Source organism: Delphinapterus leucas, chromosome X (genome assembly GCF_059928025.1).
Source record: "Delphinapterus leucas isolate spDelLeu-1000000601 "Yukka" chromosome X, BTC_Dleu_Yukka2, whole genome shotgun sequence".
Taxonomy (NCBI): Eukaryota; Metazoa; Chordata; class Mammalia; order Artiodactyla; family Monodontidae; genus Delphinapterus; species Delphinapterus leucas.
The window spans coordinates 22,237,950-22,310,038 of NC_143150.1; positions in this window are offsets into that span (position 1 = coordinate 22,237,950).

Sequence of the window (72,089 nt, forward strand, 5' to 3'; positions counted from 1 at the left end):
TATCCCTGTGCTGGTGTTTCTATAAACACTTGGTATGTAAGGTTTACCCTTTATAACAGGAATGCAAAACTAGGAACACTTCAGAAACACCAGCCTCTGCAAATTACTGCATGGTCATTAAAAATCATTGTTATCTGGGGACTTACCTGGTGGTGCAGTGGTTAAGAATCTGCCTGCCAAGGCAGGGGGCACGGGTTTGAGCCCCGGTCCGGGAAGATCCCACATGCCGTGGAGCAACTAAGCCCTTGCACCACAACTACTGAGCCTGCACTCTAGAGCCCGCGAGCCACAACTACTGAGCCTGCGTGCCACAACTACTGAAGCCCGGGTGCTAGAGCCTGTGCTCCGCAACAAGAGAAGCCACCGCAATGAGAAGCCCGCACACTGCCACACAACGAAGAGTAGCCCCTGCTCACCACAACTAGAGACAGCTCATGCGCAGCAATGAAGCCCCAACGTAGCCAAAAAATTAATTAACTAATTAAAAAAAATCATTGTTATCTGTGCCTTAAAGCAGAATTCCTAATAGGTGGCTGTGCCTGCCTCATGGGTGCTTTCATATGTGTTGGGCTATAGCCACTCTCTGTAGGACTGGCCAAGTCAGCTTTTTGCTAGGGGGTAGGCAGAAGATGAAAAGGCTAGGGAAATAAGTTGAAGAATAGCTGAAGGAAGAAAGGATAGGATAGGACAGGCTGGCCCAGAAGGAATAAGAAAAAGAAAAGATATCCAAAAAAGGAGTGAGTGGCAAGGGAGAAGGGATAGTAGGGTGGCAGAGGTGGCAGAGTGGATGGAAAAGTAATCATTTTAAGTAGATAGCAGAGTCTTGGGTCGAGAAAATAGAGGGAGGAGAGAGGGGAAAAAGCAGGAGTTACTATGGGAATCGAGAAGATAGAGGATGCTTGATTACCTTGGAGTCCACAGGCTGAGGCCCTGAGGCTGATGTGAAATTGCTAGGTTTCCTTTGGGACCAAGGACAGGATTGGAGGGCTCACACACACAAACCCTTGAACAGCTCCAGTGACATTCTGATTCAGCTTACCCATAATATGATTCTTGGATAACAGCTTTTATTCATTCGGGACATCAGGCAAGTCCTCAAAAACCCTAATATAATGGACAGTGTTCCTTGATTGCAGCCAGAAATATGTGTCTGGTCTCCCAGGCAGAAGTCGCCCCGTACCACGCGGCAGTTCACAGGAGTTGAGAGAGAAGATTGTAAATTGCACTTTTGAACCTGGCCTCGCAGTGCCCATCCAGGCAGCTGGGCCTGGCTAAAGCGAACACGAGTTCTGCGCAGGCAAATAATGATAAAAAATGTCATGTGCAAGTCTCTCTGTCAATAACAAAGCTCATCTTTTTGTGCCAGCAAGACACTGCAGGCAGCCCACATTTCAAATTCAGTTAATCTCAAAATAATTCAAAAATCAAAGAGCTTATTCAACCATCAAGATATACCAGATTGACTCACTGTGTATTCATAGAAGAGATTCTGTTTGGGGTGGGGGGAGGGAAAGGGAAGAATCCAATATCAAGATCAGTCAAAGCAGCAGTAGTTTTTGTTCAGTTTAAATTGTTTTCATACCACACAACTGCGCTCTGAATACTAAGAAATACTGCCAAAGAATAGTTGACGATGGCATCATTTGCGTTCTCAACTAGGAGTAAAATATAGCATTGATCTCTGCAATTAAGTGGCCCTTGCTTCTGTCTCCCACGGGGTTGTTTCCATCTCACTGATTTCTCCTTTTCGTTTCTTTTGAATTTATTTTTATTCTTATTTTATTTATTTTTGGCTGTGTTGGGTCTTTGTTGCTGCACACGCGCTTTCTCCAGTTGCGGCGAGCGGGGGCTACTCTTTGTTGCGGTGCGTGGGCTTCTCATTGCGGTGGCTTCTCTTGTTGCAGAGCACGGGCTCTAGGCACGTGGGCTTCAGTAGTTGTGGCACACGGGCTCAGTAGTTGTGGCTCGCGGGCTCTAGAGCGCAGGCTCAGTAGTTGTGGTGCAAGGGCTTAGTTGCTCCACGGCACGTGGGATCTTCCCGGACCGGGGATTGAACCTGTGTCCCCTGCATTGGCAGGCGGATTCTTAACCACTGTGCCACCAGGAAAGCCCCTCCTTTTGGTTTTTAATTTCACACTCTGTCCTTGCTGCAGTTGTTGTGGCACAAAAAGCTGGCAGGGAGGTGGGCAGAGGCATCAGGTTAGCATTGGTTACAATAGTATCATCTTTAGAGGATTTTACATGTGTATATAAGCACGTTGGTTTGTTCCTGTATTTTTCCCCTCCATTCTCTCAACTGTCTCCCTCCCAACCAAAGAGCAAGGGGCCGCGGTTACCGAACTCTTTGATCCTCATTTACCTCATCTGTAAAATATGGGTAATAATCACACCCTGGAAGGTTCTCTGTAATATTAGCATTTACCTCCTCAATTTACCCTTTCCCAGTTTTACAGGAGAGGAGATTGTAACTAAGAGAGATAAAGGCTTTGCTTAAGGCCACAGCCCTGTGAATGACAGAATTACTAGCTCTAAAAATGCACTGTTGTCCTTTGCCTGTGTACTGTTGGAAGCTAAGTGAATGGGGTGAGGGAGGAGAACTGGCTTCCTTAGAAGTTCTGTTGTACAGGATCTGCCCTGTGTCATAAGACACGGAAGGCAAAGTTGCCCCAGGAGTTAGAGGTCGATAGTAACGTCTCCCTACCCTGAAAGGGGTGCTGAGGCTAAAGACTCTCGTCTTCCACCCATTTCTTTATTTCATACGGATCCATAAACTCCTATCCGTAATTCCCAAAATGGAGGTCTGAAAATTGAGTTGTGCTTTTGTTTGTTTTTGTAAATTTGGCATGCAAACTCATTTGACGACAGAATTTTTTCTGATCTGATACATGAGGGTTTTTATCTTCTTTATTAATGCAACTTAGGGTGACTACTTCTTTGTTTTACTATGGATCGATTCATCTTGCTGGGGTGCAATGTACCGCACGTTCCCCCTATTATCTTTCTCAAATCTGAAAAGCATTTCAAATTCGGACGTACTTATGGACCCAAAGGTTTTAGATAAGTGACTCTGGACCTGTAAATACGTAATTTCGTGCCTTCAAAATGCCAGGCACCATGCTAGGAGCTGGGAATGTGACGAGGGATTTGGAGGAGGACGCAGCGGCTAATGACCTCAGTACTTGCCCCACGCCGGACACTACGAAGCGCTTAGGTGAAACATGTATTGACTGGTAATGCTTACAGCAACCTTCTGTAGTGGATGCTATTTTCAGTCATGTTTCCTACCCTCAAGTAGCTCATAGCCCAGGAGGGAAAACATCCATTCTCTGTGACAGATGCTAGAACTCGACAAGGAAAATGTGTACACTTTAGCTGCTACTGCTGCCTGGGCCCAGACCTTGTTCTGTCTCTTGCCACAAACGGGTGTATAACTGAGCGGCAAAAGACCCGGGACCAAGGGGGGAGAAGAGGTGGCAGCGATGGAAAAGACAAAGATAAGGAAGGGGTGGCATGTTGGTCCAGTGGACCGAGAGCTATTGAGGGATAACATTTTATGGGACATAATATTAGCCAGTTCGGGGATTGGAATGTAAGAGGATGTTGCTTGCTCTGGGGTTCTGGTTCTGAGCCTTTGATGCCCTAATACAATATCAGGACAGATAAGGGCTATTGGGCAGCCTGACATGTGACAGGCTGTGACAGGTAAGGGCCTACTGGGCAGATAAGCATCTATTGGGCAGTCTGACATGTTAGCTTTGTGAGGGGTCATTTAAGACGTAGCATCTCCTGTTTCTCAGCAGCTTCTTCCAGAGGCATGCTTTGAGATGAAACCTCAGGGCTTAAGATCTTCTAAGGGGCAGGAGCCTTTAAACTTGAGGCCTAAGCATGGCTGCTCAACCGCTCCTAAGCGAGTATGGCTTTGCCCATGAGTATATCAAATAATACCTTGCCAGGTTGCAGGGCTAGGATCAAGTTCTGAAATGTGAGAGAGAGCCCAACCCGATGTAGTACCTGCCCGTTTCCAGTGTAACTTTCATTTTAATTGCTCATACTGAATGCAAGACCTGATCCCTGCTGTTCAGGTGACCATCAGTTACAGGTCCCCCCTGGCAGCAGGCCATGCTCCCGCCCCTCCCTTGCAGGTAATTGATGGGCTGAAGCGATTAAGGGTGATATGCTACATCACAACCGTCATTCCCATAACCGAGAAGACATGAGCACACAAAGTGTCCTCGGTGCTTAATTGATCATTCTCATGAGCTGTTCAGACAGGGGCCATTTATATATTTGGCGCCCTCATTTTTCTTTCCTCCCTGGGGTTAGGTGCTGCAGCTGGTAGGGCCATTAGCCCCTTGTCCCCGCTGGTGAGTTCTGGCTTGCGGCCCGCTTGCTTGTCAGAACAGAAGCCTCGAGCACATCGTGGGTAGTAGGACAGGACAAGCAGGAGGGGTGGGGAACTAAGATCCTGCAAGCCACACGGCGGGAACTAGCAGTACCCACTTGGTGAGGCAGAGGCTTTGGGGCTGACCTAAGTGTAGGCTATAGGAACACGCTGAACCAGGCTGGTGGGAGATAGCCGTAACAAGTAGAGTAACAGTGTAGCAGTTATCATTATTGTTAGTGTTAGAATGATTATCATGACAACTAGCATTGCCTGAACACCTACCCTGTGCTAGGGGCTGTACACTCATCCTTTCATTTAATGGTTGCAAGATATGAATGAATGGTATACCCGGTATGAATCATCAGCCCTCATTTGTCCAGTGCTACACAGCTGAATTGTTGTAGAGCCCAGATTCAACCTCAAGTCTATTACTGTCCAAAGCTATTGCTCTTTTACTTTTAGCACTTTTTTTTTTTTTGGCTGCGCCGTGTGGCTTTGCAGGATCTTAGTTCCCAGACCAGGGATCAAACCCGGGCCACGGCAGTGAAAGTGCGGCGTCCTAACCACTGGGACTGCCAGGGAATTCCCTACTTTTAACTAGACTGTACTGCCCACTTGGAAAAGGGTCATGCCGTGGAGGTAATGTGCTTGGAATTCACTGGAAGCAGAATTGGTTTGAGGGGCAGGCCAGGCAGGTGGCTGCCCAAGGCATCAGGCTTTATGGGGTATTCCTATAGCCCTGAAAACTATTTTTTCTTAATTTATTTTATTCAAGTCTAGTTTATGTACAGTGTTGGGTCAGTTTCTGCTGTACAGCAAAGTGATTCAGTTACACACATATAGAACGGAGTTGTTTGTTTTCTTATTGTTGAACTTTAAGAGATCTTTGTAGATTTTGGATAACACACCTTTATCAGATGTGTCTTTTGCAAATATTTTCTGCCGGTCTGTGGCTTATCCTCTTATTCTCTTTATATTGTCTTTCACAGAGCAGACATTTTTAATTTTAGTGGAGCACTGAAAAATTTGGAAGCGTGGAGCCATTTAACTCAGGTTTCCAGATGTGAACCCATCTATCATTGCTCCACCCTGCCCAGAGCAGACAGAGGCTTTGCCAAAAAACCAAACCACCCCTTGCCAGATTGAACATATATCCATTGAATAATTTTGCGATATACCTACAAGTTGCATGAAGCACTTTGCCTTTGCCGCCAATCCTCAGAACAGGCAGTTGCCCAAAGTGACAAAGCAGTCAGTTGAAAATCCCAAAGCGAATAAGCAGTGGTCTACTGCTGTGTGCCAGGAACGAGCAAGTTATTTTCCTGTCTAAATTTTAAACACTTTTCACAGGCCTCACAATAAATGTTCTAGTTCCCCAAATTGCATTTAATAACTCCCTTAATGTGAACAGAAAGAGGTATTACTTTTACTAATAGAGAATCAGTTAAGTTGGTTTTCATGTTTCAGGATACTATTTTCCTCTTCCCTTCTGCTGTCTGTCTTCCTCCTTCTCTCCCAGCCCCTTCCAACCTTTCCTCCCCCGTCCCCCGCCCCTTCCATTGTATCTGCACTGCAGCGTGCCTCAGCACTGCAGCCCCATGAGTAGTTGTGGACCCTACTTAATTCTTTATGTATATTACCCTGGGCGTCTACATTCCGGGAACTGGCGCAGTTCCCTGCCGTGGCAGTGGACAGCCCATGCTGTCTGAGTCTTACAGATGAGAAAGGGCCGTCAGCGTGCAAAGAAAACATATTCTCAGCAAAGGGGCCACCAGGTGCCCCAGCAGCGTTCTGTTCCTCACAAAGCAAGGCTTTGATGGTGTGAAAGGAAAATGTGTGGCTTATATGTTGCTAGAAATGAAGCCCTGCGTCTTGAGGTTTTTCTTTCCTTCCTCCACTCTCACTGCCATCCCCCCAGAGATCTGGACTTGTCAGTAGATGATGCTCTTAAAATCCTTTTAGCCACCCACGTGGGCAGCACAGCTGGCAAAATGTCAGGCAGTCTGTGTTAGCCCTGGTAGCATCCTGGTGTCACACAGCCGCACTGAATAAAGCCGGGGGACAGGGAGACCGAGTGGTTCTGGTGGCACGGAAGTGGGAAAGATTGTAGCGAGCCCTGCATACGTTGCAACACTTACAGAGAACAGACTCATAAACATTTAGAACTAAAAGGACTCTTAGACATCATTAATCTAATCCCCTCTCTGTAACAAACAGAAGACAGAGGTGCAGGAAGGGAAGAGGTTTACTAAACTTACACAACCGATGTCTGTGTCAGAGTAGGCCCTAAGCCCTGGTGTCCTAACTCCTGGAGGGGTGTTATTTCCTTACCTCCAAAACATAGGCTGTATGCAGTTCTGAAAGGAATTGAATGTAACTGTCACCGTAGGCAGCAGCCGTTAAAGCACATTCCCCTGATTTTTCTTTCTACTTGTATACTCTCTGTTCTCCTTAGGTCAAAATGTGATCTAAGTAATCCAGTGAGATGTAGCTAGAAAATGACTTTGCTGTTGAGGATTGTTCTAGGATCTAAGCATACAGGATTCAAACATAACTCTCTGCTTTTAAACTGTCATCTCTTAGTAAAAGGGAGGGGGGAAGGTTTAAGCACAAATTTTTTGCTGGTATTTGCAATATTAATGGAATCGAATAAAGCAATATTAATAAAGGCAGTGGCAATGTGGACACTTATTGATTTGTCTCTGAGATCCTGCAGATAATAGGGGAAATGGTATTTATTTGACATGGTCTTTTTCATTGTTGGGGCTCTTTTTTTCCCCCTGTATGCTTTAATTTATTAAATCAAAGAAGACTGGATACTTTTAGCTATTATATAGTAAGTTATTTACATTGACTTGAAGAATCACAGTTGGTCTTTTTATTCCCAGCATCCTTTAAAACATTTCCAGGATGAGTGTTTTGGCTTGTTAGGCTCATTGAATCAAAAAAAAAAAAAAAAAAAAAAAAAGGAATAGAGCTGGCTGGTAGAGATAGAGAATTTCAGATTGAGCCCTCCAAGTGCTTCATTTTAGAGAAGAGGTCCAGGACCAAGACATGACTTGTTCAAGGTCACACAATATGTTAGTGCTGAGCCAGCATTAGAACTCAGATCTTTTGACTTTTAGAACAGTATACTTATTGAAGTAAGAAAGTATTTTCATAACTTTTTTGATAACAGGTTATCATGACATATTATTCTCAAAATAGTCAAGGGTTCTTGTGGTTATATTGCACAGTGCATTTCTGGAACATTCTTCAGTTCCAGATGTGAGCTCTAATCCTGAGTCCATTACTGACTTATTGTGTGACCTTGGGCAATTCACTCAAACTCTTTGTATTCCATTTCCCTCAACAGAAGAACCAACACCTACCTCACCTAGCTTACCAGATTCTTGGGAGTTACAAACAAGATGGTGGGTAAGAAAGTCCTTAGTAAAATAATCTCATCTGCATGACATTTTATACAGTAGTATTAGTGCCTTTGAAATACTTCTAGAGAAGTTTTGCTTTTAACAATGGCAGGCTACTAGTTTTTAGGGCCACATTATGACTTTTGTGGGCTGTAGGCACTTTTGCCTTCATGAACTCTTTCCTCCAAAGAGGTGAATCCAACATTTGGTGCTACATTTCTCCTCAACGTATTTCTTGATTCCCAAAGTGTGACTGAGAGGCTGAGAAACTGAGCGGAGCTTACAACTCCAGGGGCTGGGAGACACAATTGAATGTCAGGGCCCATCAAAGAGGAGGGTTTCTGGTAAGGCCTCCAGTTTGGGGTTGGTACCCTGAAGAACAATGTCCTAGGTGTAAGGTCAAACCCTTATAGCCCTTCTAGGGACTCAAGCCTAGCATCTAGTCATTCCAACATCTGAGTGGATTAAAAGTGATCTGGGGTAGTTGGTGCCCTTAGACTGTCAGTGCCTGCCAAAAAACAAATGTAAGTTGTCTCTGGAGGAAGATAATATTATCTAAAGTCTCATATTAGTTTTACAGTTTTTCGCCCATGATGTCTTGGGCATTCAGTCAAAAATAATCAGGCATAGAATAAGACCACATGACCAAAAACTAAGGTAAAGCAATAGATAATAGAAAAAGACCTACAAGGGCCCCTGATGGATTTATAAGATACAGACTTTAACTATGATTCATATGTTTAAAGAATTGTTCTAGGTTGGAGATTAATTACAGAAATCTATCTGGATATGTAGTGACACATTCGTCAGTTTGAAACATTTGCCATACCCATCCCCTCTATATGGATCTTAAACTTGGACAGCTACCTGTAGGAGCTGGTGTGGAATGTTGCCGTCCATGTGAAGGTCGGTTTTCCACAGATGCTTATAACTTTCTTGAACATTTAGGGTTCCATGTTCCCTTTCAGATATATACCGTAGCACTCACTTTTATAAGCCCTCCCCTCTAAAGTTTAGAGTTTATGATCATTTGGCAAACACTGGGCTTTGATTATTTTTGCATGCACAAATAAACAGTAAAGCAAGATCGTAGGAGGTATGCCAAGCGTACTTAAGCAATTAAATTTTTTAAAAACCAGTTCTCAAATTGCCTTTTTTACACTTGCCTTCCTACAAATAATATTCTAATGACGAATGAGTCATATCTCTTAATTAAAGCTTGCAAAAGGGAGTCTTACTCAAGCAGTTAGCTTACATTTGTGCATAATACTTGATAGTATTCTTTTTCTTTAATGTTTTTCGCAGAAGGTAGACTTTACACAGATTCATATTAACCCTCTTCCTAAATAACCTAATTTGGCGAAGCTTTATCCTTGTAAAAGGCATCTCTGAATATCCCTTTTCTTGGATTCTCCCAGTTGACCTTTTGACAGAATGGAGAGGACAAAAATGGTGTTTTAGTGGGGTCTAAGAAATAGAGGTAAATATTTTGAGACATGGTCTTAATTATTCTTCTAAGGAAGGCTACTTGTGGCTGAAGGAATGCAATCTGTTTTTTCAGCCAGGCATGAGCCAGAGTGTTAGAAAGGAATTAGGCAGAGAGAGAAGAATTTAGAATTATCACTCCAGAGGCAGTTTCAACTGACTGTAATGAAACTATTTCACATTTGACAAAGGACCAAAATGATATTGGATGGTCACCAGCAGCACACGTTTAACTTTTCCCTCCCCTTCCTTCCCCTTCCTTCCTCCCTTCCTCACATCCTTCCTTTTTCTGGAGGTTGAGCTCTCCCCCAGCAAGCTGTGCTTGGTTTGACTAATCCTGCTGCTTTCTGAATTATGCCCTTATGCTGTGTTGCGCCTCTGATGGCAACAAATTTAGCCCGAAGACATATTTTTATGGCTATTTTAGTTCCCTCCCAGTAGCCTCACACATTTCCCATAGAACCTAACATGGGTCCCACCATTCCAGTTCAGGAGCGGGTCACGCCGTTAATTCAGAAGGATTTGCATTTTCTGAGCTGTTATCTTTTATAAATCGTATATAATCATATTACTGAAAGCACGCTCAGACCCACTGTTAACTGGATACGATAGAATTCAGCTCACTGCCCTGTCTTCTGACAAAAATGACCAAGACATGAACAGCCTTTTACTGGGTACCATCTACATGAGGAGTTCACATTAAGAGCTAAAGGGAGAGATAGAAGAAAGCACAGTGAGGGGTTCTGTCTTTACAGGAGTTTATGACCAAATAGGAGAGAATGGATCTATGTGAGGGAGTGGTGTGAGGCCTCTGCTTTCTACTGGGATCTCGTGTCTTCAGCCCCCGCCGTGCTTAACATAGTGCCTGGTGTATTTTCGCCCCTCAATAAAGGGATGTTAAATACACTAAAGAAATGAATTAGTATGGATACTAATTTGGCATTAAGCCACACATCCCACTGGACAGAGCTCATCCAAGGACAGCTAATGCAGTGATCACAAAGAGAGAGTGAAATTTGATGGTTCGCTGACCATCAACACAGCAGCAGGTCTTACCCTTTGATGAGGTCGCCTACTCTTCGAGAATGTGGTAAAGCCTATGAACACTCAGGCCAGAAAACTACATGAATGCACATGTATGCTAACTTTGTAGTGCAATTTACTCTTCCTGTGGATTCTCTAAATGTCCAGAGTCCTCTGGTTAGGAACCCCTCCTCTACCAGGTGCTTGTTATGAGTCAGCCACTGTGTGCAGCATACCCTGGGTGCTGTAAGAGGCCAGAAAAAAAAGTATCCCGACTTGGCGATTGGGGCAGGCTTCCTGGAGAGGTGAAGACTGAGGCGGAAACCTAAGGGACGAGAGGGATAATCATACTGCTACTAAGTCCATGGCACCTTCCAGAGAGCCGTTCCTGTACTGTCCCCGCCCCACCCCCCATTGAAAGTAACATCCTAGTTTCTATATGACCCTTTCTCCGTTTTCCATAGCACTGGTCGCAATCTGTAATTGTGTTATTTGTTTTATTCACGTATTTATTATCAACCCCCTCACCAGAATGTGAGTGCCATGAAGGTAAGTGAATTTTGTCTGTTGTGTCCACTGCTGTATCCCCAGTACCTGAAACAGTGCTGGCGAACACTCTCAGTTCTCAGTTATTTGCTGAATGAATGAGGGCTTCCTAAGCAGATGGAATAGCTTGAACTCAAGCACAGAGGCATGAGCGTATGGGCACACTATGAGCAACTCAGTGCCGAGAGGATAACATGTTAAGAATGAAAGTGATGGCATGGGACTTCCCGGGTGGTCCAGTGGTAAAGAATCTGCCTTCCAGTGCAGGGGACGCAGGTTTGATCCCTGGTCGGGGAACTAAGATCCCACGTGCCGTGGGGCAACTAAGCCCACACGCCGCAACTACTGAGCACACACGCCCTGGAGCCGGCACACCACGAGAGAGAAGCCGGCGCACCTTAACGAAAGATCCTGTGTGCTGCAACTAAGACCTGACACAGCCGAAAAAATAAGAAAAGTAAATAAAGTATAAATAAATAAATATTTAAAAAAAGAATGGAAGTGACGGCAGGTGGGGCTGAAGAGGAAGGGAGTGGACAGGTCGTGGAGGCCCTTGTTAATTAAGGCAGTTGAACTCTCTGAAGTTCCACTGGGGAGGGCAAATCCATATAGTCATTCATGGGGACAAGAGCCTAACTTCCAAAAGAAAGAACTGGGAGTGTGAACATAGCAGGATAAAGGAAGTACCATACAGTCTTACGTAGGATGTTCTGTCGTAAGAACCCTACAGCTGCTTTTTGCCCTTGACTGTGGTTTGGGTCTCTAACTGTGAGCTGGCATTTCGGACTTAACGCTCTGTTAATAAAATGATGCTGCTGCTGCTAAAAGTAATCATCGAGCCAGGCGCTGTGCCAAGCTGTGTACCTAGGTTTTGTCATTTCATCCTCACAGCTACCTTATGAAGGAGGTGCCGTTATATTGTAATCCCGTGACGTAGACAAGGCCACTGACACTCAGGTGAAGCCATGTCTTCAGTGTCACACTTCATCAAGTCAAAGAGTAAGAATTTGAAACTAGGCAGTCTGAGTCCAGAGTCCAATTCTGACTAGTAACCTCTACTTCTTCCCTGCTACTAGGCTTCTGAGCCCGCCCTCAGGCTCTGCCTCTGGTCTTGGACAGACTCCGAGCCACACCACTGGGCTTCTTGTCCTTAATTTCCATCCTCAGTGCCTTTAACACTCACACAGAGGGCTTTCTGGGCAACTCCTACTCTTTTCTGTGATCAAGCAACATCACACAAAGAATAATCCAATCCTTAATGGCATTCAACACTGGATCCTCTAGAGGTAGTTTGAGTGGATTAGAAATTATCTGGGCCAAATCTTGCTTTCAAGTCTGTATTGATGTTGTCACTTGAAGTGATTTGTTGACAGAAACAGTATCTTTGATTAGCTTGGTCTAGGGGACTTTTCTGTTAAAGCAGATACCAGCCTGTGGCAGGGAAAGTAGGAAATGGCAACTCTCTGGGAATGTTTTATGAATCAGCTTGTATTGGCCATGAATGTGTAAGGAGGTAATTATGATAACAACCGTGAACACTTCTGGGTTGCTTACTATTTGTTTGCCATGCAGTTTTTATAGTATGTTTTCCGTGTTAACTTATTTAATCCATATAACTTTATGAGGTAGACCCCATTATCTTCATTTTACAGATGAGGAAACGGAAGTACAAAGAAATAGTTATTTAAATTGCTCGAATTGAAAAGCTAATAAATTACCCCTTTGTATTTAGCCAGAATATGAATCCAAGCAAGTCTGGCTCCAAAGCCTTTTCTCTTAACTAGACAGGCTTTCTTTGCAGGGTGGCTTCATCACATTGTGCAGTGCATTTAAATTAAGAGACATGTACTTAGTGTCTGTAATGTGCGTAGCACACTGCTCATACCTGAATTAGGATGCCTTCACGTAACGCAAGAGATGGTGGAGGCTTAACCTAGGGTCCTGGAAATCGGTTTGGAATTGAGGGCCAGATACAAATGACATTTTGGAGCTAGAACTGGAACTCAGTGGCTCTTTGGATTGCATGTGGGTGGGAACGTGTCTGGAGGGTGGCCGAGGGAGGGAGGAATCAAAAATGACGTGGAAGTTGTTAGCACCTGTGACCAGGAAAATGACGTCTAAATTAACTGAGGTGACTAGTGGCTATTTGGAAGTCATGTCTGAAGCTCAGAAGAAGGGTCAAAACTAGAAGCATGAGAGGGAATGAGCTCACTTGGAGGGGGGGTAGAGTGAGAAGATAGAAGAGTAACAGAGAGAACTCTGGGAAAGCACTACACTGAGGCAGTGAGCACAGTAAGAGAAGGCAGGGAAGGAGATTGAAACGGAGCAGACAAGTATTTAAGGGGAGATCTGAGAGAAGGCAGGATTGTCTAAGCCTTGGTGGAGTAAATGATGAACGCTGTTAGATGCTCTACAGTGCCCACTGGGATGAGTATTTTTTTTTTCCTTCTTGATTCAACCTCATTTTTTTTTTTAACTTTTTATACTGGAGCAGAGTTGATTAACAATGTTGTGATGGTTTCAGGTGTACAGCAAAGTGATTCAGTTATACATGTATCTGTTCTTTTTCAAATTCTTTTCCCATTTAGGTTGTTACATAAGAGCTCCCTGTGCTACAAAGTAGGTCCTTGTTGGTTATCCATTTTAAATATAGCAGTGTATGGGATGAGTATTGAGAGGAGGCCTTGGGATCCACAATTATGAAGACGCTGTTGACCTTTATGAGCACAGTGGTCATGGTGAGGGCAGAAGGCAGACTGCAGGGGTAAAGCAGAGAGCAGGTAATGAAAAGAAGGCAGCTCCCTGAGACTACTGTTTCAGGGAGTTGGCAGGAAGGGACTGAAAGAAAATGCTAGCTTGAAGGGCGTGTAGGCTTGTTTATTTTTGGGGTAGGCGAACTTGGTGAGCCCATGTCTGGGTCACAGGGTGTAAATTCTGGGAGGATGAAGAAGAAAAGTGATAGTGGTGGGGACGGCAAGTTGTATGGAGATGATGAGAGATCAGAAGCACAAAGTGAGATTTAGCTTTATAGCTGAGGAGAGCCACGTTAATCTTGGAGAGAAAAGAATTGTAAATTAAAAAGTTGGGGATTTCACGTACATTGGATATATTTTTCTTAGTGACTCAGGATGCAAAAATCATTAGCTAAGAGCAAAGAAACTCAGAATGCCTCTGGTAATTTGAGAATGGGTTGAGGGAGGAAATTTGAGAAGAGAAAATGGAAATGGGTGAATTGGTGAAATTGCAGTATTTTAGTAAATGATATCCCTTAGAATATTATTCCAGGAGACAATGAGAAAAATGTTTCTAAGGCACACACATTGGGAAATTAATCACACTAGACCTTTTGACATTATATATGAGAATATTGAAGACTTTGGATTTCTGGAACAGAGAAATTACCTACTTTTATTTATCCTGCATCTTGCAACCTTTTAATCCATAGTCAGTTCTTCACATATCGACTATTAATATTCCACATCACATGGACATATATACTCTACCAAATGTAAAATAGATAGCTAGTGGGAAGCAGCCGCATAGCACAGGGAGATCAGCTCGGTGCTTTGTGACCACCTAGAGGGGTGGGATAGGGACGGTGGGAGGGAGGGAGACACAAGAGGGAGGAGATATGGGGATATATGTATACATACAGCTGATTCACTTTGTTATACAGCAGAAACTAACACACCATTGTAAAGCAATTATACTCCAATAAAGATGTTAAAAAATTAAAAATATATATTCCACGTCATTAGGGTTCCAAGGAACATACTTCAGGGAATGCTGATAGAGGAGGTTGGCTCGAGAGAAATCAAAGAATTGGGGAAGTACATTGAGAACCCAAGTGCCGTTTCATAAAACACACGTGTAGTGGAGGTACTTAGTGCTGGGGCTTGACTTGTGGCCTGGAAGCCGGCACGGAGAAAATGGAGAGTTGTGTCTGTCCCAGCTTGGGTTTTGGCAAGGCAAACACAGCAGAAGGCAAAGCGAGTAAAATCGTTGAAGATCTGGTGGGAGTGCTGTATTGATGTGCTTGGCGAGGGGGTGGGGGCAGGCTGGGGAAGGAGAAGGGCAAAATAACTGGGCGAGGTTGGAGAAGTTGAGGGCCTCGTCTTAATGCCGTCAAAGCCTATTTCTAGTGGGGAAGAGGGAAGGGGAGAGGGGAAGAATAGGAGGTGATGGGGAGAAGGGGTTTGTTTTCTTTTTGCTTTTCTTAACAAAGAGGGTTGATAAACTGTCAGGTGCTGCTGAGGAACTGAGTGGGATGACGCTAGGGAAGAGGCTGATGCATTCGGCAATTAGCACATCATTAGTTACTTATGAGTGAACAGTTTAAGTATAGTGGCTAGAGGTAATAAGGGAGTGTGTGGCCGAAGAGGTGAACAAAACGAAATGTACGCATTGATTTTTGTTAGTAAAAGGAATGAGAAATGGGGACTTACTTGACGAATGCAGTGTCCAGACAAGGTCTTTTCAAAACAGTCACTGTTTTGTTTATAAGTGTGAAGACCCGGTGAGCCTGGGGGCTTGAGGAGGGTGGGATATAAGTTGGGAGGGTCGGGAGAGCCCAGTTGAGGAAAGGTAGGATGGATGTGTCTTACGGTGTTTTTTTGAGTTGTGGTCCCTGGGAGCTGGAGGGTTAGGGCCCTCACAGGCTGGGAAGATGAAGAGCAGCTGAGAGCGGGGGTCATGATGAGCTTAAAGACTGACTCAGCGGGAGTGAGGGGGCAAAGTAGGTTGTGCCTAGAAGGGGGAGGGGCGGGGTCTTAGAGTTCCAGGTGTGGCTAAGTTACAAATTTTGGTCAAAAGAGAATGAGGTTCAAAAAGAGTGGAAGTGAACGTCTTCGGAGTGGAACGAATTAAGGACTCGCTAGGCCAGGGCGTGATATAGATTATGCATCTACAAACTGATGCCGCCCTGGACAGGAGTCGGCGTGACAGAAAATACCATTAGAAAACAGCGTAGAGGAGGGGCCTGGGTTGGGCGATGCTACTGTGAAGGATGAGAACACAAAAGGGTACTTGGATTACAGTGTGAGCTTCAAAGGGGTGGTAGCTGAAGGAAGGTGATGGAACAGTGGAAGGCAAACAGCTGAGATGAGCGAGGAGTTGGTAGAGCTACTCTCTTGGCCCCGAGAGGGAGACGAACATCCTCCTGAACTGGTCATGAGGGGAGGCAGTAGGCAAATCACGGGGCAGAGGGAACAGTCTGGGGGGAAGGTAGGAAACAATACCCGCTGTTGACAGTAGGACAAGGAGAGAGAACAGTGCAAGGGACCAGAGGGAGCACAGAAAGCAGAGGACTGTGGCACAAGAGGGGACAGACCAATTCTGTGAGCAAGAGTGATGGTGAGTAATGGGGATGAAGGACACAAGGTCCTAAGGCTTCAAACTGGGATCCAGGAACGGCCCCAGGAGGACTGAAAGTGGCGTCATTGACTAGAGCTCGCTAGACTTGCCATGAGACCTTGGCAAGACGGAGGGCTGTGCCGGAGTTCAGAGCTGCACCAGCGTGGCCGTGTGGGCTCCTGATGACAGCACAGCTTTTTCAAACGGTTGTTTTTTAAACCCCACACTTGTTTATTTATTTTATTTTTGGCTGTGTTGGGTCTTCGTTTCTGTGCGAGGGCTTTCTCTAGTTGCGGCGAGCGGGGGCCACTCTTCATCCCGGTGCGCGGGCCTCTCACCGTCGCGGCCTCTCTTGTTGCGGAGCGCAGGCTCCGGACGTGTAGGCTCAGTAGTTGTGGCTCACGGGCCCGGTTGCTCCGCGGCATGTGGGATCCTCCCAGACCAGGGCTCGAACCCGCGTCCCCTGCATTGGCAGGCAGACTCTCAACCACTGCGCCACCAAGGAAACCCCCAGCACGGCTTTTGTGAGTTGCGACATCCCACATCAAAGACCTTCATTCAAGGGGAAGCACAAAGTGTCCTCCCAAGCCTATTTCTGGTGATGCGTGGATTTCCTATTCCTGTGGATTGGCAGTGCCTTTGTATAAACATAAATCAAGGGGCATTTTGAAAGACGTATTGGGGAGTTACAGGAGTGAGGAAAAGGACCCAGTCTCATTTTGTAAGGTTTCCTTTTGAGCTAGATTTGAAAAACTGGGACACTGGGGAATCGTTTCATGGTACTTGGTATTTCCTGGCCTTTTCTCTAGGTGGCCCTAGCACGGGGCTGCCTGCCCACAAGGTGCTTAGGGCCCTGGAACCATTTCCTTTTTCACCAGGGCTGCTCCAAATCCTGGCCAGGCTCTGCTCTAAACTTTTCCCTTTATTCCAACACCTGATTCTGTGCCATCAAGGCCCTGCTCTCTTCCCAGGCTGTTCCCGTGGTAGCTATTAAGTGAATCAGTGCTAAGGTAGTTAAATCTAATCAAAAGTTAATGTCTTCAGGCTTCCAGGAGTTTTTCCATTTCACTTGAGTGCCTTCCCCCAAAGAAAAATACCAAACTGTAATGATGGGAATTGAAAGCTCTAGAGTAGGGGAAGGAAAGTAAGGAAGGGCTTCCTGGACTTCAAACTAAACCAGCAAGGCATTCAATTGCCGCTGGTTTCACTGAGCTGCGAGACTGATTCTGTTTTTCCAGAGCACTTGGGGTTAGACCTGGTTCCCTGTAGCCTAGAAGTAACGACACCCCAAGTTCTTTGGTACAACAACTTGCAACCCTTGAATTTTCACTCTCTGGCCCATCTATTTAGGCCTCTGTGAATTGTGTGGTTATTTTCTTTTTCTTCTCTTCAGAAACTTTATCCTCTAGCCTGCTTGAGGCATAAATAAGTTAAATCTTGCAAAGAGACTTAGAAAGGTACTTCTTCAAATCAGTGAAAAGAAGCTTTGAAAATAGACCCATTAAGTGGTTTTTAACTCTGATTGAAAAACTGTATAATCAGACAAATCTAATTCTTGAATAGGCTGAAACCTGAGTTTTTTCCATGCATTTTCCTTCTTCCAGCCGAAGAACCCCAGGTGCTCACTAAGGAATGTAAATGTCAAGGGGGACTTTTTCGATATACACCTTCGAGGAGGTAGCGGCTCTGTCAGTGGTCCTGTTGGTTTCAGGCAGTGTCTGGGGCCCTTGCCAGCAATCACAGGCCTGCGTGCTCACCATATGCGGAGCCTAAAGTGGCACAAAGTCCGATCCAGAGCCAGCACTAAGCAAGATGGAGACACTTTACTCTCTCTTCAGAATACCCACTTAGTATCTATTCTGAAGTGTGTGCGGCCTGTGTTTCCATGTAAGAATTATCTGTTCAGAACGGTAAACCCTTAGGAGAATATTTATCCATCTGTGAATTTTCCAGACTAATATCTTCCTCATCCAGCTAGCAACCAATTTATTTGACCATCTGCTTCACTCTCCACTTTCAGACACCTTATACATCGAGACATTTACAAGTACACTGGCCTTTCTTCTTCCTCAAGACATCGAGTGCTTTTAGGCAAACCTCAGACAGCTCAGGGACCTCTAACTGTGTCCCTTGTTGTAGACCTGTTGTACTGCACGATGTTCCGTCCTATCCAAGTCCCCACCTGCTGGCCGTTGTCACGTTGGAAATCAATCTGGCAAATCAATCTCTGCTACAGTCCTAAGACCCGATAATTGCCTGCCAAAGCGTGGCTTCTGTCCTTCCCCTCAGGCATATTTGCATTTCAAAAGGAAATTTTTAGCAGCACCAAACCTTATTCCAAGGGGTGGCTCTCTATGGTGTGAATATCAGGCATTTATTCTTTTAATACATTTTTAATACATGCCTACTATGAGTCAGACATTGCATTAGGAACAATGGATATGACAATAAAATGTGGTTCCACCCTAGGAGCTTACAGTATAGTATGGGAGATGGCCGTGTGAAAAAATTTCAGTGCAGTATTATAAGTGCTATGAAAAATGTATTTTTAATTAATTCGACCCATACATATTTATTGACTGCCTACTATGTGTCAAGCCCTGTGACTAGATACGAGAGAAATAGCGATGAGTAAAGAAGACAGTCTCTGCGCTCATTGACCTTCCATTCTCCTGTGTGTACAGGAAGTGTTGTCCGACCCAAGAAGGAATGAGTTAGCTGGGAGGGTTAGGCAGGGCTACATGGTGGTCATGGCTTTTGAGCTAGATCTGGGAGGAAGAGTAGAAATTCATAAAGTCCAGGAGATGAAAGAACACATTCCAGGCAGAAAGGATATTATGTATAAAGACAGAGAAACATGAAAGATGGACTTACGATGTCCTTGAGAAATGGTGAATAGTTTGGGGTGTCTGGAGTGCTGATGGTACGTCGGGAAGCATTCTAGCGGTGAGGCTGGAAAGAAGGATTAGGCCAGATGGTGAAGGAGAGCAGGTATATAACCATATGGTACTGGATCAGATGGAGCAGGGTCAAATTTGGGCACTGCCACTTACTGCTATGTGACTGCTGTGTGACTTTGGGTAAGTTACTTAATCTCTCTGTGTCTTGGGTTCCTCACCTATAGGATGGGAATAATTATTGTAACAACTTCATGGGATTCTAGTGAGGATTAATTTATGTGAAGTATGATGTTTGCCAAGTGCTTAGTGTAAGGCCCGTGACATACTAAGTGTTCAGTAAGTTGAGACTGTTGTTTTTAAGGTAAAGGAGATGGAATTACATATGTAGCCAGTGGGGATCTGTTGAATTTGGCTTCTTGAGAAGGCGAGTGACTTGATTCGATGTGTATTTTAGAAAGACCATTCTGGCTAGAAAGAGGAGGAAAGATCTGACGGGTTGGAAACTAGAGGCAGGGTTCGTAGTTAGGAGACTAGTACCACAAATAAGGAAAGAGATAACAAGGGCCTGGACAGAATGGGAGCAGAGTGACAAAGGCTCTCTGCCCTGACCAAACTTCAGTTACGCTCTTCTGCTCTCTGTTCTCAACTGGGCTCTGATCTTGGACTTCCATGTCCATCCTTGTGAAGTCCAGTTTTAGTAAGAATCCTGTTAAGCCAGTTTACAGAGAGTCCCTCACCCTTGATATCTGGTCGCCCTGGCCTGCCTTCAGCCAGAATCCTGTCGAGTCCATTTAGCAAGGATCTCTCCACCCTTGATGTCTCCTCTTAGCTCATGAGCTAAAAATCCCCCACTGTCTTTGGTGCACTTACAGTTGAGCCTGATCTCTATCCCCTATCACAGCACCCCTTTTGCAGTAGTCTTGAATAAAGTGTTCCTTACTGTATGAACAAGTGGCAGAATCATTTTCTTTAACAAGGAGGTTATGAGGGGATGAGCTCAATGAAACTTAGAGGACTGTCCTCTTAGCTCCTGATTCATAGGGGTAAGAACAGACAACTACGGTCAAAGATGAAATCACGGATGATTCTGAGTGGCTGGAAGGAGTGGTGATTCCTTTAACTGAAATACGGATTACAAGACGTTAGGTGTGGGGTCTTTTTGAGGGGTGCTGAGTCCATTTTGGGAAGTTTTGTCCAGTTTATATGCCTGTGTGATTGTTCCCTCCCTCCCTCCCTCTCGCTCGCTCGCTCGCTCGCCCGCCCGATTTAGCAAACTAATGGAAATAAGTGGTGGTTGATGAAAATGTAGTCAAGGAGATAGTATTAGATGAGATTATCTAAAAAGAGCATGTAAAGCTATAAGAAAAGAGGACTGAGAATGGGATCCCGAGGGCACCAACATTTAAAGGGTCTGCAAAGGAGGAGGAACAAAGGAAAACAAAACTCAGAAAGAGCAGTCAAGTTATGACGGCAAAAGAATGAGTGGCGAGTGTTACCAGAGCTAAGGGGTAAGAGTTTCAAGGGTGAAGGAGTGGGAACTAACCTCAAATGCAGCTGAATTCCAGTTGGATTAGAAATTGGGAGAACACTGAGGACCTTCATCAGAGCTGCTTTGCTGGAGAGGTGAGGACAGAAGCCGCATTGCCTGGATCGAGGCGTGCTCTTGACCTCTCTACCCACCCTGTTCTAAAACTGGCCAAGGGGGATGAGGTCACCATCAGTTTGGAAGAAGGAATAAGACTTGATCTTGCATACACAGGCAGCCCGGTCCTCCACTCCTCTTGTCCCGAAGCTGTGTTACAGGCAGGAAGGTCTGTGGCTTATTTGGATGACCTTGCAAACAGTGACTCAGTACCTGTGTAGACACATTCTAAGAAAACAAAATTTTAAGGGTTTTGAGAGAAGAGAGTTGATCTTTTTAATTTATAATTCAATCAGATCACACACCCTTTGGTTATCCTTATTAAAATTTAATCATAGACTAGTGAATTGTACTTGCCTTTAATGAAATGCAGTTAGCATTTTCATCGCTGAATAGTCCTTTAAAGAAACTCGCTGCTACATTTGCCTTCCTGAGGAAAGCTAAGTTCCCTCTTATTATCTTTGACTCACATGTGAGGCATAGAAATTCATGTGGAATACAAAATTTCTTTTTTTTTTTTTTTAACCGTGTAGGATTTTCACAGCATCCAGATACTGGTAGAAGAAAGTGTAGACTCCATCCCCCTCCCCCACTACCCTGCTACACTTCCTTCATTTGCATTAAAACAAGATTTCTACTTTTCTCCTGTCCTCATGGTATATTAAAAATATATATACAGAAGAAAAAAAGCACTTTCTAAAGCCACAACTGCCTTTGCCTAAAAGAGAAACCACTTTGCAAAAGACCATGGTGTGGCAGACCTAAGGTGTTCATTATAATAGATTCCGGATATCAGCCTTCCAGTTCATTTCCGAAAGGAATAAAACCACCCAATTTTAGCACTTGTCTGGGAACCCCTAAGCGGAGAGGAAATTGGCTATTAGATATGCAGATGAGGGGGTCTGTGCTACCTAACTGCTGAGGTCCAGGATGGATCTTAATCACAGAGGAAGCTTGAAAGCAGTAGGAGAGGCCTCTGTGGAGGCTCTTCAGGTCCTGAAGCTCATTTTACCCTAAGAATATAGGGCCCCGGGGCCTGTGTGTTCACAAGCAGTAAAGCAGTCGAATTCTTCCCAAGTCGCTAAAAGAGCACACTGAAAATGATGCCTTCCCCAGCACTTCCTTTCAAACGGTTCAAGAAGAAAACCCATGGCATCTTTTCTAATACCCACATCCTATTTTCAAATCTGCCCAAAATAGTGGTTTTAATTCACAGGCTTTAGACAAAAGAGGAGAATGCAATCAAAGGGACAGCTTGATTTCCTGCTAATCTTAACATTTTATAAAAATAAGTTTACCGCGAAGGAGGTGATCTTGGAGAGAAAGCAATCTGATTGGGATGCCCAAGCTTTTCAGTTCCTTTGCTTTGCTTTTGTATTTTTTTAAAAACTGGTAGATGTCTCTCACCAAGCCATCCCCATGTCCTTGGCCCTTTGTGAACAAAGGAGCAGCTTTGCTACTCTGACTAGTGAGGGCTAAAAAGAAGGCATGGGAATTAGAAATGAAGAAGACACTGGTGATTGCCAGTCATTGCATTAGCACCTTTGGCATATTTCCTAAAAGGCAATATAAAAGAACTATAATACATGCCTACAGTTGAACCCTAACGTGTCTTGGGCAAAGTACTTAATGTATATAAAGTCAGGAAGTTGCTGTTATTTATTGATTAACTGGGACAGTGAAAGTGTTTGGGCTTCGCTTCAGGCTGCTGTAGGCAAAGGACTAGCTGAAGAAATTGACCACCCTGAAGAATACCATTGCCATTGGGAAATAAGGAGAGTCAAGGGATAGAGAAAATTAAGCTATTGTGTGTGTGTGTGTGTGTGTGTGTGTATACGTGTGTTTCATGTATGTGTGTAACACAGTCCCCCCTTAGACCTGGGAAAGTGGGTCCTTGCTACAGCCCACACCTCAGGGAGCCCTGCACTTCCTCAGACTTTTCTGAGGCACCTCTAATGCTGTCCAGGTGAGCTTCCCTCAGTGTAGGCTGGTAACTGAAATCTCAGTCCCTGTTTCTCTATGTTACGGCACTCCCCGCCCCCCTGTTCTGGGCATGGGGTCGATCAGATGCCTCCAGGAGCTCCAGGACTCATTCCTATAAATGACAGCCCTGTGAACGGTACCCTATCCTAAGAGGATGGCCTAGTAAGCCAATAGTACCCTTTGGCTGGTAAATTATTTATTTCCCAGGATTGCGCAAGATGACGCTGCCAGACTGGTACTGCGATGTTGATTTGGGATGACTCTCGGTTAGCATTTGAACACAGGATGAACTTAGGGTTCCATTGACATAAGTGCTGGCTCTTTACCAGCTACGTTCCAACCGTGAATAAGCCTTCTGCCTCTATCACCAGAGGGCAGTGAGGGTAGTAGCTTCAGGTATATTTTACCCCCCTCCATTACTGCTGGCACCTGAGACAGTCACCACCTCATCCCTTTCCACAGGCTGTGTGTCATCTGTTAACACAGTCCTCTGTGGATGGTCACGCCTATCTCTCAGGGCTTTTGAGACCGCTGCTGTGTACTGCCGACGGGTTCTTCCTGTGGATGTTCTCCCTTGGCTCTGATGGATGTGGTGATGTCACGTTCTCAGAGGCTGGCTTTAAGCTGTGCCAGATGAGGGACAGACATTCCTTGCATGAGTAGAAGGACTTTTCTCTCACTCTGTCTGTGGGCCCCTTGCCTGTCCTCCCAGCTGGTGGGGTGTGTATGAAAGTCAGGGGTTCAGTCAGCACTGACAGCAATCATAATCTAGGAATGCAGTAATTGTGGCCTAAAGCATTCAAAAGAAGACACAATTGGAGGTTATGCTGTTCTATGTTTATGCTATGAAACCCCAAATGGTAAAAATTTGACATGACCAGAGAAGAAATCATCATTCACATTTTACTGCAAACTCTTGGCAAGGTTTGCATTTGTGGTCATCATGAATGAAACACAATGACAATTTCTGAGAGAGTAATTGGAAGCTAGCATCAATGGGAGTGTGGCATGGATAGTGCAGCATCATAAGTAATGATGTAATGAACGTTAAAGGAGCTGCAGAGGCAAGAAGATCTACATCATTTCAATACAAATGGGTTTTGAAGAGCCATGGCATTATGACTGTATCACTGTGTTTTTCTCACAGTGGCCAATATGAAATTAGCCAAGAATGGCATATTTGACAATAAAGTACATGAGGAGATGGAGCCCAAACACTAAGAAGAATCTTCATGTGCATAGATTAGACAAGAAACAAATACACAAGTGCCTCTTTTCTACCCATCATTCTAAATCTTCATTGATAAGTCACTGTAGTTCACATTGGCCTATTAATTTTGTGATCCATTTTAAAAATTTTATTTTTATTTATTATTATTTATTATTATTATTTTTTTTTTGCGGTACGCGGGCCTCTCACTGTTGTGGCCTCTCCCGTTGCGGAGCACAGGCTCCGGACGCGCAGGCTCAGCGGCCATGGCTCACGGGCCCAGCTGCTCCACGGCACGTGGGATCTTCCCGGACCAGGGCACTAACCCGTGTCCCCTGCATCGGCAGGCGGACTCTCAACCACTGCGCCACCAGGGAAGCCCATGTGATCCATTTCTAAATCAAATTGTTTATATGGACAGAAGCCCCATAAAAAAAAAATTCTCAGGCTTTTTCCCACCCCAAGAATGCCCCTGACTAGAGTTAAGAGCTTGAACTGCTTGTTACCTTCAGTACTGCACTTTATTTCCCAGAAGGGTCTTTATCAGAAAAGAGTGGGGTCGAATAAGAAAGCTGTAGTTCCTTTGGATTTATGAGATGTTATCTGGAGCTCAACCTCAAAACTGGAAACTTAATGAGAAACTTAGTTATATAGGTTAACAAATAATACAGACTTAAGTTCATTGCCTCAGACAAAATCATTTCATGCTTATTCATTCAATGTGTTCCCAATACTTTGTTAAGCATTGGCTATTTCGTGGTGAACGAAACAAATAAGGTCCAAACAAGGACCTCACAGAGCTTAGAGAAGCTGGGCAGACAGGCATTAGACAAGTGAACATGCACATATAATTATTGTTATAAACTTTGATACATTCTAAGAAGAAGTAAAGGAAGGTTCTTTGTGAGACAGTGATGTAAACAGTCCTACTGGTAGAGGAAGCGAAGATATTTCTTGAGGAAGTGACAAACTGAAACATGAAAAGTCAGAAGAAAAGATATCCTGATAGAACAAGTAGCATATGCAAAGCTGTTTCCATTCGAGGAATGGAAAACTGTTAAGTGTTGACAAGGGTGATATAAAAGGAAGTTGGAAAGTTTGGCAGAAATTTGATCATGTAGGGCTTTGAAGGAGTTTGATCCTGAAAGCAGCGGGAAGCCATTGGAGAGTTTTATGTAGGAGAGAATGTGATCTCATATACATTGTTAGAAGACTGCTCCGGAAAATGTAGGGAGTGAGAGTGGAGGCAGGAAGACCGGGTGGAGGACTGCTGCATTGGTCCAGATGAGAACGATACGAGCTTAAACCTAGGTAGCAACAATGGGTTGGTGAGAAATACACCAATTTGACATCTGTTTTGGAGATAGAATTGACAGGAATTGCTGCTGAACTGGATTCGTTCACTTATTCATCCACCAAATATTTGAGTGCCTCCTCTGTGTCAAGCATTGTTGTCGGTACTGGGGGTAGAGAAACGAACAAAATATAATCCCTGCCTTCATGGAGTCTGTAGTCTAGTGGGAAGATACAGACAGTAAGCACGTAAGTAAATTACAATATGCCCAATGATGATAAGAGTGATGGTAATAAAGCAGGGCAGGACATAAAGAGAATACTAGGCTGGTTTGGGGGTTCCTGTTTTACAGAGAGTAGTTTAGAGAAAAGCTCTCTAAAGAAGTCATATTTGAGCAGATACTTGAAGAAAATAAAGCAGCAATCTGTGTGGCTATCTTGGGGAAGTATTCTAGGCAAATAAAACATCAGGAGGCAGGAAGGTACTTGGCCGTTTGAGGAACGGTGGAGAAGCCAGCGTGTCTAGGTTAGAGTGGGTGAGGGGGAGAGTGTTAAATCAATGAGATTGCAGTGTTCTGCAGTGGGGACGCTTATGCTGGGCCGTTGTAAGGACCTTGGTTTTTAAGATAATAAGATGCGAAGCCCTTGGAGTGTTTTGAGCAAAAGTGATGTAACAGTTTGCATCTCAATAGAATCATTCTGGCTGCTCTGTTGATGATAATAAGGGGGCAAGAGAGGGAGCATTGAAACCATTTAGGAGGATATTTCAGTAATTAGGCTAGAGATTATGGTGGTTTGGATTTGGGTGGCAGTAGTGAAGGTAGTGAAGGTATTGTGAAGCGGTTAGATTGTGTGTAAACTTTGAAGGTGAAGTCCACAGTTTACGGATCAATTTCATGTGGGTTATGAGAGAAGGGAAGGAGTCAAAGATGATACAGTCTGAGCAACTGGAAGGAATTAGAATTGTTACATGCTAAGATGAGGGAGAATGGGGGCAGTCGTTTTGGTGAAGAGGGTTGTTAGATTTAGAAGGTGAGAAAAGAAAGAATTCAGGGTGACCCCTAGATTTCTGGCTTGAGCCATTGGGTGGATGGTGGTGCAATATCATTAGGTAGGAAGGATGACAGACTTTAAAAATCATCTAGTCCAACCTCCTTGTTTTGGTTGATGAGAAACTGAAGCCCTGAGAAAATCGTCACCTTGCTGAATTGTGGGAGAGCCAAAACTTGATTCTCCTAATGGAAGAGTCAAGATTCTTGCCTCTTTCTACTCTGATGCTTTAATTTTAAAAAATCTCTGGAACGGGAAAATGATGTAAGTTTCTTAAAGACAAACTGTGCTATATAAGCTTTTGTACATTATGCTGCAGTGGGCAACTATTGTTTTATGCCTAAAACACCCCCTTTTATAGAATCTGTTCCTCTCCTTACCCCACCCACATCTACACGGTTTCCCCAGAAATCACCATGCTGCTACAATGTGATCCCACCTCTTGGACACAGTGGATCGTTTGAGGGATGGGCATCTGACCCAAGGGGGGAAAATTTCCTCTGCTCACTTACATGAGAAAGGGAGAAAAGATTATTCTAAACATTTAGTAAATGCCTGTTGACCTGAATTGAAGGAAGAGTGAAGCTTTCAGAAACCACAGATATAAAACTTTTTCAAAACATATGAATTAGGAGATGATTATTCCTACTTGAAGAAAAATTCTTGCTCCACCAGAAGATTGACTGTAATTTTGCTTTAAGTAGCAATCTTTTGAGTGCATTCAAGTGTTTGTTTATGATCATTAACTGCTTGACAGGCTGGGGTTGAGAGGAGAGCATTTTAAAGTTAAAGCATCAGAAAATATTTCCCATGAAATTCTCTTTCTGTGGGCCTGGAGCCTGAGCTCTATAAAGGCCTCTGTTTCCAAACAGTGAATTATAAACTAGCAAATGGGTTAGCACCCATTATCAATATTGGCTAAATGATGCTAAATAAACTAGTGGTGCTTTGAATTGTGAGTTCATCTTAGTACGTTTCATAGGTCTCTATGTAAATACTATCTAAAATATGGAGTCAATCAAAGACATTGTACATGGGATACTTAGAAGACTGTGTATGTGTACATAAGACGATATGGTTACCAAATATGTATGGATAGAATCGAGGGTTGCTGATATTAGGGAATAAAATCCAAAAAAACTATCAATATATTTGTTATTGACGAGGTCCTCAGCAGAAAGATGCACATCAGTGTGTGTGGATGAGCTTCTGCCATACTGTAGGATAAGGTGAAAATGCAGGTGGACACCAACCTACTGGGGCATAAGGCCAAAGTCAGATAACCCCTCTAGCATGTTTGATAAGCTTGCTTTTATTCTCCGAAGACAGAGTGGATAAGCGCTCATAACCAGATTAATGCTAGATAGCATTAAAAAAAAAAAAAAAGCTCAAACTGGAGCTGTCTGAAGAAGGAACAAAAATGAAGAAAGAAGAGGAGGAGAAGGATAAAAAAAGGGAAGAAGAAAGAAGAAATGATTACTTCATAAACATGTGTAGCTGCCCAGAGCTGTGGAACCTCCCTTCACTTTACCCTGCGTGGAATGGACCACCAATGCACTCAGGCACTTAGTAAGTAGCTTCTGAGTGAGTTCAAGAATAACAACTGAATGAATGTAATAATATTTCAATGAATTTACATAGCTTGTTGGAGATGATAAATATTTAAATCTTTATATTGCATCAGTCATACATATGATAAGCCTCTTTTCTTAGCCTCGCAACAATTCCCTTATGTAGCAGTTGCAATGAAACCTATCTAATTTGGGCTTTGCTGACTGACCAGATCACTTTTCCTGGTAGTTTTGGTTTCCAGTGGTTTGGTGACAATATACGAATTGAAAGTAGTGTCTCAGCTTAGTGTCACTGGTATCTTAGTAAAAAATAAAAAATAAAAATGTACACTCACTTCGTCTAAGTTTGACTGAAAGAGCTAACTGTCCATGCCAGGATGAGCAGACATCTCTTTTTGCCCAGGACAGTCCTGGCTTCCGCCTGTTTTCCTGATGGACGGATTAGTAGCATCTTCTTTCACCCCTAAAAGTGTCCTGACTGGGAAAATACATTGTGTTTGCCCTAAATATCAGTATCACAGGTAATCCTGATCCAGCCAACATAGAAAAAAATCTGTAGGAAACTCACCTAACTCTCCTGCTTCGTCATGAAGTTTTATATACCGTTCCTTTTGATCCCTGCCCACCCAGATGAGAGACCATATTATTAACTCATACTTCAGTTATAACATTTTGTCAGAAGTAAAACCGCAGCCACATTGTACTGCTTTCTGGTGATCTACATGGATGTAGGTAGTGTAGAAGACCTTGAGGAATGGATGAATAGCATGTCTTTTATTCAGTTCTTGACTATTAGTTGCTTTAGCCTGGCTTTTGGCAGGAATTAGATAGCTATTGATTTAAGCTTGAGCTATCTGGCAAGTGTTTCAAAGGCAGAGATTTTGTATTGCTGACTGAAGCAAGATGCATGAGTTTTAGTTAGTGGGAATTGTTTTATTTAGGATTAGGTCTGGCTGCCAGTAGCAGAAAATCCAAACTACAAGACAGCAACTTACAACCACAAGAAATAATGTCACTCATCTAAGACACTGGAGCTAGGTCTTACGGAGCCATTCGGGTGCTCCACAGTCTCAAGACCCAGGATCCTTCTATCTTGTTGCTCAGTTGTATGCAATATTCGTTCCCAAGGTCACTACATATTCCTGGATGGTTGCTTTAGCTCTAGACAGCGCACCCTCATTCCAGGCTGCAGGAAGGAAGAAAGGGGCAAGGAGGGGAAGGGAATGGTCCCTTCTTTTAATGGTGCGTGCACATACACATGCCATATGAGTCTGACATTGGGAGTTTTGCCAAGACCTGGCTATATACAGCCAATGAGGTATATAACGTATTTACTTTATAAAGAAGTATATAGAAAGAAGGGGGTTCTGTGGCCTGCCAAACAAAAGATCACTAGTAGTAGATGATTGTGGGTGATGTTTGGCAAGAAGGAACAATCTCAGATGAGTTAGGAAGATAGTATGGAATCAGGACATAGGCAGACACATTGACAGTGGAATAGAACCTTCGAGAAACAGATTGAATGATATGCAGTGAACTTTGACATATAACAGAGGTGATATGGCAGATCGCAGGGACAAAGAGGAACTATTCAACACATGAATCTGGGAAAACTGCACATATGGGGAAAAATGAAAATTGATGCCTACCTTATACCATATTTAAAAAAAAATCAACTTAAGAAGGATTAAGAACTTGAATGTCAAAAGCAAAATTTTAAGACTTTCAAAAGAAAGTGTGGGTGATTATTTGTCTCACTTTGGAGTGAGAAAATAGACCCTAGCCATAGTATAAAGGGTTGATAAATTAAAGATCTTTTGATTATCAGTAAACACCATAGGCAAAATTGAAAGACAGGTTACATAAGGATGGAAAAGAATTTTTTGGTGGTGAGCATGCTGAAAGGTATACAGAAGCAGAAATATAACGTTGTACACATGAAACTTATGTAATGTTATACAGCCACGTTACCTCAATAAAAAATAACTATAAAAGAAGTGAATGGAGAAGCAAACAAGCAAAAAAAGAGGACTAGAGATTTCGGAGAAAAGGAAACATGGCTAATAAACACGAAGAGATAAACAGCCCCCCTTTTACTTAGGGAAATACAGATCAGGACCACAATGAGATACCATTTTACATCTATTTGAATGATAAAATGTAGGCAGCCTGCAAATGCAAAGTGCTGGAGAGGATGCATTTGTGAGCTCTCTTTTGTACTGCTAGTGGGAATATAATTTGCTACAGCTGCTTTGGAAAACAATGTGGTATTATTCTGTAAAGTTGAGCACTTGCACATCCTACAACCTAGCCTCAATACTAGGTATATTCCAAGAGAAATTTTAACACACGTACCCAGGAGACATGTGCTAGAATGTTTGTGGTAGCATTGTTTGTAATAGCAAAATTTGGGGAATTTCCCAAATGTCCATTAACAAGAAAACGAGTAATGGATGGTCTGTGGAATGTTCACATAATGTGATATGTCAGTGAAAAGCAACAACATGAATAAACCTTAGTGATACGATACTGAGTGAAAAAAGAAAGATCCAGAAGACAGCATAGAATATGACAAAGTTTTTGTAAAATGAAAAAACAAGTGAGACAAAACATTTTAAAGGAATGCACGTATACTTGGTCAAATTAATAAAGAGGAAAAAGGATAATAAACATAAAATTCAGATTAGTGGTTACCTTCAAGGGGCTATGGGCGGGGTGGGATAGTGGAGAAATACAGGTAAGATTCCAGTTTGGGGGCTGGGCAGTTGGTTCATGGATATTTATTAAGAGACTAAAATAGATGAAAAGAATAATTCATAAAGCAATGGTAGGGTAACCTGAACCAGGAATTATGATTAATTAAATTCTGCACACCTGCAGTTCAAGAAAAATCCCAAACAATAAATACCTTGACATAGCCTATAAGGTCCTATGTGACCTGGCTTTTGGCTTGCCTTCTGATTTAATTTCTTTCCCCTCTTGCTCAGTTTCAGCTACATTGCTTTTTCTGTTGATCCTTGAAACTCTTTAAACATGCTCCTGCTTCAGGGCCCAGAATATTCCTCTCTCAGGTATGCACATGTCTTGCTCCCTCCTGTCATTCATGCCTATGCAGATACCTCAGCAAGACCTTCTCTGAACATTTTATCTGAAGTGCACCCCTGTTGCGCTACCTCTACACCTTGCTCTATTTTTCTTCATACCAGATACTAACTACATTATTTTTTTTTAATATTTATTTAGTTTCCTTATTTTTTTTTGCTGCATCGGGTCTTAATTGCGGCACACGGGATCCTTGTTGAGGTGTGCGGGATCTTTTTGTTATGGCACGCGGTCCGCTCGGGTTTCTCTCTAGTTGTGGTGTGCGGGCTCCAGAGCGTGTGGGCTCTGTAGTTTATGGCACGAGGGCTCTCTCGTTGAGGCACGTGGTCTCAGTAGTTGTGGTATGTGGGCTTAGTTGTCCCTCGGTATGTGGGATCTTAGTTCCCCGACCAGGGATCAGACCCGCATCCCCTGCATTGGAAGGTGGATTCTTTACTGAACCACCAGGGAAGTCCCTAACTGATGCGTTATTATATACATACTGTTTCTATTGTTTGTTTTTCCCTAGACTGAATATCCATGGAGGCAAGGGCTTTTTGCTTTCTCCACTGCCATACTGTTGTTTAGCTACCTCCTACTGGTCCTTTGTCTCAGGTGTTAGTTCCTCCAGAAAACCTTCTCTGACTCCCCTGGTCTAAATTGGTATTTCTCTTCTGGGCTCCTTTTTTTTGCCCTATGATGATACAAAAATGAAACTTTTCACATTCTTTTGTGATTGCCAGTTTACCTGTCTGTCTCTTGCATTAGATTTGTTGGTGCTTTGAGGACATTGACCCTGATATGTATATTTGTGTGTATGTATGTATTTAATCCCAAACATTTCAGTGTCTACCACATAGTAGATGTTCAATAATGATTATGTAATAAGCAATAAAATAGGTGGAGGAATCAGCAAGCGAGTGATCCATTCTCAGGGCTAAGGTGGCTATAGCCAGATAAGTGAAGAGGGAGATTGGCCATGTGGGAACAGTAAATTGTAGTGTAAATAGGAGAAGCTAGATGTATTTTGTGGGTGAGACATAGTTGTGTTTCTATAGGAGCCTTCTTTTTATGCAGACTTCAGTGAACTTCATCACTGTAGTGTAGTGTCTTAAGAGATGCAACAGGCTGGATATATGCATATATTTTCAGGAGAGATGGAAATCCAGGAGCTTCTTAGTCACTCAGCATGTCTGCACAGTTATAGTTCGGGGGAAACTCATAAGCATGTGGTAATGCTAAGATAGTTCAAGATGTTGAAACAAGACTGTATGATCAGAATCAGATGCTCTGCCGCATGCATTTCAACATGTTATAAATATTTGTTATTGTATAATCTGTGAGGTATAAACTTTCTATTTATTGAAATATCAAAATCACTGGGCTAGTTGAGTCCTTTCCTCTGCCTCTTGACCCCTTTCATGTGAATATCTAAGAACTGTCAGTTGCCTACTGATGCTCTCAGTGGTTTCATGTTTTCCAAATCAAATTACTTTTTTCCCTTTTCTGGCTTAGTCATTATGGGATCATCTTTCTCATCATTATCATCATTAATGCTGTGCTATAATTATATGCATAATTGGGTCACTTACTCGCTTGCACAGATAATTGCGTCAGTATGCCTTCAGCTTTGCCAGTTACCGAGTAAGATACTTGACAGCCATATGAGTTCATGGTTTGCATGTGATTATATGCTGTGAATTGTTGATTAAAGAGTTGTTGCCTCTCTTATTTATGAATGGGCTGTGTCTATAGCATCCTGAAACTCCCGGTGTGTTTATGGCAGTCTGCTCAACTACTTGTACCTAGAAGTTGTGCCTGGTACTCAGATAGTGAAAATAAAGTGCTAATTAAACCAAGGGAATAGATTTTAGTTCTACAGATGATTGAACTCATTATTCCCAGTCATGAACTGTACCCCTTTTTCAGTAGGCCCTGTCTTTGGCCCCAGAGAGAGCCCTAACCGCAGCCATAACTAGAGGATGGTGGCAGTCCACGCAGATGAATACAGACACACCCCTCAAGGACAGAGTAGCTTGACAAGCATTGTGACGTGACGACAGAAACTTTGGAAGCAGGAGGTATGCTGAGACCCAGATGAGCAGGGACACTGTGTGATCAGGGACTTCTGATAGAAAACATGTTCTGGGGTCACTTTAAGATTCAAGAAAGGGACTTTAGTTTGAGAGCAACATAGGGTCAAAGTTTTTGATCAGGATTAAGATGCAGGGGAAAATAATAGGAGCAATTACTTGAAGTGGATTACAAAGTGGAGTTGGAGTCTTGGTCACGTAATGGTGTGGTGCTGGCTTATGGTGGCTCACTAGAGCTAACTGTGTGTACTTTTCTTGATGACTCCTCATCCAGTGGCCTCATATTAGTTGTTTGACATCAGCTATGATGGGAGTATTTGCACCATGAGGATGAGCAAACAATATAAATTAAGGCTTAAAATTTTTTTTTTGTTTTTAGTGAGGCGGTTTACCACCACAACCCTAGTAACAGGAGTAAGCTAGAAGCAGGTGACTTTTACTGAATTCTTACTATGTGTCAGGCATGTGCATTATCTCATTTAAGTCTCACACCATCGCATATTTTTGGGTGAGGAAACTGAGGCACAGAGAAGTTTAGCAAGAAGTTCAGTTCCTAGACTGGGGCTGTGTGATCAGAATATGACTAGTAAAGGTGGTTTAGTGATGGGCTGCTTGAATACTAAACTAGGTTTCATAAAAGTCCTTCCTGATTAGGAAGAACTTGGGTCCCAGAACTGAGCTTGCAAGAGGAGTTAGAGTATGGCTTAGGGAACCAGGCTAGTCATACGTGGTAGAATTCTAAACAGAAATATGTCCTCATCTTGACTGTTTCCTCTTGTCTGAAGGTTGCTTTCCCAGGATTCACCATTCTCAGGTAGGAGAGCATAGAATGAGCCTAGGTATCCCCTTCCACCCTCTATGTTTTTACTCTAATGATTTTTCTACTTCTAACCCCTTCTCGACGGCCTCTCTCCACATAAAAAGTACATAAAATGTATGTACTTTTCACAAGCAGAGTTTGAGAACACATGTCCTGGTTTCTGAGAACCTTCATGATGGAGCTATTTTATTTTGTTTTCTTGTAGCATGTAGTTTTTTAAAAAGTGCATTGTTGCAGTCAGATCACTGGCAACAAGATTGAATTTAATTTGTGTTAAATTTCTTTCCCAGTGAGACAAAATAAATGACAAAAAGAAAAAAAATGTATTAAACTGTGTAAATCTCAAAACATTTAATAAGCCCTGACCAATTATTGGGAATTGTAAATGAGCTTTGTGGTGTTCAATGTCTGCAGATTAATGTAAACTTTATTTAAAACAACTTGTTTTTTTGAACCCTAATAATAATTGTCTTTTACTTTACTGTAGCAGTTCACAGCAAGTCAACTGCAGGAAGATTTAGCAGAGTGGTAATATCCTTTCTATTACCTTAGACACAATGGGAAACCCTGCTCTTCCAAGAAATCATTTTTTCTCTGCAGTTGGTCCATAATTTCATATAGATCTGAAGGAAAATAGAGAAAAAGCATATTTTTAGCAGGTGTAGGCTTAATGTATGTAATATTTGTTTTTAGTTTTGGTTGATTTAGCATTTTACATACCATACAAGGCTCTGTGCTATACAGAATGAGGATTCAGTTGAGTCCAAGAGAGGTAGTGGTATTTAGGTAGCTGAATGAATATGACCTATATTACACAGACACAAAATCCCATTTTATCTATGATGTTTTAGACCAAAAGTCTAAAGTGAATGTACCAAAGTTTGAACTCTTCTTCTGGAACATGTATGTATGTGCATACATCTGTTAGGAGAAGGGGATTTATGATTGAACACCACAGACTGAAAGGTCTTTATCAGGAAGTCACTGCTGCGTAACAAACAGCCTTTCAAATTAGTGGCTTTAAACAACCGCTGTATATTATGGCTTGTGAGTCAATGAGTTGGTGGAGCAGTTCGTCTGGTCTCACTCATGCATCTTCAATCATCTGTGAGTTGCCTGGGGGCTGGCTTGTTTAGGATGTCTTCAGTTTGGATGACTTGGCTCTTTTCCACATTCTCTTGCGTTGGTGTGTTCATAAGATGATGAGGGTCTGTTAGAGCAAATGTAAATGAGTAAAGGTTCCTCTTGTGTTTGCTAATATCCAGTTGGGAAAGGAAGTTACAGTTCCAAGCACGAAATGAAGGGATGGGGAAGAACACATCACCTAGAGTGGGCAAATACTGCAAAAAAAAAAAAGCCCCATAGCAAAGTGTATGGATCCATTGATGGGTGAAGTTTTTGAACCATTTTTTTTGCAATCCGTTTACCATGTTCTTTTAGTATAAAATGGTATCATCTTTTGAAGCAAAATTGATGAGGGTCCATGGAAGAGGCTGCTGGTTCATATATATACGAATGAAAATCAGTTTCCATGTCATCTTTGATACACATGAAACAGGTTGCTGATGCTTTGAGAAATGAAGTGTGGCACTTTCCAAATGAATACTCCTTGGGTTAAAATAATAGAACCATAATGTCTAGTACAAGGAAAGAAATTATCCTACTGTACTTTGCATTGAGCATGGTATGTTGTTTGTTTATGACTTCAGGTAGGATTTATTTCTCACCTAATATGTGTCACTATACAGTTTAGGAAGGACATGTGCAAACTGGAGCGTGACTGGAAGGGGACAAAGGGAATAGTGAGGAATCTGAAAACAGCCTAGGAGGGAATGGTTGAAGAATTTGGTGACTTTTGGCCTATAACAGAGAGGACTTAGTGGGGATATAAGCAACATATTAAGGTATTTAAATAGTTGTCACGTGGAAGAGGGATAACATTGGTGTATATTATCCTAAAAGGCAGAACAACCCATTGCCTTTAGAGTGAATACCAAGTTCTTAACTGTGACCTACAAGGCCCCGCATGATTTGCTTCTGCCTATTTCTCACCTCATGGCCTACAGTTCCTTCTCGCTCACTGCAGTCCAGCCACATTGGCCCCTTGCTGTTCCTCGTGCACAGTAGGTGCACCTCTACCCCAGGGCCTTGTTACTTGCTGTCTCTTCTTCCTCCATTTAATTCTCCTCCCCAGAATATTTGCGTAGCTCTCTCCTTCTGGTGATTCAGGTCTTAGCTCAAATATCACCTCCTCAGAGAGGTCTTCCCTGACCAACGAATCTGATACTAGCCCCTATGCATCCCTTTTTTTGTTATTATTTATTGCATAACTTTTTGTGGTCTTACTAATGTATTTACTTGCTTGTTATTTATTTCCTTACAAATTGAATGGAAGCTCCCTGAGAGCAAAGATCTTGTTTGTCTTGTTTTCTGCTGTATCTCCATCATACCTAAACTGGTACCTGGTACATAGTGGGTTCTCAGTAACTGTATATTGACGGAATGAATAAATTTAATAATTTCACAGGTGTTTTGTGGCGTATCTTGTAAAGTAATGGGTTTCTCATCTCTGTAAGTGTTGAGCTAGAGGTCAAGTAGAGGTAGGATGAGATCCACCTACCTACATCTATCCACGAGATCCTACATTAGCTGGTAGTGTTGACTTGATGACCTCTAGGAATCCTTTGAACTTGGATATTTTGTGATGTCTGAGATCGTGTGAGAATACTGTATTGTAATATCTGCAACCTAGTATTCTTAAAGATTATATCCAAGAGGATTTCAAGGTAAGTCATACCATATTTTAAAAGGTATACCGTTATGTTTGTGGAAAACTTTGTAAGATTAGGGTATCACCACACAAGACACACTAGAATGTGTCCACAGTTACGATTTGTTTACTTTTTGCTAACTTTGGGCTGTCAGAGAGTTAAATTGGAACAACTGCAATATGGGGTATAGGATTCCGAATAAACTCTGTGCTTGCGGTCCTCTAACCATTATATTCTTTCTTTACTTTCTCCTGAAGGAAAGCCTTCTTGAGAACATTAGAATGAGCTCGGCCTTGAAGGGTGGGGCAGACTTTGGATTATCGCAGGCATTTTAGGCTGGGGGAAGAGCCTGAATTAAGGCATGGCCAATGAACATAGGACGGGGAATTCCCTGGCGGTCCAGTGGTTAGGACTCGGTGCTTTCACTGTCCGGGCCCAAGTTCAATCCCTGGTCGGGGAACTAAGATCCCGCAAGCCGCGTGGCGTGGCCAGAAGAAAACAACAGCAACAGCAACGAAAACATAGGCTGTATGTCAAAGAAGTGGAACAGCCAGCTTAATATGAACAGACAATATGTTTTCAAGAAAGGTGGGGAGATGGAACAGAGCAAGCGAAGTTAGCTTGAATCATAGAGAAGCTTGAATACTGGATCAGGTTTGAGTTTTATCCATAGAGAGTAGGAGTCTGGAGTAAGGGAAGGATGTATGTCTGGGAGCCTGGCTAAGGATTCTGGATGACGTGAAGTCTAACGCCCATTTTTGGGGGGCGGGGGGAAGAGGATGTTGAGACCCAGAGACAAGAAATATCTTGCCCAGGTTTACCCAGCCAGTTTTACAGCATAGCTGGAGACAGAACTGAAACTTTCTGCTTACTAGCCCGGTATATTTTCCACTAAATCATGAAAGGGATGAAGTGAGAACGGTGCTTGGAATTTTAGGTATTACATGCTTATTTAAACAGGCAGGTAATCCATTAGAATGAATTCCTTGCTAACAGATGTTCAGGAGCCACTCCTGAGGGCTGTGGGGGTAACAAACGTCTGGTTTGATAAAGAGCTGTAATGCAGGGCACTATAGTCCTCTGCAAACAAGAAGACCTTCTATACTGTATCCGCTGCGGGTGGCCCAGCTGGGGAGATGATTAAATTTAGACGTTAGATAGGAATGATCAAGTACCTCTCACCACCTGCTCAGTGGTTTACTTTAATTTCCAAATGCTGCCTTGGCTAAAATCCCTCTGTTTTAATTGATGGATATTCTATTTCTCGGTGGCCCAGTGCACTCCATTTCCAAAGGCCATCACTATCCATCACGGCTTTGGGTTAGACAGGGCTATTCACTGTTGCTGGAGCTGCCATATTGATTGGGAAATCCAGAATGGAGGCATGGATGACATGGTAACTGCTCAGGCCTGAGTTTCAGCCTCATGATTGATGTTTTTTTAAGGAAAGGGAACTGGAACTACTTGTGATGTTCCCTGGGGGTTCTAGAGAAGCTATCCCTTGTGACATACCCTATTACCCTTCCGTCAGCGAATTGCTGTGAATCTACAAACTTTACTGCTTCAGAGGCTTAGAGTCAGACAGACTTGGTTGCAAATCCTTGTTCCACCATTTACTAGCTGTGTAACTTGAGGCAATTGACCGAAACTCTTGTTTTCTCAGCTGTAAAATATGAGAAAAATCATAGTATTTACCTAACAGGGCCTTCTGGGGTATCAAATGAGATGCCATTTTTAAGTGTGCGGTGTTAAAATTACCATTATGACTGTAGAGTCAGATCAAACTAAAACTGAACAACCTTGTCTTCGTAACCCACATTCTCATAATGGTAATCTTAAGTTTATCCTGTTATAGAAAGTAGGACATTGAGAGAAAGAGATGCTGGGTGGATTAGTTAATTAAGATGTAATGAATAAATAATCCAAGTCTGATTCAAAGGATACTGTCTAGAAAAGGGCAGGTTTGGATATAGTACCATATGGGGACCCTAGGTAGTCAGAAATCATGAGGTCACATGTCATGAAGATTTATGCCAAAAGGGAGATGAGTATAGAAGAGACCCAACAAATTCTACGATGCTAAAGGGCTTTTTTTTTTTAATTAATTTTTATTTTTTGGCCGCACCACGCAGTATGTGCGATCCTAGTTCGCCGACCAGGGATTGAACCCACGCCCCCTGCATTGGAAGTGTGGAGTCTTAACCACTGGACCACCAGGGAAGTCCCTAAGGGGCTTTTAAAGTCTATGATAAGTCATCTTTTAGGGAGACAGAAAAGAATACTAGATTGGGATTTATGAACTCTGACACCTAGTCCTGACTCTGTTATTCACAAGCTTTGTGATTTTACACAAGTCACATAACATCTATAGACTTCAATCTCTTCATCTGTAAAATTAGCGTTACACTAGACCAGGAGTTGTTAAATATGTCTCACAGCTCAAATCTGGCCTTTTTGTACAACTTGCAATGTAAGACTGTTTTTCAAAGGGTTGTTTAAAAAACACACAGGAATATGTGAGAGAGAGCTAGGTGGTCCTTGAAGCCTAAAATATTTACTGTCTAGCTCTTTACAAAGTTTGCCAGTCCCTGGACTAGATGACCAGCTGGTCGTTTTCAATGTTGACAGTCTACAGTTCTAGTCCTTGGTTGATTTGTGATAGTTTTAATGGACACACTTGTTTTATTTCCCTTTCAACTTTCACATTTACCCCAAAATGTGTGTAATCCATTGAATAATACGCTGTAAGAGTTAAAACGGCCGTTAGAGGTCATTTCATCCAGCCCTTCATTTTCAGATGAGAAAGTTGAGGGCTAGAAAATTTGCTTTGTCACCGTCTCATACCTTGTTAGTGGCAGAACCAAACCCAAAACCTGGATCTGCTAATTTTTATCTAGTCGTTTTTGTATTATACTCTCATACCTCAATAGCACTCATTTCAGAGCGCTTAACACTTTCCCATCCTCTCCCTCTTTTACCCACCAGATCAGCTCCTTTACTTTGCTTCCTAGTGTGACTACTAAATATTGGTGTCATCTCTGTTGCTTACAAGGACTGCTATAAGGCTACAAAAGCATGACAGTATCATGCAGATATGAACAATTGATGAATATTTAAGTGTGCTTGATAGTACATCAATTTTATAGTCAGCATTAAGATATCATAATTTGGGGATAAAGTTTTGAACCAAGTAGGGCTGAAGAAAGCTCACGGACTTTGATGGGTATAGATTGCTTTGGTACATATTAATATGCTCAACTGATGTTTATACTGGAAAGAAATAACAAGACAGCAAATGTATATCGCATTGAATTTTGCACAGTGACAGCAGATTCGGGTCAATTGGACTGGATAGTTGACTTCTCTGATATCTACACACTTCTTCCTGCCCCAGAGAAAACAGCCCTGTAAAGTCAGGGAGATGTAACCCTGGAGGGAGCTACTGAGAACCTGTGTCATAAATGTCATTTGAAGTCACCATTTCCTCTGCAACCAGCAAATTTCATTCATCTTTTAGCTCTCTCTCTCTTCTGTGTTAGACGTCAAGTTACTAGTTTTTGGGAGTACTGTGAGGCATGTGTTCAAATTGCTACAGATTCCACAAGTGAAAATGTGGTCTTCACCAGATATTAAGGTCCTTGAGAGCAGAGACAACACTTTCTTACTCACTGTTATCCCAAAACATATGCTTTCGGTTAGTCTTGGTTTGATGTTAGTTGAGTTGAAATCCTTGCAACTGCAATGCAGAAGGCTTCCCCAAAGGGCCTGTCCTATTCCTTCTAGCTCTGTCTCGCACTTTTATGTCTTTTGGAAACTCCTGGGGTCGCTGCAACCCTCATTGGCCCCTCCGCATCTCGATTTCCTGTCCTTTGCTCACAATTTCATGTTTCTCCACAAGATTTCCTTCTGGAGGCAGAGCCCACTTGATTCTTTTTGCTCTTCTACAATGCTACACAGAAAAAATTGAATTGATTTGAATTAATTTAAATAGCTAAGTACATAAATGTATAACATTTGTTATCATTGAAAACTTTGGTATAGGTCTTGTTTTCTAGCTTGATTGAAAGTCGATCTATTGGTTTTCAGTGGTCGTAAATGCAAATATAAGTTAATGGCATAGTTTGGATTTCCCCAGGATGCAGCTAAAATATAGTGGTCTGTGATTCCATGAGCACTGGATGAGGAGCCAGATGACCAGGGTCTTAATCTGATGAGTAGCATGGCCTTAGGCAAGCGAGTTGATATCTTAGTGCCTCATCTATAAAAGGAAAGCATTAGAAAAGGTGATCACTCTGGCGGCTTTCCAGTTAAGTCATTTGATGACTAGTCAGTTCTCTTGTAGAAGCAGGCTAGTATAAGCCAGCAGTCAATATGAAGGCTAAAACTGGTGCCAAATCTGTTTTTGTACTGCCTGCGATCAAAGAGTTTTGTTTTTCATTTTTAAAGGGTTATATAGACATAAAAAAAAGAATATGCAACAGACACTTATGTAGTACACAAAGCCTAACATATTTGCCATCTGGCCACGTACAGAAAATGTTTGCTGACCTCTTATATAAGGGCTGTGAGCATAGCCTCTGGTCCCAGCTCTATCTTCTTACCCCTTCCATCACCTAAGGTATATTTTGTCATTTTCCATGCCCCAGTTTCTTCTACTACAAAATGAATACAATAATAGTACGTACAAATATGGTTGTCGTGAAGATTAAATGTGTTTATATTTTTAAAGAATTAGCACAGGGAGATCAGCTCAGTGCTTTGTGACCACCTAGAGGGGTGGGATGGGGAGGGTGGGAGGGAGGGAGACGCAAGAGGGAAGAGATGTGGGAACATATGTATATGTATAGCTGATTCACTTTGTTATAAAGCAGAAACTAACACACCATTGTAAGGCAATTATACTCCAATAAAGGTGTAAAAAAAAAAAAAAGAATTAGGAAAGTCCTGCCATAGAATTCTTAATAAATGCTAACTGTTGTCATTATTTGTATATTTCCATGCAACAGGTAATCAGCCAGTTGAAAAGGAGGAGATTATGGAGGGCAAATAAGAGAACCTTGAACCGTGATATTTTAGAATTGGAATGGGACCCCCCCATCTAATCAGCTCATTTTGATTAGAGGTGCTGTAACAGACTCAGGGAAGCCAAGTGACTTATCCACAGTTACAGAGTTTGTTGTTGGCTGAGTCTGTAAACTTTTCTTTTATCAAAGAGTCACATCGTGATTCTTAACCCTAGACCCTGGTTCATGAGCTCGTTTATTTTTAGCTTTTTATTGTGAAATAAACTTAGTCTTTTAGAAAAGTTACAAAAAAATAGTACAAAGAATTTCCATATACGCTTCACTCAGATTTCCCAGATGTTGATATTACCACATTTGTTCTCCCTGTCTCACTCCCTCTCTCTTCTGTAGATTGTTATAGATATAATTTTTTTTTTCCTGAACTGTTTGAGAGCAGGTTGCAAATATGATGTCCATTTACCCCAGAACTTCAGTATGTTTTTCCTAAAATCAAGGAGAATCACTTTACATAACCATAGTACAGTTATCAAAATTAAAAAAAAAAGTATTATTTCATCCACAATCTCTATTCAAATGTTGCCAGTTGTCAACTAATGTCCTTTATAGTGAAAGCATTTCTTGATTGGATCCCTGAGAGTACAAATTTCATTTTTAATGGGGGAACATTTCCCTTGTAGGTTTTTTTGAAGATTCCCTAATGAAATACATTTCTAAACTTCTCAACATGCTGATTCCCTGCATTTTAAGGACAGAGGTGAATTTCCTTGGAGATATCTTCTTCTTTTTTTTTTTTTTTCTTTGCTCTCATCAGTCCAAAGTGGTCAGCAAGATACACATAACACTTCCTCATAGACTAGCGGAAACCATTAGCACAAGTGACATGTTCCTGTGCTTTAAGTCGTTCTACACAGTGTGGTCCAACACTTAGATGAATGGTTATTCATATTTAAACCTTAGAGTGAAAATGAAGTAATAATTTGGCACATTTTACCTCCTGCTGAAACACAAATAAAACTCATAAAATCAGGACTTCGATCAAATCTATCCTTTTTACTTAGCAAATGACAGATTGATAAGACCATCTCTTGGAACACTTTCAGAGGTTTGTCTGAGGCTGATGGAGGTGGGGATGTGTAAGAGAAAAGATCCCTGTTTTGAATTCCTTTGGTTTATCTTGTTTGGCCAATATCCCAAGAAGAAAGATTTGTCTATAACCGTTATTCAGAAAGATGGGCAAAGCACACCCATGTCTCATCCTAGCATTGTTTTGGGGTTCCAGTCTGAGGGGCTAGATTGTACTATAAGCAGGTTCCTTTGATGTATTTGTTGGGTAAAAAACCTTGGCATGGGGCGGGGGAGTTCTCAGTGCTCCAGTGTGCTATTGAACAGCCTTGCAAGGTACATCTTTCCAGTGGGATTCTTGTCTTACAAATGCTATTCATTTTATAATTGCTTTTTAAGGCAAAATTGGAGCTAAGACATCACTTTTGTTCAAGAAGCCTTCTTTGTTCAGATTGAAGACTGTATTTCTGTACCAATTCTTGGCTCCCTCTGTTCATGACTACTTTGTACTTCTTTGCTCAGCACCTGGTATTTTTTTTGCTTTAAACTTTTTGTTGCAAAGTATAATAGATAGACATGCAGAAGAGTGCACAAACTACGTAGCTTATGAATTTTCACAGTGTAAATACTCACATGTAACTATCCTACAGCTCACGTGAGGAGATGACCACCATGTTCTCCAGAAGCCGCCCCATGCCCTCTTCCAAGTACTCATTCCTCATTGGTCCTTACAGATAACCTCTATCCTCAAACTTATAGTCATTACTTCCTTAGTTTTCTCTATAGTTTTTCCACCTAAATTTGTATTCCTAAACTCTATAGTGTTCCTTTTTTTTTTTGGAACTCTGTATAAATGGAATTATACCATATGTATTCTTTTGTGTCTTTTTTTTTTTTTTTTTGGCTCAATGTTATGTTTCTGAGATTCAACCATATTCTTGTTTGTTGGTATATTTTGTTCTTTATGTTGTTGTGGGGTAAAGATGCCACATTCTTCTCCAGTGAGTAGGCATCGGGTTTGTTCCAGTTTTTAGCTATTCTGAATAATGGTTTTTTGTGTAAGCACATGCATTTCTGTTGGATATATACTTAAGAGAAAATTGTGGGGTCACGTATAGGGAGACTATATCCTGGTTTGCTTAATTCAGTTCTGGTTAATATCTATTGTCCTGGTGTAATTATTCATAGTGCTCCATTTCACTCTCAAAAATACCTTTCTTTGAATGATAGCATAGGACATCATAATCATGGGATGTATTTTTAGGCTCAAATGTCAGATAATTCCAAGTGGTTTTTCAATGCGGTTGTACCAATTTAAATAAAATTTAAGTACATTACCAGCAACATGAGATTTTCTGTTGTTCCTTATCTTCATGAATATGTGTTATTTTCAGTCTTTTTAATTTTAGCTCTTCTGGTGGGTATGTAGCAGTATGTCATTATAATTTTAATTATTTCCTTGATTACTATTGAGATTGAACCCCTTTTCAAGAATTTATTGGCCATTTGGATTTCTGCTTTCTGTTTGTGCATAAATTGCTTGTTTGTGAGAATTGCTTGAGCTCTGTCACTTTTCTTTTTATATTAAAGGCTGTATTATAAGGTGATACATTTAGACTTTATTCTATCACTCATGTGGTTACTACCTCTAATGATCCTTTTTGCGTGGACATTTATTGTGTCTGATGTTAATAAAGCTACATCCACTTCCTATTCATTATTGTTTGAATACTGTATCTTTTGTGGATATCCAGTTTTCTCAACACCATTTGTTGAAGAGGCTATCCTTAAGTTCTTGCTGCTTTGATTCTTAATTTATTACATTTCTTCCCTCTTATCCTTTTTCTCTTTTCCCTATTGCTAAGACAAAAAGCAAAGCCGTATTAGAGAATTTTCTTTTAAAAAAGCATGGGAATCCCTTGTGAGGTGAGGTTGTTAAAGTTCAGAACTGAATTTATGGCTAGATAGGATGGATAAATTGCACTACTCACATGCATTCATATCCATATTTGGGACTCCTGATCTCTTAGACTCTCCTTCTTCCCTTCTCCTTGCTGTGGTATGTGTATGAAGAAGAGACAGAGGGAGATGGAGAACGAGAAAGTCTGACTTATTGCATGAGGTGATTCGGAGATATCTTGGGTTCTATCTCTATGAGAGGTAGCTTAAAAATTAGTAGGTACCGTATTTTAACTGCCTACTATGTGTCACATGCTGTGTCAGGTCTTTATATATAAAGGACAGTGTGATATCCTAGTTGCAAGGGCCAGTATTCATCCTAGTTTTATTCTGACCCATAGGTAACTTCTCTGAGAAATAGGTTATACTCCTTTTATTCATAATCTATGTATGAGGTACATTGTATGCAACTGGGAAATCGAGGTTTTTCTTCAGTTGTATCTACTTGCTTGCTTGTTGTCTGAAACCATTACTATCCAAGGGGCTGGGCCTCGGTAGGTCTGTCCCATTTCATGAAGCCTGAGGACGGTTTCGTTTTCAATTGGAGAAAATGTATTATGTAGTTGCTAAAGATGTGGAACTTGATTCCTTCATTTTTTTCCCCTTGAGTAATTAATGCCAGGCCGAATGGCACATACGGCTGGCAAAACTCCTTGGAAAATCAGGACAGGATGAAGATCCTGAGTATTTGACAGATCTAGTTATAGCAGAGAGGAGCAGTGAAAGGGAGATAGGAAGGCAGGGAAGACATATTTTGCTTCCATATAACTTTTTAGAGAGTCAGCCTTAAATAGAGGAACTGGACAGCCTTAACTAGAGAAGGTGTGAAGATAATTTTCAAATGTGGGAGAGTTAGAGTTCCTTTCCTAATCACTAGAAGTACAGTATATGCTTAGAATCTGAAAAGATGAGACAGCATAAAAGTGATGGCCCTACTTTGTATGAGACGTGACCATAAGTGAATAATTAGTTTGAGTTAACTAAAAATACTACAGCTGGTATATGGTTATTTTCACGAATCCCTTGCAGTACTAACTCTTGTTTTAATGAGGCTGCCGGAACTCTCAACATTGCTGAAACTCAGCCTTCGGTATTGCCTTCTAACACTGTGACTCAATCTTTTAAATGTCTGCCCTTGTGACAAAGCTTTCTTCTTTGAGGTTATATTTAATTTTTTAAAATAAAGCAATTTAAATGTAAACTTTATGTATAATATGTCTGATTAAACTGAAATATACCACTTGTGAGTGAAAAAAGACCTTCCTTGTATGCTTATAAAATGGTGCTAAGTGCTCCTCACTAGGGATATATATATTTTTAAATTAATTAATTTATTTATTTTTGGCTGTGTTGGGTCTTCGTTTCTGCGCGAGGGCTTTCTCTGGCCGCGGCGAGCGGGGGCCACTCTTCATCGCGGTGCGCGGGCCTCTCACTGTCGCGGCCTCTCTTGTTGGCGGAGCACAGGCTCCGGATGCACAGGCTCAGCGGCCATGGCTCACGGGCCTAGTTGCTCCGCAGCATGTGGGATCTTCCCGGACCGGGGCACGAACCCGTGTCCCCTGCATTGGCAGGCAGATTCTCAACCACTGCGCCACCAGGGAAGCCCCAAACTAGGGATATTTTTAACACAGCATTTTGAATGGCATTCTTGGAGTGAGCTATAGCCTCCCAATCTGACCACTTTAAAAAGGATACCATTCCGGTTTGCTGAAAATTAGTCTCAGTATTATCATGGCAGCAAGCTTGCTTAGCTCCCTCCAAAGCCTTACGTTGTAAATTGTCTTTATAAGCCTGTTTGGCTTTAGTTCATTTCTCATTTCTTTCTTTCATATAATAAGCATGCATTTTCAGCTACGGATTCATCTAAGTGAAGCTTAACTGAAAGGATAATCAAATTAATATGGCTAGGGCAGTATTTTCCAACTGCTAGTCTAGGATTCCCATGTTTCCCAGTGTTCCCAGTAAATATCCATTTTGTTAAAGGCAATAACAACCCCCCACCACGAACACATCAAAACCACAACTACAGAGACCAACTCTCACTGAAATCGACCTGGGGACTAGCAGAACAGCCCTTCTACAACCAGGGCTGTATAGAAAGATGCTCTCAAAGTTTGGTAGGAAGGGAGAAGAAGTGATCTGGTTGGGACCCGCACCTCTAGTAGGGGCCACAGAACAGGAGGGGGATATCACAGGCTTGGGGATCCTCCACGGGGAGCGAGGGTTTTTGAGCCTCATGTCAGGCACCCCGGCACTGGGGTCGGACACTGGGATGATGAGACCCCTTAGCTGCTTTGAAGACCAGTGGGGCTTACTGGAGGGGCTGTAAGAAACCGAGACTCCTCTCTCAAAAACCATGTGCACAGACTTACTTAGGCCCAGTGACAGTGTGAAGGCAGCAGATTGAAAACTGCCTGGGTCTCTCTGGCCAGCTTGCCAGGCCTGCCTCAGCGTGCCTGCCAGCCCGCACCCAGCTGCTGTTTCAGCCCTCTTGCTCTGGCGCTTCTGCCCACTAAGGCAGAGCCTGCCACTGCCAACTTGAAAGCTCACACTTGGAGGGAACAGAGGCAGCTCAGACCCTGGCCCTGCCTCTGACCAGGGCGGTGGCAGCCATTGCCAGCCTGTGCTTTGGTGCACACACTCTGGAGGGAGCGAGACTAGCTCCAGGGTGGAGACTGCCACCATCAGAGTGCGTGTCCTTGCACACACTCAGGAGGAGATAGGCTAGATCCAAGGTGGAGACCATCAGTGCCAGAATGTGCATCCCTGAGCACACTTGGAAGGGAGAGAAAGTTGCCTCAGGGAGAGACCACCATTTCCCAGTACTCGTCCCTGTGCACACTTGGGAGGTGGCAGGGCCAGCTCTGTGGTGTGGCACCAACCCCTTTGGCCCCAACCCGGCCTATAACCCAGTGGAACGCACACTGGGAAAAAGTGAAACCAGCACAGAAGCGCAACCCCAAGCCGTCAGGCCCTGGCCATGTACCAAACCAAGGAGAAGATGTCCGTCTCACCTGGGAGAAACCCAACTCTCCCAAATGGAACCACAGAAGACCACAAATTTGCCAAATCAATCTTGAGAGAAAAAGAAGAAAGCTGGAGGTATAACCTTCCTTCAGACGATACTACAAAGCTATGCTAATTAAACATCATGGGACCTGCCTTAAAACAGACACATAGATCAATGGAACAAAATAACCCAGAAGTAAACCTGTGCACCTGTGGCCAATTAATCTATGACAAAGAGGCAAGAATATACAGTTCAGAAAGGACAGTCTTTTCAAAAACTGGTGCTGGGAAAACTGGAAAGCCACATGGAAATCAATGAGATTAGAACATTCATTCATACCATATACAAAAATAAACTCAAAATGGTTTAAAGACATAAATGTAAGACCAGAAACCATAAAACTCCTGGAAGACAACATAGGCAGAACACACTTTGACATAAATCATAGCAATATATTTTTGATGTCTCCTAAGGTAAAGTAAATAAAAGCAAAAAAACCCAAATGAGACCTAATTAAAGTTAAAAGCTTCTGCGCAGCCAAGGAAGCCATCGACAAAATGAAAAGGCAACCTGCAGAATGGGAGAAGATATTTGCAAATGATGTGACCAACAAGGGGTTAATCTCCAAAATATATAAATAGGTCATACAACTCAATATCAAATGAACAGTAAACCCAATCAAGAAATGCACACAAGATCTGAATAGACATTTTTCAAAGGAAGACATGGAGATGGCTAAAAGGCAAATGAAAAAATGCTCAACATTGCTAATATTAGAGAAATGCAAATGAGAACAATAATGAGATATCACCTCACACCTGTCAGAATGGCTATCATTAAAATACCTACAAATAATAGATGTTCAAAAGGGTGTGGAAAAATGGGGAACCTCGTGCACTGTTGGTAGGAATGTAAATTGGTGCAGCCACTATGGAAAAAAGTATGAAGGCTCTTCAAAAACCTAAAAATAGAACTACCATATGGTCTAGAAATTCTACTCCTGCATATATATATCTGGAAAGAACAAAACTACTAAAACACTAAGTCGAAAAGAAACATGCACCTCAGTGTTCATACCAAGACATGGAAAAAGCCCACCAACAGATGAATTGTTAAAGAAGGTGTGGAATATTACTCAATCATTAAAAAAGAATGGAATTCTGTCATTTGCAGCAGTGTGGATGGACCTAGAGAATAATACTAAGGTTAGTGAAATAATTCAGACTCAGAAAGACAGTCTGTATTATCACTTATATGTGGAATCTAAAAAATAAAACGAATGAATATGACAAAATAGAAACGGACACAGAGATACAGAGAATGAAATAGTAGTTACCAGTGGGGAGAGGATGGTGGAGGGGTAAGATAGGGGAAGGGGAGTAAGGGGTATAAACTACTAGGTATAAAATAAGATACAAGGAAATGATGTATAGTACAGCAAATATAACCAATATTTTATAACATTTAATGGAGTGTAATATAAAAATATTGAATCACTATGTTGTACACCTGAAACTTATATAACATTGTAAACCAGCTATACTTCAACTTTAAAAATGGAAATAACAGCTGACATCTGTCTAAATGTGTAATTAACAATAATATTATCTTAAGTGTTTACCCTTAGCATACATCAGTTTGAGAGGCATCTACCATACACTAAATGATCATGTCTGGTGATAAGAAGCAATCAAATGGGCATGCTCAAGTCCTAGTCTATGTGTTGGTAATAATTCAGCCCAAACATTGCAGATTTCCAAGATGGTTATGACAATTTTACTGTTTTGGTTTTTTCTATTCTTAAAATTTATACTCTTGGGCTTCCCTGGTGGCGCAGTGGTTGAGAGTCCGCCTGCCGATGCTGGGGACGCGGGTTCGTGCCCCAGTCCGGGAGGATCCCACATGCTGCGGAGTGGCTGGGCCCGTGAGCCATGGCCGCTGAGCCTGCGCGTCCGGAGCCTGTGCTCCGCAACCGGAGAGGCCACAACGGTGAGAAGCCCACGTACCGCAAAAAAAAAAAAAATAAAGTAAAATAAAAAAATTTTATGCTCTTAATAAAAACGTTAGTTTAAACACGAAACATCAAGAACAGTGGTGTTAGAATTTAACATGTCAGTAAAGAAAATGACAAATAGTAATGTATATGTCCTAAGATGCATTTTTACTGGATACATAATTTACCGTCATCTGATCAAATTCCTGTTCAGTATATTAAGTTTTTTGAAAAGCAGATTAATGTTACAAAAGGAAACAGTGTATTAATTATATCTACTTTTGCTCTTTCATTGGGAATGAAGACTACATGCATAGTAAATTATGTGGGAGGGAAAAGCTGGTGAATAAGATACCAGAACCTTGTTTTCTAGACTGTCATTTATTTAAAAAGCAACAAAATTGTAAAAATAAACCAGTTCTTTCTTTAAATACAAAATGCAAGAGCTCAAAAAAATCAGTTGTTTCCTCTTTTTGATGTTATAACGTTAAGCAAAATTTCAACTTTGCTTTGTGTAAACATTTGGTTCCCAAACCAAAAGCAATGTATCATTTAGGAACTTACAGGTTGACATTATGCTAATACTACATAAAGTAAATTAATTATCCTTCCTTCCTTTTTAAATTATAATTAAATATTATGTTAGAATATTTAATATTAGTATATGGTAACTTATGTACTAATATACTGAACAACATTGACTTTTTTTTTTTACCTAAAATATTTTCCTTAATACTTCTCAGAAGCAACAAAAATATTTAAAAGTACTTCCTGAGTGACTTCGTAGGTTAAAATGTGGAAAATAATTTTCTAGAAGAAACCATGTAAGAAATTAGTCTGGCTCATTTTATTCATTTTTGGTGGATGGAATCTTTTTTGTAATTAAAATAATATTTGTTATAAGATCCATCAGGCTGCATTTTCTGAATTAGAATTTAATATCAAGGAATCAACACCTGGATTATTTCCTGCTTCCAAGGGGAAATGGTATGGAGAGCAGCTAACTCTCTGGATAAGACACACAAATGAGACCTTTCAACTCTGAGATTGGGAGGTAATAGGATTGATGTCTGCAGAATCATGAAATAGTTTGAAAGGGCAATGAAGCAATGTTTTGAGACTCCCAGAATATTAGACCTCAGTGGGCCCCTCTTGAGTCTTGAAAGGTCATCTTAGGATGAATGGAAGGCAGTCTTCTTCACACAGCAGGGGACAAACTTATGGACCTCATTACCCAGACAGGTGAGTAAGTCAGGAAACATAATCTCAAAATGACTTAGATCTACACGTCAATGATAGATTTAGAATAAATAACTGAGGAAAACAGTGTTTCTCACCACTAGTTTATATTAATTCAGAAAATACTTTAATTGCATTGTATTAGGCCGCTTACATTTATTGTAGCTACTGATGAATTTAGATAAAATTTTCCATCTTTTTTTTTTTTAAGAAGATGTTGGGGGTAGGATTTTATTAATTTATTTATTTTTGCTGTGTTGGGTCTTCATTTCTGTGCGAGGGCTTTCTCTAGTTGTGGCAAGAGGGGGCCACTCTTCATCGCGGTGCACGGGCCTCTCACTATCGCGACCTCTCTTGTTGCGGAGCACAGGCTCCAGATGCGCAGGCTCAGTAGTTGTGGCTCACGGGCCTAGTTGCTCCGCGGCATGTGGGATCCTCCCAGACCAGGGCTCGAACCCGTGTCCTCTGCATTAGCAGGCAGATTCTCAACCACTGCACCACCACGGAAGCCCTTTCCATCTTATTTTAAGTCTTCTATTTGTCTCACATTTTCTATGCTTCTTGTTTTCTCCACTTTTTTTGCCTTCTTTTAGAGCTACTGTGTGTGTGTGTGTGTGTGTGTGTTTTAATGAATTTATTTACTTTGGGCTGTGTTGGGTCTTTGTTGCTGCGTGCGGGCTTTCTCTAGTTGCGGCGAGCGGGGGCTACTCTTCTGTTGTGGTGTGCAGGCTTGTCATTGCAGTGGCTTCTCTTGTGGAGCATGGGCTCTAGGCATGTGGGCTTCAGTAGTTGTGGCACGCGGGCTCAATAGTTGTGGCGCACGGGCTTAGTTGCTCCATGGCATGTGGGATCTTCCCGGACCAGGGCTTGAACCCGTATCCCCTGCATTGGCAGGCAGATTCTTAACCACTGCACCACCAGGGAAGCCCGAGCCACTGTGTTTTTAAAAACAAATCCATTTTTTCCTTCTACTTGTTTGGAAATTATACGTTCTACTTCTATATTATCTGTCTTAAAAGTTTATCGTGCATATATATCAAATTCTAAACATAATTAGCGTCTTTAAACCCCAGCAAACAATATAAAGATCTTAGAACACTTGAACTCCAATCACCCCCTCTAGACTTAGGTACTGTTGTTACTATTTGTGTTAGTTTTCAAATCCTCATAATTAGTAAGTATAATTTTTACTGTCTCTGCTTATTTAGATTGTCCTACTTGTTTACCAATTTCTTTATTCACCATTCTTTCTTGTAACTTAGTCACATAACCTGGGATAATTTGCTTTCTCCCTGAAAAAGTGGTAAACACAATTTTTGTTTGACATTTTGTTGTCATTCTTAAAAGATAGTTTTGATACCTACACAATTCTAGATTGATTGATTTCTTTGCCTCAGCACTTTAAAGATATTGTTCCACTGTCCTCTGTAGTTCACTGTTTCTGTGGAGAATCCTATTCTCAGTCCAAATGTCTTTGTAAGTTACCTATCTTTTCTGTGTGGCTGCATTTAAGATCTTTTCTCTGTCTTTTGTGTTTCATAGTTTTATCACAATGTGTCCAAGTTTCCTTGGTTATACATCATACTCCCCAAAGTAGACGATGCACACTTTTCATCAATTCTATCATCTTCTCAGCGATTATCTTTTTGAATATTGCTTCCACCGTTTTCATAATTCTCTCTTTTGAGAACTTTAGTTAGGTATAGAAAGTCTTCCCATTATATCTTCTGTATCTCTGACTTTGTTTCCTATTTTCCTGTTTTGTCTCTCTGTATTTTATTTTGGATATTTATTTCTGTTTAATTTTCTAGTTTACTTATTCTCTTCAGCTGTATCTAATTGGTTTAACTCATCCACTGAGTTGTAATTTCAGTCACATTTTTAGTTCTAGATGTTATATTTTGTTTCTTTCCAAATCTGCCTGTTTTTATCTTGTATCGTAAGATTTTGATACCTTCTTAAGTCTTTGAGTCAGTAAGTATTTTCTCGTTTCTTCTAATTCTGGGCATGGTTTTGCTCTGGCTGAATTTATTTTGTGTGAATTTTGAGGGGCCTGGTTAAGGATGCTTTCCTCCTGAGAAGAGAAGGTTTGCGTTTTCTAGGTGTAAAGAGTTGTTACCAACCTGAGATCTTTTTAACTTAATTTCTTAGTTTGGGGTATCCTGAGGCTGGTATATATATAAACCCCAGACATAATTGAGGGAAGTTCTATTGTTACTAATCCTAGTAGAGATAATTTATTAATACCTTGAGCTATAGCAGAATGAGGCAGTTTTCCTCCTGGGTTACCATTGCCATCAGGCAGATTTTGTTGTTGTTGTTGTTGCGGTACGTGGGCCTCTCACTGTTGTGGCCTCTCCCGTTGTGGAGCACAGGCTCTGGACGCGCAGGCTCAGCAGCCATGGCTCACGGGCCCAGCCGCTCCGCGGCATGTGGGATCTTCCCGGACCAGGTCACGAACCCGCGTCCCCTGCATCGGCAGGCGGCCTCTCAACCACTGCGCCACCAGGGAAGCCCGGAAAGATTGTTTTTAAAGTGTCTCCTCAGAAAAGGGAAACAAAAGCAAAAATAAACAAAGGGGACTATATCAAACTAAAACGATTCTTTACAGCAAATGAAAACATCAACAAAATAGACAGCCTGCCAATCTGGAGAAAGTATTTGCAAATCATATATTCGATAAGGGATTGATATCCAAAATATATAAGGAACTCATATAACTTAACAAAAAAACCCCACACAATCCAATTTTTAAAAATTGGCAGAGCAGCTGAATAGACATTTTTCCAAAGAAGACATGCAGATGGCCAATAGGCACGTGAAAAGTTGCTCAACCTCGCTAATTATCAGGGAAATGCAAATCAAAACCACACTGAGATATCACCTCAAGCCTGTTGTAATGGCCGTTATCAAAAAGACAGCAAATAATAAGTGTTGGTGCGGATATGGAGAAAAAGGGACCCTTCTACACTGTTGGTGGGAATGTAAATTGGTGCAGCCACTATGGAAAACGGTATGGAGCTCCCTGAAAAAATTAAGAATAGAACTACCATAGGGTCCAATAATTCTACTTCTGGGTATTAATCCGAAGAATATGAAAATACTAATTCAAAAAGATATATGTACTCCTATGTTCATCACAGTAATATTTACAATAGCCACAATGTGGAAACAACCTAAGTGCCCATCAGTGGATTAATGGATAAAGAAGATGTGCTACATATATATACAATGGAATCCTCATCCATAAAAATATATGAAATCTTGCCATTAGCAACATGGATGAATCTTGATGGTGCTATGCTGAGTGAACTAAGTCAGATGGAGAAAGACAAATACTGTATGATTTCACTCATATGGAATATAAAACTAATAAATGAACCAGTAGAACCAAACGAAAACAAACATGTAGATAAAAAGAATAGAGTAGTATTTACCAGGGGGAAGGGTGTGGAGGGTGAAATGGATAAAGGAGGTCAACTGTATGGTGATGGATGGAAACTAAATTTTTGATGTAGAGAATGCTGTAGTGTATTCAAGTAGAAAGATAATGTTTACATGATACATAATGTTATAAACCAATGCTAATTAAAACTAATTTAAAAAGAGAAAGGATGTTTTGGAAGATGAGAAATTTTCTTCTGAAATGGCCCTTAGAGCTCTGTACTAGACCTGGGATGGAAGTACCCAGGGTGGAAATTTGTTTTCTTCAGTATTTCTCCCTGGAATGCTTACTTTTGTGTGTCTGTGTCTTTCTCATTGGTCTAGGTTAATAAGGAATATTGTATACATTTGAAAATACTTATCAGAGTATGGACTTCTTTGGAGTAGAACAAGTATGGGGAAAAAACGTATTTTTCCTAATTTCAAAATATGGCTTCTTTTTATTTATCTTTTTATTCTTTATAGTTTTACTTTTTGTCTTAGTTCTGTAAGAAAAGAGACTACATAAAAGGAAGCTCATATCAGCAGCCATAAACAAGTCCTGAGAAACCCAAACTATGATAACTAGAAACATCTGTGTCAGTATTTCAGAGACTATGAAAACAGGCCAGGATTCTTTCAGAAAGCTGTATTCTTTCAGAAAGCTATATGAGCTATATGGTACCAGGTACTGTGATGTGCATATATATATATATATATATATATATATATATATATATATATATATATATATATATTGTTGTTGTTGTTTGTTTGTTTGGCATTGAAAAACTCTATCATTGCTTGTGAGATTCCATGACAGCTCTCTTCCCTCCACAAAACCTGTGAGTAAGAAAAGCATGGCCTCTGAATGGTTAGTACCTGTTGCTGTCCTGGCACTCTTATGTAGATCTAGGTGTTCTGTTCAACGTCAAATAATTTCTCAGAACACCAGCATCAAACCAGGTCACTCTGTGATCATGAGAGAGGAAGACAAAACAAGACTACTTTGTAAGCATGTCTGACCACAGACAAAAATAAGAACCTTTTCCGAACCACAAAAACGACCAAATGTCTCCCTACCCTGGTGAATAGGAGTGACTGCTACTTCTTCACCAATTCATTTTTAGCCCCACTGCATTCCTTGTGCCTCCTACATAAAAATTACTGAGTTCCACTCATAAAATCACTGCTGTTTCCCGAGAGAACTTAATCCAGAGCATGACCCTGAGTACTTAAACCGTCTCCAGAGTCACCCAACACAAGCCCAAATTCTGTAACGTGTTCCTTTCACTGAAACACCCCCATTGTCCCCCATGATGTTCTGTGCCCTCCTTGCAATAAACCAATACATTTAAGTTCGTTCCATGACAGTTGTGTTCCTGGTAGTCTTTGGCTGCAAGGTATTGGCTCCTAGGTTACATAGTATTGCATTTTTCCCCCAATTCAGACAAATTTTGTAAGTTTTATTAAAACGTCTCAGCAGGCTTTCAGAGCAGTGGTTTCAAAAGGGGACATTCAAGGGACATTCCCTTCCATTGTATTCACAGATGATGTACAGAGGTATGAGACTGTGGCAGTACTCTATCTGCAAAAAAAAAAAAAAAAAAGTTAGACTTGGACTGAATATTTCAGTAGGATTTAATGATACTCTGTTGGTGACATTCTGAAGTGATATTGATTCTTTAGTCTGATTTCCTGTTAGCATCACAGCAGTATTCACACTGGTTATTGACTTTCATCCATACCCATCCTTACCTCACTTCCAAAGAACTGGGACAACCAGTGTAGCATCAACTAGCTTCCTGTAAAGTAGAAGAGAAATTAGAATTACACATTTGCTTTCTAAATTCTGAGTAGCATAATCTCATGGGTCATGTGAAACCAGTTTAAGGTAAATTTGGAATGTAACAAAATATGATTTGTGAGCCTGTCAGAGGAAGAAGGAAGTTTGGTGTGCTGAGATGGCAAAGGGGCTTGGGGAAGTCTGGGTTTATTTCCTACCCTGAGAGCATTCGGCCTGGATTTGTGAAAATGTTAAGAATGATGAATGAGCTGTAAATAGAAGATTTCTCTGACCGTGAGCCATAAACAGCCATAAATGGATTAGACTGAACAGCCGGGAGCAAAATCATGGGCATTATGCAGGCACACAGGACCGGCTGTGGAATGGAACCAGCGTCCCACCCTATTGATTAGCTGTTCCATGGACCATAATAAAACTATTATGGTTAATTGCTAGAAAGAGGCACACACCCAGAAAAGGCAAGTTCAGGTGTCAGCCCTCCAGTTTATTGCTCAAAGGCAACATAATTTGTGTTTCATTATAGGCCTTTCACTGCAGGATCTATAGGGTTCAATGAAATCCCCTTCCCCCATGCACACACACACACTTTTCATGGGCAAAGGAACATTTGATTACATTTTGTTGCCTTCTAGTTATGGATCAATGACTTTTCTAGCCAGGCCTATTCTAATTTCCAAGCATTCCGAGGAAAAAGCCCAGATTTTTACAGTGTAGTGCAGCCTGGGTAATACTGAAGGGTATTTTTGAATATCAGGCTAGTAATTTTCTCTACCAGGGCAGCTTGGACTTCTTTAATTTTTACACATTTTTACTGACACAGAAGCCATAAGAGGAACAACGTCAGAAACCATATAGTTATGAAGGGGAGATTAGGTCTTCTTCATTGTTGGTATTTATACCCAGAGGAGCATGACAAGTGTTTGATAAGGGACTCTATGGAGTTTCTCCTCCGTTTAAAACTTGCAGCATGTAGGATAGAGAATGTTTTGGTTTATGTCATATAATGTTATAGAAAGGGCTAGTGGGCTATTTAGATTTGTGTTCTATTATAGCCATCCTGTTTGAAAAGTTAATACATCTTTTGAGGCTTTATTATAATAGGAAGTATGAGGACTGTCGGCTATTTCCCTTTAATACTTTCACCCTAGAATGAAGTGTATGTGTCTGTACTCGGATCATAGATTCCAGGGTGTAGGGTTTCCCTGGTGGCGCAGTGGTTAAGTATCTGCCTGCCAATGCGGGGGACACGGGTTTGAGCCCTGGTCCGGGAAGATCCCACAGGCCATGAAGCAACTAAGCCTGTGCACCGCAACTACTGAGCCCGCGCACCTAGAACCCATGCTCCGCAGCAAGAGAAGCCACCGCGATGAGAAGCTCGTGCACCACAACGAAGAGTAGCCGCAACTGGAGAAAGCCCGCGCACCACAACAAAGACCTAACACAGCCAAAAATATATAAATAAAATAGACTCCACATGTCGTTGGCACTGACATGAAATGTGACATGAAGGGAACCTGTTTGCAGATATGATGCTTGTCTACACCTGGCATTCTGCCATATTTTGGAATACACTTTTCTATCTGCTATATTCCTGAAATTCCAAACTTGGCAGCCAGAAGCACCTTCAATTTTATTGGTTCCTGTGTGCAATCATTGATATCTTTGACCACGGTTTTTTTTGTTGTTGTCTGCTTGTTTTTGCATTAGGGGCACAGGAGAGAAGTTGTTTGCTTGTGGAGTATAAGTTTTCTGAGCACAGCGACCCAGTCTGCCTGGCATTCTGTTTTACAGCTCTGTCCTTGTTGGTGCCCTACTCTCACAATTGTACCATGAATGTGGGCTTAAATACAAAAATCTGTTGTTCATTCAGGCTTAATATGTGTTTATTGAGCACCTAGTATGTGGCAGACAGCTAGACACTGACAGACAGTGACACATGATTGGACTCAGCTACTTTTAGTCTTATTTAAGGTGCTGATGTCACCATCACACATTTTCTTTTTTCCAGAGTTCCATGATGTATGCACCCATTAGGGTTTTATTGTTTTAGGTTTTGTGAAAGAAAATAGCCTCGGTAAAAAAACAAAAGAAAAAAACCACAAGTGCCTGCACCCATTAACACCAGAGGGTTGGGGCAGTTTGCAGATATAACATCCTCAGGGACAGAGCTCTTGATAAATTTGGAGTCAGTAGCTCTCTCCTTCAAAGAAACCCTTGGAAGAGCCAAGCCCCTAAAAAAATAATTCCCCTGGACCAGTGGCTATCTAGCTCTTTGATAAGAAGTAAATTTATAAAAAGGAACAAAATTGGGTCATTTGTAGAGATGTGGATGGACCTAGAGAGTGTCAAGGAGAGTGAAGTAAGAAAGAGAAAAACAAATATCGTATATTAACGCATATATGTGGAACCTAGAAAAATGGTACAGATGAACCGGTTTGCAGGGCAGAAATAGAGACACAGATGTAGAGAACAAACTTATGGACACCCCAAGGGGGGAAAGTGGCGGGGGCGATGGTGGTGGTGGGATGAATTGGGAGATTGGGATTGACGTGTATACACTATTGATACTATGTATAAAATAGACAGCTGATGGGAACATACTGTGTAGCACAAGGAACTCTACTTAAGGCACTGTGGTGACCTAAATAGGAAGGAAATTGAAAAAAAAGGAGTATATGTATAGCTGATTCATTTTGTTGTACAGTAGAAACCAACACAACATTGTAAAGCAACTATACCCCAATAAAAATTAATTAGAAAACAAAGAAGTAAAGTTAGTTGTTGAACTGCCTCTCCTGAGCAGCTCTTGGAGGTTTACCTCTCTCTGATCAGATCTGTAGTGGGTGGAATTGTGTCCCTCAAGGAGATACTTCCAAGTCCTTCCCTCCAGTACCTGTGAATGTGACCTTGTTTGAAAATAAGGTCTCTGTGGCTGTAATTAAGGAGTTTGGGATGAGAGCATCCTGGATTTAGGGTTAGCCCTAAGTCTAATAACTGGTATTCTTATAAGAGAAAAATTTGAGATATGGAGGAAAAGGCCATGTGAAGGTGGGGAACATGATGTAACTACAGACCAAGGAGCGCAAAGGAATGTTGACAGCAACCAGAAGCTAGAAGAGAGGCAAGGAACAGATACTCTTTCAGAGCCTCCAGAAGGAACCAACCATGCTAACACCTTGGTCTGTGAACTATGAGAGAACAAATTGCTGTCATTTTAAACCATCAATCTGTGGTAATGTGTTATGCCAGCCCTAGGAAACGAATACAGACTCCCACTCTTTATTCTATGCAGCGTTCCCCTGGAATGTATTGGCTATAAGTAGAGATGGTTTATTGCCCTCGGTCAGTTGACTCTTATTAGTTTTCTCCTGTGCTGAAGAAATGTGATGCCATTTTCTTACACTGTAAACTCTACTGGCAACCTGATCGTTATACAGTTTTTATTGGATACAAGTGTATCACAGTGATTTTTGTTCCCTCGTAACTGCTCTTTTTAAATTTCAGAAACCTAGAGTACCATACATTCTGGGTATGATATCACCCATCTCAACTGCCTTTCCTCATCCATATATGCCATCTGTAGACAGGTGTTTTCCTTGCAGTTTTACCAGGAACTCCTTTTTTTTTAAAATATATTTTTCTAGACTTCAGATATTAGTCTAGAAATCCTTCCTTCTAACTGACTCACTAGTCTTGGAATCGGTAAGTCAAGATCTAAATCTTCTTTCTCATACGGGCTTTGATTTTTTGTTGTAAGGAGTTCTTTCTCTCGGGGCTCTTTGATGACCTCTCCTTTTCTGGGGCACAGATTAGAGAGAGAAAAATCGTTTATAGTTATGAGTGTACCTTTTCTCTTTGTCATGGCCTTTCTTATTTATGTGTTTCCCAGCCAAGTCTGGCTTCATTGTCAGAAGGTCTCAGATGTCTGTCTTTTGTTTCTCACCTTAACTTAGCATACTCTCAGTTCAGCAGAGCGCAAGAATCGGTTCTAGGGAATGACCATTTGGGTCCAAATTTCGGTACACATTGCTGACATGTGGCATGAAGTGAAAGATTCCCTCCTGAGTATTCTTCCCACTGTTCCCTTGTAGCCAGTGTGTGCTGACCTCCAGGGCTGGGAATGGAGGCACATGTGTTTATGGATAATTGTCATTCATGTACGTTTCCCAGCCTCTTCCTTCAAATTTAAGTCTTATCCTGTCAGACTCTTCTTTTAATGGAAATGGACTCTTAGCCACCCCACCTCCAGCATCCAGAGACTCATGGGCAAGTCTTATCTTGAGCATTTTCACATAAACTGGTAGGAATGCACTAGACCCCTTCTATGACATTACTGTATAGGAAATGCGTTACGGGATTTAGAGAGAGTTTATGCCCAGCCAGCCGAGGCCCGTCAGCAAGAGTGATGTAACAGGTTTAAATAATCTTTTCAATCTGTGATTTGAGACTGAAATATTGAAAGGTATATTTTGATCAGAATACAGAGGACCCTAAAAACCAGGCAGGGGAATTTAGAAATAATATGATAGGATAAATGTATTTATTTATTTCTACTATATATCCTGCCCAAGCCTTTCCCATAAGAATATAGGTAAACACACATAACAGGGCAGTAAAAATAAATTTTGGAAGAGAGATCAAGAGATAGTCAGAACTGCTTCTCCCTTCTGCTGTAACCCTTTCCTTAGCAATTGTTGTCTTGCACCTCTGTGTTATTGCCATCTATAGCCTGGACCACCATCCCATCGGACATATTATATGTTTACTTATTTTATTTATTTATCTATTTATTTATTTATGGCTGCATTGGGTCTTAGTTGATGCGCGTGGGCTTTCTCTAGTTGCGGTGAGCGGGGGCCACTCTTCACTGCGGTGCGCAGGTTTCTCATTGCAGTGGCTTCTCTTGTTGCGGAGCACGGGCTCTAGGCGTGTGGGCTTCAGTAGCTGCAGCATGTGGGCTCAGTAGTTGTGACTCGCAGGCTGCAGAGCGCAGGCTCAGTAGTTGTGGCACACAGGCTTAGTTGCTCCGTGGCCTGTGGGATCTTCCCAGACCAGGGCTCGAACCCATCTCCCCTGCGTTGGCAGGTGGATTCTTAACCACTGCGCCACCAGCGAAGTCCCCAGCTTGTTTGTTCTTTTATCTCACTCTCCTAATTAGGATGCGAGTTGCATTAGAGTCAGTATTTTGGTCTGTTTTGTTCTCTATGCTATCCTCAGTGTCTAGAATGGCTCTGGGTAATAGTAGATGTCTAATAAATACTTGTTCTTGAATAAATGACTGTACTAGGAACCAGGAAGGGAATTGCTCTAGATTATTGTGTCGTCACAAAATAAAATAATCTGAAGGTAGTAATAGCAGTGATGGTGGCTAGAGCAGGTGAAGCTTTTAAGGGGGTTCTTGAAGTAATTCTGTCCTTTTATGACGTGAGAAGAGCCTGGTCCAGGATGGTAGCAAGAATAAATGGTGAGAAGAAGGAGAATCTAGAATCCATGGTGTGATCCCCCCCTTGTTTTCTGCAGAATTACTCCAACTTTCAGGGTCCTTCCTTTACAGAGGGATACAAGAGAAGGTGGGCAGAACTAGCTCAGAATGGTTTCCACAACCTGCCTACTGGCAGTATGCTGAGCAAGGTGTTCTTTTGTGAGTCTTTTCAGGACTGAAAATCTAATGCTGTGCTTTCACCATCTCCAGCTTCCAAGGAATGCGTGCTTCCCTGAAGTAGAAGGGATTCTAAGAGCAGTACTGACTGAGACAAGTAGGGTATAAATAAAGTTGGATGAGTGTGCTTGTAGCACAGTTGGAAGACTGGGCATTAGTGTTTGTGCAGCTGACACTTGGGGGCAGTAGTTTGGAGACACGCCTCCCTCCTCTCTCTTACTAGCTGACGAGAGGTGGTAAACCATGCAACAAACGGGACCCTTGTGAACAGGCTAAAGGGAGCAGTTGGGGATTTTGCCAGAAGGCTCATGAGAAACGTATCGGTCCATTTCCAGCTGAGAGCCATGATGCTGTTGAATTTTCTTGTTCTCATTTCAGACTGCTACCTTGGAGTTGATGTTCCTGAGTTAGAGAAAGGGGTTTTCCTGGAATTGGTGTTACCTACCTTTACCTCAGGAGCAAATTCTCACGTTTTGAACGACTGTTTTCCACATGCCTCCTGAGTTGCTGATAATTGTTATTAATGGGATCTTGATCATTCTCCCTGGCTGACCTACAGAGCAAAAGAATAAAAGTCTTAAGGAAGTGGAGTTAATAACTCCATTGCAATGGATCATAGAGATAAGCCAGTAATTGCAAGGTCAGATGGGCACACACAGATAGATTGTTAGCTGGTTATACTGTAATGAAGGAGCAGACCTTTTACATAAGTTTATGAATAATGTTTCTCATAAAGACAGGAGATTGATTATTCCAGGAAAGCTTCCTCCTGAACCTGAGACCATCAGCAATCACAATAATGAAATATTAATAGCAAATTTGAGAATCTATCAGGAGTAAATTTCATAACCCACTCTAATGAGCTTCTCGTTTCTAATTTTGGAGGGGAGCTAAATGACATATTACTGAAGGCAGTAACAGAAGAATGTGTTTTGCATTGGGGACCAAATCAAGATTATTTCATCATGAAGAATAGATTTGGAGAGGTGGAGGGTGGGAGAGAACAATAGGAAGTTCAGATGATTCTCCTTTTATCACGTTTACTGCTATTTCCCTGTGAAATATTATTTTTTTCCCATATAGAAATGATTGCGTTAGTTAATGTCATTTTAGGGAAAAATAGTCTTTGGATGTCTTTCTTTTTTTCTTCTCCTGTAAGCAAGTATATAATTATACCTTTATATTATAAGAGCTTGAAGAATCATGTTTTTTGGTTCCCTAGCAACCATAGGAACTCTGGGTTTTTCAGCTGGTGATCAAAACTAGAATCCTTAACATAGAAGTAAAAGAAGATGCTTATGAGTAAAAATAGTACATATAGTAATTTTAAAAGATGACCAGAAAAAAAAATGATCCCATCGATATATCTTTATTTTTCTGATTGATAGATGACTAAATGGGTAGAACCCAGCAGAAATCCAATTTTCAGCTGATATATTTAGTATCCACACTCAGCTTATCTTCTTTGTGGTTTTAATTACTCAAATTGAGATATCTGAATGTACCTGCAGTTCATAATTACATTTTTTCAGGTATAAAAAAGGATGGATGGCATGTCACTTTAATACAAATCAGAAGAACGGAATTTAGGACTAGTGTATATGTTGCTGCCTTCATATACGGTGATATTCGTGATATTTCATCATTTTGCCCTCTACAGTGAGCCTAGACTCAACATTGGCTGCTCCGTTTCTCAGTCTCATTTGTGATCAAACACAGTCATCAAAAGGCAGTTGGGGAAATTCCTTGGCGGTCCAGTGGTTAGGACTCTGTGCTTTCACTGCCGAGGTCCTGGGTTCAATCCCTGGTCAGGGAACTAAGATCCCACAAGCTTCAAGGTGTGCCCCCCCTGCCCCGCCAAAAAAAAGGCAGTTGGGAATTTTTTTGGTTTTTTTAATGTTTATTTATTTATTTATTTTCTTATCAGTCATCCATTTTATACACATCAGTGTATACATGTCAGTCCCAATCTCCCAATTGGGAATGTTTTCAAATTAGATTGTGGTGATGGTTGCACAGCTCTGTGAATATACTAAAAACCACTGAACTGTACACTTTAAAAGGGACAATTTTATGCTATGTGAACTCTTATCTCAGTAATGCTGTTATCTTTTTTTGTTTTCTTAGAGCAGTTGGGTCCCCCCACCCCTGCAATCCTTGTTCCCCTCTCTGTTGCTCAGCACAGCCTCCAGAAGTAGCAGCATCTTCTAACTGGCCTCACGGGCACTCTCAGACCCCACATAAAACCTAAGATTGCCAAAAAGAGATACAATACATTCAGCTGATAACAGTCTACAACTTCTGTCAAAGTTAAGCCTAACTGGAAGAAATTGAGAGGCATGGGTAGTAGGATGAGTTTGAGATGCAATGGTCAGATCTGGATGTCCAGCACTGGGTATAGAACCAACATGAAAACTGAGCATAGGCTGCCCTGAGGCTTCTGGAAGTCTCTGTGCACAAAGTCAAGAAACTGGGATCACTGATGATATCCAACAGGTCTTCCTGTGGGGAGGTTGCAGAGGGGTTCTTCCAAAAAAAACTCAAAGTCATTGTGTGAGGAGCGGTGTATCTGGCCATTAGGTTCACTACAGCAAATGCCAGACAGTGGATTGAGGAAAATGAATAGCAACTCTCATGGCATAACTTGCTTATGTTATACAGATGGACTATAAATTCCCAAATAAGACAGATCGTCAGTGTAGGATCAGGATTATAATTTGTGACCACAAAACTGAGTAAGATTGTTTTATGCAGTGATTAAACTCAGAAGTTGGTGGACCCCTGGTTTTTGTCCTTTACATATTGTAGTTCCCATATTCATAAATGTTCTTTCCTGTTTACCCCCAGCAGGCCAACTAGTACTACTTTCAAAATATCTTTTAAAAAATTTCTGTGATTTCTGGATTGATCCTAATTGCCAGTGTGATCATCTGAATGAGGTTAATTGAATCAGAGTAACCAAATCTCACAATTACCAACCCATTGTTATTCAACTGAATATTTTGTAATTGCCTAATTAGTGCAACATAGGATGGTAGTCCTTTGGAGAATTTAGAGATGAGCAAGATAGGCTTCCTGACATAAAAGCAAAGTTTCTAGATGATTTTACTAGAAAGCAGAATCGAATAATACAAAGTAAAGGAGGTAAACCATAACTTGGGATTTCAAAGAATCACAGCTAGTTGAGAAATGTTTGAAAAAAATATATAGCATTTCTGGTTAATCTTGAAAGATAGGTTATAATTTGGCAGGTGCTGGTAAGGTAGAGAAAAGTTTCTCTAGAGACAAAGGGAGCAACAAACACAAAGACACACAAGTGGGAAAGAAGTAAGAGAGAGATTCGCTAAATGCAACTGGATATTTTTAAATGATTGATTAGTTGGCGGTAAGCACGTGATATATGGGAAATATTGTGTTCACAGTATAGAAGATCTAAAGGGATATAAAATTCTACGCTTGAATCAAGCCAGGTCTCCAGAAGGCTGTATGTCAAGAGATCTCTGTTTTCTTAGTGTCTCACTGGAGCCACCCCTTCTACCCAATTTGCGTTTTAATGTTCTGGCCTCTGCTATTTTCAAAGCATGTGATAAGAAACAGCCAAAGGAAAACTGGAGAAGTACTGACAAGTATATCATTCTGTATACAACTCGCTGCCTCTTGTGAACCCCATAAGAGCAATTGATTTGGAACTGAATTCTAGAGAAAAATTTGTTTCACCTGAAAAACTTGTGTGAGTTATTTCTTTTGAGAATTAAATCCACCTTCCTTTTTTGTTTTGACTGCCAGAAAGTTCGTATCTAAACTTGAGGTTTAATTACAGCAAGTATATTTTGTTTTATGGTCTACATAGAATGTTATTTTAAAATTCATTAATTCAGCACATGTTTATTGAGTACCTACTGTATGCCCAGTGCTAAGTATACAGTGGTGAATGAAACAGATATAAACCCTGCCCTCAAGGAGCTTATAGTCAAGTGGGAGAGTCAGACAATAAATAGGTAAATCAACAAATTAATGTGTGTAATTTGTATTTGTTTTGGTCCCAATTCCCTTTTTTTAAAAAAAATTATTTATTCATTTATTTATTTTTGGTTGCATTGGGTCTTTGTTGCTGTGTGTGGGCTTTCTCTAGTTGCGGCGAGCGGGGGCTACTCTTCATTGCGGTGCGTGGGCTTCTCAGTGCGGTGGCTTCTCTTGTTGTGGAGCCCGGGCTCTAGGTGCACAGGCTTCAGTAGTTGTGGCATGCGGGCTCAGTAGTTGTGGCTCGTGGGCTCTAGAGCGCAGGCTCAGTAGTTGCGGCGCACGGGCTTAGTTGCTTCATGGCCTGTGGGATCTTCCCGGACCAGGGCTCGAACCCATGTCCCCTGCATTGGCAGGCGGATTCTTAACCACTGCGCCACCAGGGACGTCCCCGATTCCCTTTTTATATTTATCATTAACTTACTAAGTGTGTTCTTATTGTAAACTCCTTTGTGGAATTAGATAGAGTATAAATAAATGCATAAATAAATAACATTAAAATGTTGCATTGGGAAAATACTTCATTTTTTTCTTTTATTTTTTTGTGGTACGCGGGCCGCTCACTGTTGTGGCCTCTCCCGTCGCGGAGCACAGGCTCCAGACGTGCAGGCCCAGTGGCCATGGCTCACGGGCCCAGCCACTCCGCGGCACGTGGGATCCTCCCGGACCGGGGCATGAACCCGTGTCCCCTGCATCAGCAGGCGGACTCCCAACCACTGCGCCACCAGGGAAGCCCAGGACTTCATAATTTAAGTGAATTTTTAAGTGAATGGACTCCATTTAATTTAGGGGGATTTTTTTTTTTCTTGAGCTAGCATGTGCATAGCTAAATCAGCTGATAAAATGGAATTTCCAAAGTTAAGAACGTCTGTTTTTAAAGCAGTAGAGAACAGAGAAAAGCTATTTCTTCATGTATGCTGTCAACTCTTGAGGCAATCCCTGGAAGAGAACCACAGACAAAAGAATAATTTCACACTATAAGGTCTAGTCCCATTACGACATTTTCCACGTAAGTGATTTCTATGCTTCTGCCAATGGTACACTCATTACAATCAAGTCCTGGATAAAGGATTCGCCCAGTCCTCTTGAATCATTAAAATATGCGTAGCAAAAGTGCTCTTCAAAACAGATATACAATCAGGTGTACAAATCACGTTTTTTAAAGGTTCTCTTCAGTCATAAGCTAAAACGAGCATGGTTATGACCAGGGATTCACATTTAAAAGAAGTCTTTTTGGGAGGCTGTAGTGGGTAAACTGAAACAAAGTAGACCTGGCTTCTACCCTGTGGGACTTACCACTTAGTGGGGGGCAAAATCCAGAGAAGTAGACACCCAGAAAGTAGAGTATGGTAAGTACTCAGGAGAGCTATAAGCAAAAAACTACAGTAGTGGCACAGAGCAAGGAAATGTTAAGTCTCACTGGATGGATCAGGTAAATTTTATGAAGAGGTAGCATTTGACCTGGACCTTGGAAAATGATTATCATTTTGGTAAACATAGCGTGTGGGGAAGGGCATTAGGAGTAGAGGGAACAGCAAGAACAAAGGAAGGAAGGTATAAAAGTTTAAGCACTGTCGGGTAGTCCAGGGTTTTTAGAATAGAGACTGATAGAAGGATGCCATGGGATATAAAGGGTGTAGATTTTGATGGATCAGAATAACTGAGGACCTTGAATGTGGTGCTAGGGGGTTTGGATTTTGAGAGGAAATAATAAATACTCTTAATAAAGAAATAAATAATGGCCATTTAAGAAATATGGAGCCTCCCTATAGATATCATGTCAGTCTAATCCATTATTAGTATCTTTATCAGGTTGCTGTTTTGGTGTTAGCTCAGTGAGAGAATAAAATATAAAAGCCACAAAAAGAGAGATTCAAATCTCCTGAAATTTGGGGCAACTAAGTACTTAGCAGTTGTGACGAAGTGCTGGTTTGCAGGAGGGGGCCTAGATTTAGAGTGCAAGGTGTTTGGAAATACACACCGTATGTTTGGATGCCTTCAGCCTATAGCCTTGGAGATTTAAAGATAATACACACATCTGTAGAAGAGCCAGGAAGGATTGTAAGAAGCTGTGGTGAAAGTAGAAATGTACAACCCCAGAGAAATAAAGAAGACTGTACATTATGTTGGAATGCCTGGCCATCCTGGTGGGAGCTCCTGATAAAATTTTGTGTGATGGGGCTTCCCTGGTGGCGCAGTGGTTGAGAGTCCGCCTGCTGATGCAGGGCACATGGGTTCGTGCCCCCGGTCTGGGAAGATCCCACATGTTGCAGAGCGGCTGGGCCCGTGAGCCATGGGCGCTGAGCCTGCGCGTCCGGAGCCTGTGCTCCGCAACGGGAGAGGCCACAGCAGGGAGAGGCCCGTGTACTGCAAAAAAAAAAAAAAATTTGTGTGATGGTCTTTAGCCAATGCGTCCTTGTGAGGGCTCTGAACAAGTTTTGTCTTGTTTTGTTTTTACCAGGGCTGACTGAGCCTGATCTTGGCAGTCCTGTATCAGGAGCTAGTATGAACCTTGTACAGTTGCCCATAGAATGTAATGGGGGAGGCCCTGAAAGACCAACTTTACAAAACCTATCATTCTCCATGTGCATCCTGGTCAAAAAGAGGCTAGTCAGCTAGTCAAGTGCTCCATTCAAGGGCAAGTTCCCAGTGGGAGTAACTCATGGTTCTGTCACAGTAGTTTTCAGATCTTTATTAACAGTGACACCCTTCTGAACAAAATTACTCTGCACCTGAATATATATCAAATGGACAAAAGTGGGGCTTTTTCAGTTGAAGCAGGGGAGTGCTCAGCCCACCTACTCATATGAGCCACTCTGTGAAACCAGAGTTCTGAGGAAAACAGACGCCTTCCGGACACCTGGAAAGGTCACTGGGAAGGAATATGATGTCGAGTGAGAGGGAAAGTTTTGGAATTTTGGTCTAGTAGGATAGGGTCAACTGTGATGGGAGAGTCAGTGTGAACCCTGAGAAATCAGAGGCAGCAGGGAGCTACCCACACCCGGCGGAGTGGATGGGAGAGGAGGTAACGATTGATGAGGGTCTGGTACAAGTGCTGAAGGTGTCACGGGCCACTGTGGGACCTGACGTTACACTTTCCCCATAGCTCAGAAGCTTCTGTTTCGTTATGTTCCATCTTCATCCTGTACCCTGCCTGCCCGCCCGCCCCCAACCATTGCCCAATCCACTAAATTTTTTTTCTGCTGACTTCATTTCTTAACTCTTTACCCCAACCCTGAAAATATCCTCAACTTCTTTGACAGCAGGAAGCCTGAGTGCTTCCTGAAAATTCACAGTTTAATACCCTTCCCTCTTTACCTCGGGTTGTATTGTTATTACTTCTCCATCTTCAATTACCCTTCCTCATAGGGCTGCTTTAATAGTTTCCCTCATTATGTAGACATCTCTGTTTCCAGGCTCTATTGGGAACATATCTTCGGGTGGATTAAAACCATTTATCTGTCCCTTGGCCCTTGTTATCCTGCATGTGTCACCTGCCTTCTTTAAAACCCTATTTTGTGGCGTCTCTGATTAGCACTTAGAACCTACTTAGCATTACCTGTGCAGAGGACATTTGGGAGGAAGGATGGTTATGATTCACTTGTGTGGCAACTGAGGGGCCCCTTGTTTTCCTTCCTGCCTTCATTCTGACCAAATGCCTCAGGCTCAGCCTTGATGTGGGGTGACAGTTTCCATTGAGATTCTCTTCCGCTCTCACTTTTCGCTGTTCAGCAAGGATTTTCATATCTCTGCAGGGGCTGCTGTCTTGCCCTTGAAATTTCCCATACTCTGGATGCAGGGGACTTGGCCCTGGGTCAGGACCCTCCCCCTGCAGTAATGTATACTATTAAACAAATGGCACTGAGAGCAATGTTCTCTCCCCAAGTCAAAATGCTTCCTTTTAGGTAAAATTTGAGCCTGCTGCTGGCAGTTAGGAGCCAGAATGGCAAAGGGAAATACAATGTAAAAGCAATATGAGCTTGAATGAAATTATGATAAGCGTCAGATGGCATCATTACCAGCATCCCCATAGGCAAGCATTAGGGAAGCTCTGTCATATAATGCTGAAACAGAATTCCAATAGTGGAAGGAACAGTAACGTTCCAAACTGGAGTGTGAAATAAACACATTAACCCTTTGAGGTCCTTTGGGAGCCACAGATGTGGAATGAGTGGCCACAATTTGTATGTTGATTAGATGAATGAATAAAGCTCTGGGATATTATATATTTCTAGAATATTAATATTATATATTAATGACTTTATATATATAGTGTGTGTGTGTGCATGTGTGTGTGTGTGTGTTTTCTCTTTGAATCTTAAGAAAGGAAGGTATATTAATGTCCCTTTTATTTTCAGTAATCAGAGAATCAGGTGCTACACACAAATGAATTTCCGGATAACTCAAACTGTACTCATTTGAAATGTGAAACTGGTTTTATTTTTTTTAATTAATTTTTTTTTATTTTTTTAAATAAATTTATTTATTTTTGGCTGCGTCGGGTCTTCGTTGCTGCGCATAGGCTTTTCTCTAGTTGCGGCGAGCAGGAGCTGCTCTTCGTTGCAGTGCGCAGGCTCCTCATTGCGGTGGCTTCTCTTGTTGCGGAGCACGGGCTCTAGGCACGCAGGCTTCAGTAGTTGTGGCACACGGGCTCAGTAGTTGTGGCTCGCGGGCTTAGTTGCTCTGCGGCATGTGGGATCTTCCTGGACCAGGGCTCGAACCCGTGTCCCCTGCATTGGCAGGCGGATTCTCAACCACTGCACCACCAGGGAAGCCCCTGAAACTGGTTTTAACGTGACCACTTTGGGGAGATAATTTTCCCAATTTAGAAATTAGATTAATGTTACCCTACTTTATTAAACTGAATACACCAAAATCTATACTGCTTCTTGATTGTTCAGTTTACCATTTTCAGTAATTATGGTATTTTCTTTTTATTGGGAAAGACTTTATTAAGAAAGTGGCATTTGTATCTGGGATTTGTATGGTGGTTAGAAATTTGCCACACATGGAAGACGATAGGCAATACAGGTAGAAGGGATAACATGATCAACAACACAGAAGAATGGAAATGTATATCTTGTTTAGAGAAGAGTGAGCAGTCTAATGTAAATAGGGTACAGGTATATATAACCCCTAATATAGCTAGGGGATGAGATACCAGTGGAAGAAACCAGAAAGTTGTGATTGAATTGTATGAGACCTTGGAAGTCATTATAAAAAGTATGAATTTCAACCAACATACAATGGTGAGTTATCAAAGGCTTTTAAGCAGGGGAGTGATGTGTCCTCCTTGAGATCATATTTCTGTCTTTATGTCTATATCAGAACCTGCATTAAGGAATGGTTGGAGAGATGCTTAATAACCCTGCAGCTTCCTTCAGTCCTTCCCCTGATGGCCATTTCCGCCACCTAATGAAACAGGCTATGCAAATATCAATAGTTTCAAGCCACTTTCCAACCAGGTTATTGTCCCCACATCCCTCCAAAATAGAAATTCTGAAGTTACCTCTGCTCTGTGTTTATATCTCCATGTATCTCAGTATCGAAAAAGTGTTTACTACATGCCAGGCATTGCATTCTTCTATACTTTATATAACATTTTCCCATTTTAATTATTCAACAGTCCCATGAAGATGACGCTATTGTTATCTCCCCATTTGAAAGAGGAGGAAATTGAGGCTCAGAGAAGTTAAATAACTCATCAGTGGTCACAGGGCTAGTAGGTGGCAGAGCCAGTACTCAAGTCTGTCTGACTCCAAAGCCCATGCTGTCTTGCAGCTCTGGCTAAAGGTGACATGGACTTCAGGCATTGGTAGTGGGGCCAGAGAAGACGGGTGAAATTTGAGATTATGTAGGAAGAAAGAATTAATGTTCTTTCAAAATATCCAGAAATTCATTAAAGCAGTTCTGGTAGGACTGTGTTACGAACCTTTGGTGATACTTATTTTTGCACAGAAAGCATTTAGAAAAAAAGCACCTGTTGAAGTCATTCAGTTGAGAGGTTGTTTTGAAAGTACTAGGAAGAAATTGGCTATTATGTGACTTCATTCAGCCTGTGTGTGTGTGTGTGTGTGTGTGTGTAGCCAGTGTAGTCAGCCACTATTATTACTTACTGTGTGTATCCAACAGTAATGAGACATAAATTATTTTAAAAACTATTTTGTTCATGAGAAGGTATTTTATTTTAAATATAGCGGTGTGTACATGTCAATCCTAAACTCCTCATCTATCCCTCCCCTCCCTTCCCCCCGGTACCATAAGTTCGTTCTCTAAGTC